Raw genomic sequence first — 72,089 nt, forward strand, 5'->3', positions numbered from 1 at the left:
TTCTTTTTGGACATTAAGGTGTTTGTGTTATTGCCTCACTAAGAAATTCTCATCTGAGACATGTATTTTAATTGCTTTGTGATTGTGTTCTACAAAACTTAAATGGAGTTTATCTCATTTTTTGATCAAACAAACTTTCTGGGACATCACCCACCACCACCAATCTCTAATGGTGGCTGGAAATATCACCAAGAAAATACAAATTCTGAGCACTCCAATTCATGGATACTTGCTTCAGAGAAACAAGATGAGCAAGAGAATCATATGGTATATTTCTCACCACCACAAAATGATTCAAGTCATTATTCTAATGGTGGCTGGGAGTATCGCCAAGAACTTGCAAATTATGTGCACTCCAATCCATGGAGATTTGCTCCAGAGCCACAAATTGATCAAGCTAATCACATGAGATGTTGTCCAGAACCACAAAATGATTTATGTCATTACCCTCATGGTGTTTGGGCATATCAACAAAAGTGTGAACAATTAAGAGAAATGAATTTCCTCCCAGAGCTACAAAGTGAACCATGCTGTTATGACATTGACACAAACTATGGCTGGGAAGGAAATTTTAATTCTCCAAATGCTATTCATCAAGAGACATCATCTCTTGATTATGCTTGCAACAGATTCATGCAAGATTTCTCCCAAGGACTACAAGATTGTCCATACTATGATGATTTCAACAATTCTTCAAGTTGTGCCTGGGAAGAGCAAAACCAGAAAGCATTTGAGAGCCCATATTCTACTTATCAAGAGCCATCACCTCTTAATTATCCAACCTCACCTCCAAATTTTTCATATCAAATTCTTCACCACTTGAGTTTGCCTCAACACAAAATTCTTTCCAAAATTCATACAATTCAATTCATCATCCACAAAATTCATTCCACCAACCACAAAACTTATTCCACAATTCACAAGATTCATTTCATACCACTCAAAACAACCTCACCACAACACATCCATATCCACAAAACTTCTCTCAACCTTCACCTCTTAAGCTAGTAGCTGAGGACCTCCTTCAAACGTCCAGAGAACTCTTGGAAAGACAAGAACAATATTGGGAGGAACGAGAGAGCCTTTTTGAGAAAATAGATGGGCACTTAGAGCAAATAAAGAAACATTTAGGATTGCCAAGCATTGAGAATGAAGACCAATTTGTGAGTGAGGAAGTGGAAAAAGAAGAACAAAAGGTCCATTTGTCAAGTGAAATTTCAATGAAGGATGAGTTGGTGGAGGTATATGAGCACAGAATTCCAAGTCCACAGAGGGTAGTTGAAGTAACAATGGAACATGAAAACTCACAACTCTCTCAAACTTCCTTGAAACAAAAAGGCTCAACAATTGAATCCATGATTGAAAGATATGAAGAGGAGATGAAGAAATCTTGGGAAGATCAACAAACCTCCTCCATGGAAGAGCTATTAAAGCAAATGTTTAGTGTAAAAGAGGAAGTGGAAGAGCAAGAATGTGAGAAGTGCAAAAAGGAAGGGCTCATAGAACCACCAATTCAAGAGGCTTTTGATGAAAAGAAGACTCCAACAATCACACAACCACCAAGACTTGGATTCAAGGAAGTGAAGGCAATTAACAAAAGCACCAAGAAGAGGATTGTGACCAAGCTACCAAGGACAATATTCATGAAGAAAAAAGGGTCAACCACAAGCAATCCTCCCCATGATCCAGCAAGCAAGCTCAATCAAGCCATTAACAAAAGAAAGTTTGCTGAGGAGAGGCCAAGACAGGGGACACTAGCTGAATCTTCTCCCCCCTTAAGGTCATTCCTATTAACAAACTGGAAGAAGAGGAAGAAAGTGAACAACATGTCAACGATAGGTATAATTTCTCTTCTCTACTTTGTTTTCATTCTTTGTTTTATTTAAATTCAAATAAATTGACATATGATTGCATTCTAAGTTTGGTGTTGCTATGCAACAAAATTTGTTTCTAATCTTTACTGGATACTTGCATTAATTCCAAGTGAAAGTGTCACACTAAGTTTGGTGTGCCACTTATCTTTTATGCAATGTATTGTGCTCACCTTCTTAAGTTTGCAATCAAAATGTCTCTGTCTCTTGTGCCTCAATTGTTATCTTTAATTTTGCTTACTTGAAACACATGTGCTACTAATGTTTCATTGTGTAAGACATTCATGATCTATCTTAGCCCCATAGCCATGGTTCTAATTGTTGCTTGAGGACAAGCAATCATTCTAAGTTTGGTGTGGGAAGGGAAAGAAAAGGAGGAAAAGGACAACAATAGAGAAGATAAATTACAAGGTTGTAAAGTTCTTTTTCCTCTCATTTGTTTCCAGCACTTTAAATTGCATGATTGTCTTATTACCTTCTTTATATACATGTGTGGTATGAATAAGCATAGCTTGAATTTTGATTTGCAATATGTTGCTGTGGCATTATGACTACCAACTTGAGTTTTGTGAATACAAAAGCAAAAAAAAAAAAAGCATCATGATCATAAACAAACAAGGAATTAAAGAAGAACTAAGCATGTGCATACAAGTATTGGAAGGCTAGTATGTTTGATTGTTGCTCAAGTACATTAGATATTATTTAATTGAAGTTTTCATCTAGGACATTTTGTGAAATCTTTTGAAAATCATGAAACCTTGAAGAAGCAAATGCAATTAAGGCAAGAAAAGAAAAAGGGAAAGAATGAGAAAGTTGAAGGCTCTGAGTACCAATGACAATTCCATTGTTAAGTACTTGTGGTGTTTATGTATCAAGTAAAATGCTTGAAAACAAAACACTTAGAAGTCAAGACTAGGCTCAAGTGCAAAAGCACTCCCTCAAAGCTCAAGGCTCTGAGCATCAATGATTAGAGAGTCAAGAAAAGAAATAAATGAGCTTAATGAAGTCCTCTAATTAAATGCTTGTGGTGCTTATGTATCAAGTGGTAAGACTTGAAAACAAAGCATTTAGAGTCGTAGTTTTGTTATCAACTCATGGGGCAAAGCACCCAAAAGGAAAAGCTAATAAGAAAATCAAAAGCTTGTTTCAAGGAAGAAATATAAGAAAAAGATTTCATAAATTGAGCTAGATAGAAGCATCAATCATTTACATTTCTTTTGTGATTATAGCATACATACAAAACTAGCTTGCCATGAACATTAACTTGCTATTCTTCTAACCTTGGATTGTTAATCTCTATTGCATGATTCTTTTCTTGCTTGAGGACAAGCAAGGTTTAAGTTTGGTGTTGTGATGCCAGGACATCCTTGCTAGTTTTACTAGCCATTTTTGTATGCTTTAGGTCGGTTTCATGCATTTTCTTAGGCAATAAGCAAGTATTTGGATGAGAATTGTATGCATGCCTTGATTCAATCAAACATTGTTAAATATGTGCATTTTCATGAGATTTATGCAAGAATTGTTTGATGTTATGAATGATGCAAAATCTTGTGATTTAGCAAGGCTTTGATGCATGTGTTTGGTTGATGATAGGTGAAGCAAAGAGCCCTGGAGCAAGAAGGAAGTCACCAAGGGCGTTTCCAACTCTAGAAAGGCGTTGCTAACGCCAATGTGCGCATCATACAAGCAAGCTAGGCAACCTTGGGAATGAAGAGCACGTTGCTAACTTGGGCTACCACTGGCGTGTTTGATGATAACGCTAGCAGCCCTGGAGAGTGATCCTAGAGGAGTTTGCACGTTGCCAACTTGCACTTCTACTTGAGTGCTTGGCAATAACGTCAAGAGGCAAGTAACTTTGGCACCAAAGGGGAAGCTCGAGCACGTTGTTGAGCTAGAAACCATGGGCGTGTTCTAAGGCAACGCCAGGAATGGTTGCTTGGCTAGGCACCAAGTCTTGGGCGCCAACCAAGTTGCCAACGCCAATCAAGGCACCAACCAAGTTGCCAACGCCAATCAAGGCGCCAATCAAGTTGCCAACGCCAAGTCTTGGTGCCAACCACGTTGCCAACGCCAGGAAGAGCTGCCAACCACGTTGCCAACGCCAGGAAGAGCTGCCAACCACGTTGCCAACGCCAGGAAGCAAGCATGGAGCAAGGGGGCAGGGGCTAGCACGTTGCCAACGTGCTGAGAAGAAGGAGTGTTTGCCAAAAACGCTGGCAACCCTGGCAGCCGGACCTTACTCTCTTCCATGGAGTATATCTTGAGTTCTAGAGCTTCAAATGATGCACTTCCAACGGCATTTGAAAGTAGACATTCAGAGCTTTCCAACCATATATCATAGTATGGGTTTGACATTAGTTTGAAGCTTCAAAAACTGGCTTCATTTGGAGCCTCAGAAAGGAGCACGTTGCCAACGTGGAATCTAAGTTGGCAACGCCCTTGCTAAAATTTGGCTCCCTGGGAGGCATAACCCACGTTGCCAACTTGGGGAAGGTGAAAGCGTGTTTGCTAGCAACGCCTGCGAAGCTCAGCAGCCTTAGAAGATAACCCACGTTGCCAACTTGAGAATGTGAAGGCGTGTTTGTCAAAAACGCCGGCAACCTTGGCAGCCTGACCCTGTCTCCTTCAAACAAGAATAACTTGAGTTATAGAGATCCAAATTGAGTGCTTCCAGTTGTGTTGGAAAGCTGACATTCAGAGCTTTCCAACCATATATAATAGACTATAGTGGAGCATGAAATGGAAGCTCGAATCAGAGTCATCTTTAGGCCCCAAAAACAAGGAAATGAGGTTGAAATTTAAGGCAGCATGAATGAGCCAAGAGAGGAGGGTCGAACACGTTGCCAGGGCCAAAATGAACTGGCGTGTTCCTTGGCAACTCCAGCAAAAACGCCCAGGCCAAGAAATTTGGGCTAGGGGCGTTGTTGAGCACGTTATTGGTGGCGTGTTTGACAAAAACGCCCAACCAGGGCAGCCTGACCTTGCCCTCTTCAATGGAGCATAACTTGAGCTAGGAAAGTCCAAATGAAGTGATTTCAGTGGCATTGGAAAGTAGACATCAAGAGCTTTCCAATGATATATCATAGTTCATATTTAGGCAAAGGATTGACACTCAAATTCTGGGCAACATTAAGCATGAAAGTAAAGTCAAGAAGAAGAAAAGCAAGTTGTTAGCAACAACTTGGGCTAGTAACGCCCAAGCACCAAGCTACCAGCCCAGGAAGTGTATTGGCACGTTGCCAACGTCCTTTGAACTGGCGTGTTTGCCAGTAACGCCAGGCCATTGGGCCAGAAGCAATGTGAATGAGCTCTTCTTCCTCTGTTTGACAAGAATTCCTTCATGAAGCTAATCCAAATCAAGCAAGCAAAGCCCATAAATCTCAACCAATCAAGGCCACAAGAATCATCTAGAATAGTTAATTTTCATTTTGTTTGTAATTTTCTTTTAATTTCATTTCAATTTGTAATTTAGAAAAGCCTATATAAAGGCCATAGTCTCATAGCATTAGGAAGGTGGATTGGAGGGGGACGGAGGAGACCAATTTGAGATTCTGTGAATTGGCACACTCCATTGAGAGTGGGTCTTCGGACCCCTCCCCTTCATACACTCTTCTTCACTTCCCCTCCTCTTCTTCCTTAGTAGTAGTGTAGTTTAATTTGTAGTTTTCATCTATGAATTCTTGAATTCTCAATTTCTGTTTTGAAGTCTCACTCTTTATTTTCATGCACTTTAGTTTCATGCAATTTAGTTTTCAATTGAAGCATTTTCCTTATTCTTCTTCTTCTTTTCTTTCCACTTAGTTTAATTTTTGTTGATGGCAATTACGGTTGAAATTGGAGCTATGATTCACTAAACCCCACTTTCATTAGGGGGAAGAGCTCTGCTTGTTTGAATGCATTGATGAACTCCTCTTTTCCTCCTCAATTCATGTGGTTAATCCAAAGAGGAAACTCTTGTTCTTCAAAGATTCAACCACCATCGAGAGAGGGGTTAATCTATGTGAATTGTGTGGTGAATTTGAGGAATGAGCCACATAATTCAGTTTAGAGTTCATCCTTTCATGATTTCCTTAATCAATACACCTTGGTTAGTATGTGAGATGTAACTTTCCTTGGTTGAGATTATGGGAGTTGTGTGGCTGGATTAGAATTGAGCTTCATCTCTTCTCATGAACAACTAGATCACGAGAGTGGCAATTGGTTATGTTGAGAGAAATTAAATCACCAAGAGATTAGGATTCAATTACCCACTTGCCATGGATCTATACCCATGATTGAGAAGGACTTGACTAACATCAATTCATGAAAACTTGCATCTCTGATCCCTAATGATCCTCTCCATCATTAATTCTTATTTCTTTTGCTTCTAGTTATTTGACCACCCATTACCCCATTTTCCTTCTACATTCTTGCAATTGATTATTCTTGTCATCTACATTCTGTCTCTTTATTTCTTGCTCTTTGCTCTTATGCCATTTAAATTCCTGCAATTATGTTCAAAAGTCACAATGTTCATAAAATCAAAACCATGTTTGCTTGACTAAATTTACCATTTAACTAAAGTTGCTTAATCTACCAGTCCTTGTGGGATCGACCTCACTCTTAGTGAGTTTTATTACTTGATACGACCCGGTATACTTGCCGGTTATACGTGAAATCTCATTTTTACGTATCAAGTTTTTTTTCTTGGAGTTAAACGCCAGCTTTTGTGCCAGTTTGGGCGTTTAACTCCCATTCTTGTGCCAGTTCCGGCGTTTTACGCCAGAATTCTTGAGCGGACTTGGAACGCTTGTTTGGGCCATCAAATCCCGAGCAAAGTATGGACTATTATACATTGCTGGAAAGCCCAGGATGTCTACTTTCCAACGCAATTGAGAGCGCCCCAATTGGGCTTCTGTAGCTCCAGAAAATCCACTTCGAGTGCAGGGAGGTCAGAATCCAACAGCATCTGCAGTCCTTTTCAGCCTCTGAATCAGATTTTTGCTCAGGTCCCTCAATTTTAGCCAAAAAATACCTGAAATCATAGAAAAACACACAAACTCATAGTAAAGTCCAGAAAAGTGAATTTTAACTAAAAACTAATAAAAATATAATAGAAACTAACTAAAACATACTAAAAACATACTAAAAATAATGCCAAAAAGCGTATAAATTATCCGCTCATTAGGTACCTTCTTGTTAAGTCCTTAAACCTCTCCCATGCCTCATAGAGAGTTTTACCATCTTGTTGCCTGAAGGTTTGTACCTCAGCTCTCAACCTGTTGATTCTTTGAGGAGGGTAGAATCTCACCAAGAATTCGTTCACCACATCTTCCCATGTTGTTAAACTCTCTTTCGGAAAAGATTCTAACCATTTAGATGCTTTATCCCTGAGTGAAATGGGAAACAAAAGCAGTCTATAAGTGTCAGGATGAACACCATTAGACTTCACAGTATCACATATCCTTAGGAAGGTGGTTAGATGTTGATTGGGGTCTTCTTGGGTGCTTCTTCCGAATGCACAGTTGTTCTGAATGAGGGTGATGAGCTGAGGCTTTAGTTCAAAGTTATTGGCATGTATGGTTGGCTTTTGAATGCTACTTCCACAATTTCCTGAGTTTGGATTGATGTAAGAGCCTAGAACTCTTCTCTCTTTTCCAGCATGATTCACTGGGCCTTCTCTGGCATGGTTGTGAGCTTCTTATTCATGGTGGTTCTCCATATTCTCCTCCATGTCTGTTTTAAAATACTCATCCTCTTCCTCAGCACCAACTACTCTCTTCTCTCTTGCTTCCCTCCTTAATCTAAAGAGGGTCCTCTCGGGTTCAGAATTAAAGGAAGTTGAGGCTCCGCTTCTTCTACCTATCATACAACCAACAAAGCAAAAAGCAAGACAGAGAATAAATGAAGAAATTACTCTCGTTAGAATGGCTGTTAGTGTGAGTGGTGCAATGTATCAAACAGTTAGTGGGTTAGTGAACTAAATTGTAGATAGCAAGGAAAACAGATGAAGAAGAAAGAAAAAGGAAACGAAATAGCTAAACTGGAAGTAAATGACTAAGATGAAATAATTAAAACAAAGAAAATTGCTCAATCTAGTTATCCTCCACTTAATCATTGTCGATACAAAATCAATCCCTGGCAACGGCACCATAAACTTGACGCACGAAAACTTGTCTTTCAACAAATTTCCCTTTGGCAAGTATACCGAATTGTCGTCAAGTAAAAACTCACAATAGAGTGAGGTCGAATCTCACAGGGATTGATTGGTCAAGCAACTTTAATTGGAGGAATGTTCTAGTTGAGCTAAGCAGAAGTTGAGTTAATAATTGCAGAAAATTAAATGGCGGGAAAGTAAATGACAGAAAATGTAAATACTGGAAATAAATGGCAGAATGTAAATTGCAGAAAGTAAATTGCAGAATCTTAAATGGGGATTTGGGGAGATGAACATAAAAGTAAATGGCAGAAGATAAAGAGAATGGGTAAGATCAGAAATGGGGGATTCATTGGGCTTAGGAGATGTTGCATTCTCCGGATCAAGTTTATTCTCATATCTTCCTCAATCAATGCATTCATTGATCTCCTTGACAATCTTAAGTGATTGGATCCCAATTCCTTGGCAACCTAGTCTCTCTAAGCTTGAACAATTGCCCAATTCCTTGATTTAATTGCTCATGGGGAGAGATGAAGTATGGCCATTGATTATACCACATGTATTTCCAAATCAAAGTGTTAGTAGGATTATATGTCACTATATCCATCCAAACCCCAATTTGGTCCAACATGAGAAAGAAATTCTAGCATGATCTCCTCATCCCTTTTCCAAGGCTCAGAGGAGATCCAATTATGGAGAGTTTCTTTTCCAAGATAACTAACCAATTGATTTAAGATCGAAAGCTTTCTAGTAAATCAAGAGAAAAGAAAGAGGAAGAAGAATGAAAACTATAATTGATTTATCAAATTACAACAGAGCTCCCTAACCCAATGAAAAGGGGTTTAGTTGTTCATAGCTATAAAAATAGAAGATGATAGAGAAGAGTGCATTTTGAAAGTAAACTAGAATTTACAGGAAAAGTAAACATACAGAATGTAGTTCCTAATAATGCCAAGCCTTTTTTCTAGTTCAAAACTACTTCCTATATATACTACTCTTCTGATCTTCTAGTTAGCTCTTCAAGTCTTGGATATGGGCCCTTGATCTTTAGTTGAAACAGTTACAGTCTTCAGTGGGCTCAGGTTTGCTTGCAGAAAGAATGTGAGTCATGCATGGTAGGATGTTAGTTAGGACGTTAGTGGTGTTAACGTTAGGTGTAAACTTGGGTTCAAAAGCATTAGTGACAATAACTTTGTCACTAACATTTCAAACCAATTGATCCACGTTAACTTCAACGTTAGTGGTACTAACGGGACCACTAACGTAGACTCTTAGCCCTTCGCAAACATTATTGGCACTCACTTTTACCAATAACGCTGCTCTTTGTCCCACTTTCCCACGTTAATGATCCACGTTAGTGTAACTAACGTGGCCCTTAACGTGGGCATGCCAAAGCTCGAGGACTGTGGAGCCCTTCAATTTGGATGCCTCCGACTTTGATGCTGTTGGGTTTGTTGATCAACAAATTGCTCCCTATGGTGTCATGCCTATTGACGATGTTTCCCTTCTTCGTCACTTGGACTTTATTACCCGGAGTAGCATTAAGATGGCGTATATGAGGGCAGCTCTATACCAGACTGCTTAGGATCTTCCCATTCATGCAACAAAGGCTTTTATGGAAGAGGCCCAAATCGGAGTTTTGACCGGATCAAGGGTTTAAAGGAGGAGCTTGAGGTGAAAGTAGCTAAATTGGAAAAAGAGTTGGAGGGTGAGAAGACTCGGGCTACTGCCTTGGCAGCTTCTCTGAAATTAGCTGAGGATATGGCGCTGAAGCATAAGGACAGCTATGTCACAACTTATGGGGAGATGGTGGATCTTAGGGAGAGTTTGGAGTCTGTCCGAGCTGACTATGCCGAGCTCCAGGGTCATCTTGTAGGCAGTGTAAATGTTGCTTATGAGAATTTGAAGGATCAGGTTCGAGTTCTTGCTCCCGAGCTTGACCTTACCCTTTTTATCTTGGACAACATTGTAAATGATGGTAAGATTGTCCCTGATGACCCTGATGATGATGATGATGTCGTCCCTCATTCAGTTTCCTCTGCCAAGGCCTCTATTATCCCACCTTCCTCAACTCTGGCAGTTGAAGTCGGTCAGCCGGAGTCTGAACCTGACGTCCAGATTCTGAACTGGGATGATGGGACGGTAGATGCAGTACCCCTTCAGACTCACCCTCCTTCTCCCTGAGATGCTGCTACTGGGAAGTTTTTGGATCCTCTATAATTTTTCTGATGTATTTGTGTATAGCCCGGTCTTGTGGGCTTTTGAACTCTTTATTTTGTAAGTTGTGATCTTGACTTTGGATACTCTAGTTACTTTTTTAGCAACCTTATTTTGAGAAACAAAAATAGTTTCTCTTGCTCTTGGGGTCGACTTCAAGCGGCCTCTTGAGTCTGTTTATTATAACCACGTTGTTTCTTTGGGGTATGCTTGTCGGTTGCTCGCTTTAGCGCTTTCCAGGAATCTTTGAGGTGTTGGAATCTTATTGTCTGACCTCTTTTGATTGCCTTTGTGCTTTGTTTATTTCTTGCCTTAGTTAAAGTGTCCTTTTTAAGGCTAGTTCTTTGTTTGAGTATTCTTTGATAGAGTACTTTGATTTTGGCGAGGTCGTGGTCTTTTGGGTCGAGTTGTCTCCCTTTTGACGCGCGCCTTCTGTTGATTGATTCTCTTAGTTGATCTTTTCTTGAGTTATTGCTAGTAATCCATTGGGTTTACTTTTTATAACTCTATAGCTTTTGGTCGCCTCGGGATGACTTCTTCATGTCGGTCTGCCCCAAGTTATTTTGAGTAATCTATTTTATTTGGACCTTGTCCGGTTTCTTTTTTATGGATTACTTTGTATAACTTTTGTAGCTTTCTGGGCCGACTTCGTCGTATCAGTCCCTTCAAAGTTATTCTAATAATCCGTTTTATTTGGACCTTGTCAGGTCTCTTTCTTACGGATTACTTTTTATAACTTTTTGTAGCTTTAATCCGACTTCTTCATGTCGGTCCCTTTGGAAGTTATTTCTAGTAATCTGCTTTATTTGGACCTTGTCAGGTCTCTTTTTTACGGATTACTCTTTATAACCTTTTATAGCTTTAGTCCGACTTCTTCATGTCGGTCCCTTTGGAAGTTATTTCTAGTAATCCGCCTTTTAGGGCTGGCCAGGCCTCTTTTTAGGGATTACTTTTTATAAATTTTTGTCGCTTTGATCTGGTCCGACTTCTTTTGTGTTGGTCCATTCCAAGTTATTTCTTAGCAATCCATTTTTGTTTAGACCTCGTTAGGCCTCTATTCATGGATTGCTTTTTATAACTTCTTGCATTATTCTGTTTTTATCGCTTTTCATCTTTGCCGATTTTGTAGGGTTTGATCCTTGCTTGGTTGATCTTTGATGAATTTGGTTTTCATTCTTTGTTGATCACGTTGGGCAGTGAATTTGGTTTTCACTTTTTTCGATCTGTAGCTTTATAATCGGGCGATAAATTTTGCGTTTTTAGATTAATGCGTCTTGATAAAGAGATTTTGTAGGAAATCTGAAAAACTTTATTCAAAATAGAAAATATGCGAAATATATACATATGGGTGCTTACCCTGAGTAATTTTGTAGATCTTGGCTTGGTGCCTCATTAAAAAACCTTTTTTAGGAAAAAGAGTGCACCTTTGTCCTAAGATCTTGTATTACCTTTTAACTATAATACCTTCTTAGGTTGAGGGCGTGCCATGATCTCGGTAGCTCTCGGCCCTCGAGTTCGGACACTTTGTAGTAGCTTTTTCCCAGTACCTCTGTGACTTGGTAGGGTCCTTTCCAATTGGCTGTCAGCTTTCCCTTTCCAGATCAACTTACTCCGATATCATTTCGGATTAGGACGAGGTCATTGTTGGCGAAGCTTTGCTGCATTACCTTTCGATTGTATCTTAAGGTCATGCGGTGTTTTAGTGCTTCTTCTCTGATCCGAGCTCTTTCTCGGACTTCTAAGAGTAGATCGAGCTCTTCCCTTTGAAGTTAGGAGTTAGCTTCTTCGATGTAGAGAATCGTTCTGGGAGATCCTTCTCCCACTTCTACCGGTATCATTGCCTCCATTCCATAGGCCAATCGGAAGGGTGATTCCTTTGTGGTGGAGTGTAGAGTTATCTGATATGCCCGTAGGACTTGTGGGAGCTCTTCGGCCCAGGCTCCCTTTGCGTCCTGCAGCCTCTGTTTTAACCCGGCTAGTATGACTTTATTGGCAGCTTCTGCTTGTCCGTTAACCTGTAGGTGTTTTACGGATGAGAATTGGTGCTTTAGCTTTAGGTCGGCTACCAGCTTTCTAAAGCCGGCATCTGTGAATTGGGTGCCATTGTCTGTGGTAATGGAGTAAGGAACCCCAAACCTCGTGATAATGTTCCTATTTAGGAATTTCCGACTTCTTTCGGCAGTGGCATTGGCTAGGGGCTCTGCCTCTATCCATTTTGTGAAATAATCTACCGCTACAATGAGGAACACAACCTGTCCTGACCCCTGGGGGAAAGGCCCGAGAAGGTCGAGTTCCCAGTTTGCAAATGCCCAAGGTGATGTCACGCTGATGAGTTCGTCTGGTGGGGCGACATGGAAGTTGGCATGTTTCTGACACGGTGGACACGTCTTAACGTACTCAATGGCTTTTTTTGCAAAGTCAGCCAAACAAATCCGGCTCGGAGTACTTTTTTGGTAAGGGCTCGTACTCCGAGATGGTTCCCACAGGTGCCACTGTGTATCTCTTCCAAGACCTCTTTTGTGTTAGAGGTCGATACACATTTTAGTAGAGGTGTCGAAATTCCTCTCTTATATAGAATGTCGTTTATGATGGTGTAATACTATGCTTCCCGCTTTAACCTCTTTGCCTCCTTCTTATCTGTAGGGAGTATCTCTGATTTGAGGTAGTTGATTGTGGGAGTCATCTATCCTTGATCTTGGCCTGATATGGCTAAGATTTTTTCTTCTTCTGAGATTGACAGGTTCTGCAGTACTTCCTGGATGAGGCTCCTATTATTGCCCCCTGGTTTGGTGCTGGCTAATTTTGAGAGTGCTCAGCTCGAGCATTCTATTCCCGAGGTATATGTTGGATCTCATATTCCTGGAATTGCCTGAGTTACTCTCTGGTTTTGTACAGGTACTCTTTCATAGCAGGATCTTTGGCTTGGTAGGTCCCTGCTATTTGCGAGGTGACAACCTGTGAGTCGCTAAAGATGACAAGTTTTTGGGCTCCGATTTCTTTAGCCAGCTTCAAACCAGCCAATAGTACCTCATACTCTAGCTGGTTATTGGAAGCAGGGAACTCGAACTTTAGTGAGAGTTCGATTTGGGTTCCCTGATTACTTTCTATTATCACGCCCGCTCCGCTTCCAGTTTTATTTGAAGCGTCGTCCACGTAAAGATTCCACTTTGTAGGGATTTCTGAGGTGTTAGTATACTCTACAATGAAGTCGGCCAGATACTGTGATTTGATCGCTGTCCGAGCTTCATATTGGAAGTTAAATTCGGACAACTCGACTGCCCACTGTAGGATTTTCCCTGCTAAATCTATTTTCTACAGAATGTCTTTTATGGGCTGGTTGGTCCGAACCTTGATGGTGTGAGCCTAAAAGTATGGACGAAGTCGTAGAGAGGTTAATATGAGAGCGTAGGCGAACTTCTCTATCTTTAGATAGTTCTGTTCGTACCCTTGTAGCGCTTTCCTGATGAAGTATATAGGTTGTTGTCCACTTTCTTCCTCTCTGACTAGTGCCGAAGCTACTGCCCGACTTCCAACTGCTAGGTATAATAAGAGTGCTTCTCCTTCCCGAGGTCGGGTAAGAATGGGTGGTTGTCCCAGGAATTTTTTGAAATCCTGGAAAGCTAGCTCACACTCTGACGTCCACTCGAACTTCTTTCCCTTCCTTAGCGTAGCGTAGAAGCGGAGATATCTTATGGCTGATTCGGCTATAAATCTGAACAAGGCTGCCTGTCGCCCATTGAGTTGTTGCACTTCTTTGATACAGGTTGGGCTTTTCATGTCGAGTATGGCCTGGCACTTGTCCGGGTTTGCTTCGATTCCTCTTTGTGTGAGCATGAATCCCAAGAATTTGCCAGCTTCTACTGCGAAGGTGCATTTTGCAGGGTTAAGTCGCATGCCATGCTTTCTTATTGTATTGAACACTTGGGCGAGGTTGGACAGTATTGATTCCTCGCTTTGTGTTTTTACTAACATATCGTCCACGTATACCTCTATTAGTTTTCCAATGTGATCTACAAAGACTTTGTTTATCAACCTTTGGAAGGTGGCTCCTGCATTTTTGAGTCCGAGTGGCATATGACGATGTAGCAGTAGTTTGCGTTGGGTGTTAAGAATGAGGTTTTTTCTTGATCAGGTGGGTACATCGGGATTTGATTGTATCCTGAATAAGCGTCCATAAATGAGAGGTACTTGTATCTGGACGAGGCGTACACTAGAGTGTTGTTCCGAGGGTTACCTGAAACTGTAGGTCGACCTCGGACGAGATTTTTGGTACTGATCGGAGCCACCGTGTTCGACTTATTGTACTTTGCAGTGGTGCTGATCCTTCATCACCGGAGGGTGGTGGTACCTGCAAAGGACTCCGATGCTTAAGTTAGCAAGGGTATTAAGCAGGTTTTTAGTAGAATCAGAGTTTGAGTTATACCTGGGTGCTCCAGTGTATTTATAATGACGTAGAGTGACCTTCTTAGATAAGATAAGTTAGTTATCTTATCTTATCTTTATCTTATCTTCAAGTGAGGTCATCTTATAAGGGAACCGCCCTTCTCTCTGTAGGCTTGGGCTGCTGATGAGCGAATAATTTATACGCTTTTTGGTATTATTTTTAGGTAGTTTTTAGTAGGATCTAGCTACTTTTTGGGATGTTTTTATTAGTTTTTATGCAAAATTCATAAGTCTTGATTTTACTATGAGTTTGTGTGATTTTCTGTGATTTCAGGTATTTTCTGGCTGAAATTGAGGGACCTGAGCAAAAATCTGATTCAGAGGCTGACAAAGGACTACTGATGCTATTGGATTCTGACATACCTGCACTCGAAGTGGATTTTCTTGAGCTACCGAATTCCAAATTGCACGTTCTCCATTGCGTTGGAAAGCAGACATCCAGAGCTTTCCAGCAATATATAATAGTCTATACTTTGCTTGAGTTTTGATGATGCAAACTGGCGTTCAAATGCCCCTTCTCTGCCCTATTCTGAAGTCAAAACGCCGGAATTGGCATAAAACTTGGAGTTAAACGCCCAAACTGGCACTAAAGCTGGCGTTTAACTCCAAGAGAAGTCTCTACACATGTAAAGCTCAACGCTCAGCCCAAGGACACACCAAGTGGGCCCGGAAGTGGATTTCTGCATCATTTACCTATTTCTGTAAACCCTAGTAGCTAGTCTCATTATAAATAGGACCTCTTACATTTTTGGGGCTGGCCTCACAGCCATGCCTGGACCTTGTTCTTATGTATTTTCAACGATGGAGTTTCTACACACCATAGATTAAAGTTGTGGAGCTCTGCTGTTCCTCGAGTATTAATGCAATTACTATGGTTTTTCTATTAAGTTCATGCTTATTCTTATTCTAAGATATTCGCTGCATTTCAACATGATGAATGTGATGATCCATGACACTCATCATCATTCTCACCTACGAACGTATGCCTGACAACCATGTCCGTTCTACCTTAGATCGAGCATGTATCTCTTAGCCTCCATTCCGAAAGATCGGAATCTTCGTGGTATAAGCTAGAATTATTGGCGGTCATTCCTTAGATCCGGAAAGTCTAAACCTTGTCTGTGGTATTCTGAGTAGGATCTAGGAAGGGATGACTGTGACGAGCTTCAAACTCGCGAGTGTTGGGCGTAGTGACAAACGCAAAAGGATCACTTGATTCCATTCCAACATGATCGAAAATCGACAGATGATTAGTCGTGCGGTGACAGCGCATTTTAGACCATTTTCACTGAGAGGACAGGAGGTAGCCATTGACTCCAGTGAAACCTGAACATACAGCTTGCCATGGAAAGGAGTATGAAGGATTGGATGAAGGCAGTAGGAAAGCAGAGATTCAAAAGGAGCAAAGCATCTCCATACACTTATCTGAAATTCTCACCAATGAATTACATAAGTATCTCTATCTTTATTTTCTGTTTATTTATCATTTTACTTATTAAAACTCCATAACCCATTTTAATCCGCCTGACTGAGATTTACAAGGTGACCATAGCTTGCTTCAAGCCGACAATCTCCGTGGGATCGACCCTTACTCACGTAAGGTATTACTTGGACGACCCAGTGCACTTGCTGGTTAGTTGTGCGGAATTGTGACGAAGAGTGATTCACGTTTGAGCGTACCAAGTCTATTGGCACCATCATTGATGATCACAATTTTGTGCACCAAGTTTTTGGTGCCATTGCCAGGGATTGTTCGAGTTTGGACAACTGACGGTTCATCTTGTTGCTCAGATTAGGTAATTTTCTTCTTATTTTATTCTCAAAAAGTTTTCAAAAATTTTTTTTCTCTTCTTTTTCCTTTTTCTAAAAATAATTTTCGAAAAATCCAAAAAAAATCATAAAATCATAAAAACCCAAAAATATTTGATGATTCTTGTTTGAATCCAGTGCCAAATTTTAAGTTTGGTGTCAATTGCATGATTTTAATTGTCTTGCAAATTTCGAAAAACATGCATAATGTTCTTGAAGAATTGCCTTGTTTGATATTCATGATTTCTTATTTTGCACTGCATGATGTTTTACATGTGCATTCTTGCAAAGCATATGGCCCAAACATGAGAACGTTCTAAGTTTGGTGTCTTGCAAGTTTTCTTTTATGGAAAACTAAGTTCTTGATGTTCATCTTGATCTTCATGTTGTTCTTGGTGTTCATCTTGACGTTCATAATGTTCTTGCATATATCTTGTGTTTTGGTCCAAGAATTATATGTTTTGACTCATTTTGCTATTTTTCAAAATTGAAAACATATCTTCTTGAATAAAGGATATAGCAAAATGAAGATCCAAGAACATAAAGCAGAGGATTTACAGAGAAAAAGCTAGGTGTTCAAAACGCACAGTGAAGAAGGAAAACTAACATTTAAATGCCAGCTAGGATACCTGGTTGGGTGTTTAAACGCCCAGTAAGGAAGGAAAACTAGCGTTTAAACGCCAGTCAGGGTACCTGGCTGGGCGTTAAATGCCCAAAACATGCAGCTCCTGGGCGCCAGGATGACACAAGGAGAGGAATTTTGTTTTCAACTCAAATCTTTTTCATATCTTCATATTTTTTTTTCAAAATCAAATCTTTTTCAAATAAAATATTTTCAATCATATCTTTTTCAAAAAAAAAATCAAATCTTTTTAATTTCTTTTTCAAATCTTTTTTAAAATAAATTTCAATCATATCTTTTCAAACATATCTTTTTCAAATCATATCTTTTTCAAAATCAATTTCAAAATCTTTTCTAACTTCTTATCTTTTCAAAATTGGATTTCAAATCTTTTTCAACTGAATAATTGACTTTTTGTTTGTTTTATTATTTCTTATCTTTTTCAAAACCACAACCAATTTTTCAAAAATTTATTTTAAATCTTATTCTTTTTATTTTCGAAAATTCTTTCCCCCCTCTCTCATCTTTTTCTATTTGAACACTAACATTCCTCCTCTATTGTCAATTCGAACTCCATCCTTCTATTCTTGTTTTCCTCTGACACCTCAAGGATTCTCTATACTGTGACATAGAGGATTCCATATTTTGTTAGTTTTCGTCTCTTTCATATGAGTAGGAACAAAGATAAAGGCATACTTGTTGAAGCTGATCCTGAACCTGAAAGGACTCTGAAGAGGAAGCTAAGAGCAGCTAAAGCACAAAACCCTAAAGAGGACCTCACTAAAATTTTCGAAAAGGAAGCAGCAAAAGAAACAATTATGGCCGAACCAAACAACAATGAAAGGAAGATGCTTGGTGATTGATGAGCGGATAATTTATACGCTTTTTGGCATTGTTTTTAGGTAGTTTTTAGTAGGATCTAGCTACTTTTAGGGATGTTTTTATTAGTTTTTAAGCAAAATTCACATTTCTGGACTTTACTATGAGTTTGTGTGTTTTTCTGTGATTTCAGGTATTTTCTGGCTGAAATTGAGGGACCTGAGCAAAAATCTGAGAGGAGGCTGAAAAAAGACTACAGATGCTGTTGGATTCTGACCTCCCTACACTCGAAATAAATTTTCTGGAGCTACAAAACTCCGAATGGCGCGCTCTCAATTGTGTTGGAAAGTAGACATCCAGGGCTTTTCTGCAATATATAATAGTCCATACTTTATTCAAGTTCAGATGATGCAAACCGGCGTTCAACGCCAGCTCCATGCTGGATTCTAGAGTAAAACGCCAGAAACACGTCACAAACCAGAGTTAAACACCAAAAACACGTTACAACTTGGCGTTTAACCCCAAGAGAAGCCTCTGCACATGTAAAGCTCAAGCTCAGCCCAAGCACACACCAAAGTGGGTCCCGAAAGTGGATTTCTGCACTAAGACTTATATCTGTAAACCCTAGTAACTAGTCTAGTATAAATAGAACTTTTTACTATTGTATTAAACATCTTTGGAATATCCTTAGATCATCTTTGGATTATCTTTTGATCCTTTGATCACGTTTTGGAGGCTAGCCTCTCGGCCATGCCTAGACCTTGTTCTTATGTATTTTCAATGGTGGAGTTTCTACACACCAAAGATTAAGGTGTGGAGCTTTGTTGTTCCACGAGTATTAATGCAAGTACTGTTGTTCTTCTATTCAATTCTTGCTTATTCTTATTCTAAGATATTCATTCACACTTCAACCTGATGAATGTGATGATCCGTGACACTCATCACTATTCTCACTTATGAACGCGTGCCTGACAAACACTTCCGTGCTACCTGCGAAAGCTAGAGTGTGTATCTCTTGGATTCCTGAACCACGACGCATGGTTGCCTCGCCTGACAATCGAGCCTCCCATTCCGTGAGATCAGAGTCTTCGTGGTATAAGCTAGAATTATTGGCGGCCATTCCTAAGATCCAGAAAGTCTAAACCTTGTCTGTGGTATTCCGAGTAGGATTTGAGATGGGATGACTGTGACGAGCTTCAAACTCGCGAGTGTTGGGCGTAGTGACAAACGCAAAAGGATCCATGGATCCTATTCCAACATGATCGAGAACCGACAGATGATTAGCCGTGCTGTGACAGAGCATTTGGACCATTTTCACTGAGAGGACGGGAGGTAGCCATTGACAACGGTGAAACCCAACATATAAGCTTGCCATGGAAAGGAGTAAGAATGATTGGATGAAAGCAGTAGGAAAGCAGAGATTCAGAAGGAATATAGTATCTTCATGCGCTTATCTGAAATTCCCACCAATGAATTATATAAGTATATCTATCTTTATTTTATGCTTTATTTATCTTTATATTCGAAAACCATTATAACCATTAGAATTCACCTGACTGAGATTTACAAGGAGACCATAGCTTGCTTCAAACCAATAATCTCCGTGGGATCGACCCTTACTCACGTAAGGTTTATTACTTGGACGACCCAGTGCACTTGCTAGTTAGTTGTGCGAAGTTGTGAGAAAGAGTGATATTACAATTGTGCGTACCAAGTTGTTGGTGCCATTGAGATCACAATTTCGTGCACCAGTGATTTTACTACACCAACTTTCAACTTTTATGGAAGAAGCATCTCAATCCCTGCCATAGGAGCAAACAATTTTGAGCTAAAGACTCAATTAGTTTCTCTACTGCAACAGAACCTTCCATTAGAAGACCCTTATAAGTTCTTAACTGAGTTCTTGCATATCTGTGATACTGTTAAGACCAATGGAGTTGATCCTGAAGTCTACAAGCTTATGCTTTTCTATTTTGCTGTAAGAGACAGAGCTAGAACATGGTTGGACTCACAACCTAAAGATAGCTTGGACTCTTGGGATAAGCTGGTCACGGCTTTCTTAGCTAAGTTCTTAGCTCCTCAAAAGCTAAGCAAGCTTAGAGTGGATGTTCAGACCTTCAGACAAAAATATGGTGAGTCCCTCTATAAAGCTTGGGAAAAATACAAGCAATTGATCAAAAATTGTCCTTCTGGCAAGCTTTCAAAATGGACCATTTTGGATATATTCTATGATGGTCTATCTGAGCTTTCTAAGATGTCACTGGACCATTCTGCAGGTGGATCCATTCACCTAAAGAAAATACCTGCAGAAGCTCAAGAACTCATTGACATGGTTGCAAATAACCAATTCATGTACACCTCTGAGAGGAATCTTGTGAGTAATAGGATGCATCAGAAGAGGGGAGTTCTTGAAATTGATGCTCTGAATGCCATATTGGCTCAGAACAAAATGTTGACTCAGCAAGTCAACATGATTTCTCAGAGACTGAATGGATGGCAAAATGCATCCAACAGTACTAAAGAAGCATCTTCTGAAGAAGAAGCTTATGATCCTGAGAACCCTGCAATGGCAGAGGTGAATTACATGGGTGAAGCCTATGGAAACACCTATAATCCCTCATGGAGAAATCATCCAAATTTCTCATGGAAGGATCAACAAAAGCTTCAAAAAGGCTTTAATAATGGTGGAAGAAACAGGTTTAGCAATAGCAAGCCTTTTCCATCATCCTCTCAACAACAGACAGAGAATTCTGAGCAGAGCCCCTCTAGCTTAGCAAACATAGTCTCTGATCTATCCAAGGCCACTTTAAGTTTTATGAGTGAAACAAGGTCGTCCATTAGAAATTTGGAGGCACAAGTGGGCCAGCTGAGTAAAAGGGTTACTGAAACTTGATAAACCCCATTTTTAGGGTTTATCTTGTATTGAATTCAGAGTATTTTGATAACCTTTTCTCGCATTTAGCCTATGAATTGGCATGGTTTTGTAATCTCTCCCGTATTCGTGCTTAAGTGTAAAAACATGCTTTTTAAGCCTTATTTTGATGAATTCTAATTCCTCTTTGATTCCATAAGATGCCTTGATGTGTTTGCTAGTAATTCCAGGATCGAAATAGGCTAGGCATGGATCAAAGGAAGCAAGGAAGGAAGCATACAAATGGAGAGAAGCATAAAAAGTCAAAGAAGTGAAATCAGCCAAGCACGCGCACGCGCACAGGGCGCTCGCGCGCACATCACAGAATTAGCCAGGGACGCGCACGCGTACCGTGCGCGCACGCATCGCAGTCCGCACATGACTTCATTAAAAGCAACACGTGCCTGGCGATTTTGAAGGGTTTCTGAACCCATTTTGGCGCCAATTACTGATAGAAAGGAATAAAAGGATCAAGGATTGAAGGGGGAAGATAATTAGAAGTTAGTCACATTTAGTGATAGCTTTAGTTAGAGTAGTTTTAGAGAGAGAAGCTCTCACTTCTCTCTAGAATTAGGATTAGGTTTAGGTTAATCTCTCTTCTTAGATCTAGGTTTAATTCATGCCTTGATTCACTTCTCCTTTATCAAGTCTTAATCTTCTCTCCTTCCTCTTTCTAGTTATGTGCTTTAATAATTGTAATTCTTCATGTTGTTTTGGATAGATTGTTGTTCATTTGTTTTCTTTCAAATAATGCAATTTGAGGTAATTCATGATAATTGTGATTTCCTTGATTTGTTGTTGTTAGTTCTTTGCAATAATTGTTGTTAGATTTCATTCTTGTTGTTGATTTACTATGCTTTCCTTTTGTGCCTTCCAAGTGTTTGACAAAATGCTTGGTGGGATTTTAGTGTAAGTTTTGTTCCTCTTGGCCTAGGTAGAGTAATTAGTGACTCTTGAGTTATCTAATTCCTTTGTTGATTGATAATTAGAAGTTGCTAATTAATTTGAATGCCTCTAAAGCTAGTCTTTCCTTTAGGAGTTGATTAGGACCTGAGGAATCAAATTGATTCATCCACTTGACTTTCCTCCATGGTTAGAGGTTAACTAAGTAGGAGCAATACACAATTCTCATCACAATTGAGGAGGATAATTAGGATAGGACTTCTAGTTCTCATATCTTGCCAAGAGCTTTGTTAGTTGTTAGTTTATTTCCTTTGCCATTTATATTTCTTGTCCAAAATCTTAAAAACCCCAAATAACTCACAACCAATAACAAGACACTTCATTACAATTCCTAGGGAGAACGACCCGAGGTTTGAATACTTCGGTTTATAAATTTTAGGGGTTTGTTTTAGTGACAAACAACTTTTTGTATGAAAGGATTAGTGATTGGTTTAGAAACTATACTTGCAACGAGAATTCATTTGTGAATTCTAAACCGTCAAAAAAATCCAATCATTAAAATGGCGCTGTTGCCGAGGAACTTGCAATGGTGTTTTGTTATTGGTTATTGTATATATGTGAATAGTGTGAATATGTTTTCTTTTGTTAGCTCTTACTAGTTTTAGGATTTAATTTTCTTGCTTCTTATTTGATTTTGTTTTCATTTTCCTCTTGCTATCATGAATTCTCACCTTGGCTATGAGTTTGGTTCTAACTATGTTGTAGGAAATGAGAGCTTCAATGAAAATGTGTATCAAAGATGGGACAATCAAAGGTGGGAAGAGCCATATGCTTATGATCAATCCTCATGGCAACAACCCCCACCAATGCACTATGAAGAAGAGCCATTCTATGATGCATACCAATCCAATGGCTATGGTGAATCACCTTGTGACTTTCAAGAACCACCACCATATGCCTATGAATCATATCCTCAACATAGCCCTCAACCACACTCACAAGCCCCTTCTTACCAACCACCTTCATATGACCCTAATCCATATCCATCCTACCAACAACCATATAAGCCATATGAACCACATATAGAGCCACTACCACTCCAACATCAACATTTTCAAGAGCCACCCCCTCCATATTATTACCAAGATGAACCATCTCCAATAAATGAAAATTTTCAACAATAGGATGAATACTAATTTTCACCACAACCTCCCATGGAAGAATACTCATGTCCCTCAATCCAAGCCTATGGTCCTACTCATGATATCTAAGAGGAACAAGAGTCAAGGGATCATCTCAAGGAAGCATTGGATCAATTTCAAGTAACCATGGAGTGTGTTGTGCAACAAGTGGAGAGAATGGAAAATATTGAACCACCACAACTCTACCAAGAAGAACCACCTTTTTCTTATGAACCCTTCCCCCAATTTGATGAACCCTTCCACCCACCCCAATCTCTAATGGATGAAACCCTTAGTGTTCTTGTTCAAGGGCAAGAAGAGATGAAAAGGGATGTGCAAAATTTCATGGCCGCCTTGGATGCGGTAACAAATCAATTAGCCTCCCAATGCTTGAACACTCAAGGCACTCCCATGGCTACATGTGAAGAATCGAATAAAGAGCATAGCATGAAAGAGAGATTGGAAACCTCGGTGGGAAATGAGGGAAGTTGCTTTGTATTGGAACAATTGGAGGAAGCTCTAATTGTTGAAGACAAGGAAGAATTGGTGGAAGACTTAGGAGATGCGGAGTCTCCGTGGGAACATAGAGTTGAAGAAAACCCCTCCAAGATGATTGAAATTGATGCTGGGGAGGGAAGTGCACACCTTCCAAGGCATATTCCACATAAAGACTTGGATGGAATAGAGCAAGAATTGAGTTCCCATGGCAACGAAGAGCAAACATCAAGTCCTAGTGGTATCCTTTGAACTTGAAGAACCTTCTTCCGGTGCATTTGAAAATGTTGTGGAGGTAAACTTCTTTCACCCTCCCAATTATGGTTTGATTAAGGGAAAAGGCTTAGATAGTAGTAATGAACAAAGGATTGAATTAGAGAAATCATGTGAAGAGTTGGAAGTCCATAGAAATAGAAGAACGGGGATTGGTTATGCTGTGTCAAGATCGTTGGAAGCATCTTTACCTAGGTTGCCATCTACTCCTTCACTTGAGTGGGTAAAATTCATTTCTATTAGCTTTATTGTCCCACTTGAGTATGGCTTGCTTGAAACAGATGGTCAACTTAGGATGCTTTATGGGATGAAGCGTAAGCGAAAGATGTTTCGTGGTTGGCGTTACAAATCAAGGCTCATTTTGGTTGATACTCCAAGAGTTGAATACAAAGGTGGGACTAGTGCTCAAATAGATGGGTCTAGGAGGTTTGTTGGGCATTTCATAGAGAATTCATCTTGTTCACCACCCGGATGGACTAATAATGATGATCAACCTCAAGATGGGTGTGAAAATAAAGTATGGGACCCCAGATCACAAGAAGAGGATCAACTTTCGGAGCCCCGAGCTTGTGAAGAACTCCATCAAAACTTGACTCAATCCATAAGAAATCTTGGGGCACAATGGAGAACCAAGTATTGGTGGGAGTTCCAAGATGAGTACAAGCACAAGCCACCATAACAATGAGTCTCTCAACATGTCCAACTTAAGGACTTAAAATAAAAGTGCTAGGTGGGAGACACCCCACCATGGTAAACTCTTTCCATACTCTTTTAATTTTGCTTAATAAGTGATTTGAGTTGCCATTGTAGGTAGATGTTTCATACAAATTTGTTTGTACAACTTAATTGTTAGCATAGTCACATGTATGTTGTGTTTAGTAGTAGATGAATAATATCAAATTGCATTTTTGTGAATTGTATGATGGTTAATTGAATAAAGAGTTGTGAGCAGTATAGGGAGCACCTGAGCACAATTTTTCTGCTTAAAAAGCAATAAAAAAAGAGAAAAAAAGAAGAGGGGTAGACGCGCACGCACGATGTACGCACACGCGTCCCTGAGCGGATGCATCATCACCCACATTCCAGAGAGTTGGGCCTCTCTTGGGCAAACACTATGCCCTGAGCCCAACACAACCCACGCTGACGCGCACTACGTGCGTGCGCGCCGATCACGAGAACAAGGAAGTGCACGCGAACACGCACCTGCCGCGTCCGCGTCGATCTGCTGCTGCAAATTCTGAGCCAATCTCCAGAGAGTTGCGCTGGACCTGGGCCAACTTTAAGCCCCCAGCCCAACTCATCTCGCGCGGACGCACACGTTGCGTGCGCGCTCATATGCCAAAAGGAGGAAAGGACGCGAGCGCATGCATCGCGCTTGCGCGCCTTATGATAAGCTACCAATGTACGCGGACGCGCACTTGCCGCGTACGCGCCCTAGCTGATGCCGTCATTCCAGACCTTTGTCCAGCGAGTTGGGCGCGCGCTGAGCCCACTCTAAGCCTCCAGCCCAACCCCACGTACGCGTGTGCGCACTGTACGTGCACGCACCCCTATGTATTTTCCCCCATCCACGCTTGAGCGCACTGGACGCGCACGCGTAGGATCTCGTTTCATCAAGGTACGCGGACGCGCAAGGTGCGCGCTCGCATCGATTCAAAAATAGGATAACCCTAATGCGCGAAAAGCATTGCGCAGTTGCGCACTCCCTCTTCTTCTCCCCCCATCATCTTCTTCCTCTCTCCTCCTCCAACCTCCGTTTAGCCTCTGCTCCGCCGGCCACCACCACCACACGGCCAACCCTCTTCGCTTTCTCTCTCTCTCACTCACCCATTCCGCCCTGTCTCTCACTCCCTCGTCGCCGCCGGCAGCACCCTAGCTGCCTCGCCGTACCCGCCACCCTCCGCGGCGGCGCTCTGCTCAGTCACTCCTCTGCCTTACTTCCATTTCCCCTTTGCTCCCAGGTTCTTGCTCCCACTCTGCTTGCTATTAATTTTTCATTTCTGTTAGTTACTGTTAATTGTTCGTAGTTAGTTGGAATTGGAACTTTGTATGTTAGGTTAGATAGAAATAATTGCTGTTAGGTAGCTAGGACTAGATAGAGGATTCTAGGCCTGATAAGTGCTCCGTTTGTGCATAATTTGCTGTTTGTTTACTTGGGTGCTGTATGATTGATTTTGGGTTGCTCTTTTATGACATTTGTGTTGCTGCATGCTATCCCATTGCTGTTGTGCTTAATTGATGCTACTCTCTTGCTGTTTGTGCTATTTTGCTATCCGGGAACGTCCAATTTTAAGCCGGGATGCTGCCAAATTTTCAAGAAATTTAATTTCATTTTGGTCTTTATTACAATTTTGGGCTAATTTCCGTTTCCTTTCGACTTCCGGGTTTTGCACCAATCATTGTGAACATGATTTTTACGCCTAGCCACAACTCCTCTTTTCTTTGAGCCTAAATATCATCATGCCACTAATCCATTTTTTTTCTAACTTACTATTTTCTTTGACCGTTTAACTTCTACTCACATTTAACCCTCTTTAACCATTCTTTCAAAGGTATGATGACTTCATTGCTTAATGAATAAGAGTTGTTGACTTTAGTGACCATCACATTGATGATTTCCTTTCAATTCATTGCACCCCATTGCAATTTCATTTTCATCATCAATAATTACACCTCATTGTATGCATTTTGTGAATCCTTTTGTTAGGCAAGCTTTCTTTCCTCATAACACTAACTATCAATCTCACCTCTTACTCACTAACTTGTTTAACCTACTCACTTCATTTTTCTTTACTCGACTCATTAACCATTCTTCTGAGTTATGATGATGAATATGCCTATTCTTTAAGAATTGTGTACATTGTTGGATGTATTGATTTCTTGGTTTATGTTTCCACTTATGCTTATTTGCACGCCAAGTTTTCAATACACATCATGATTGCTTGTCATTCCTCTTACATCTTGAAGTTGCTTTTACTTGCTATATGCTACATGTTTAATTGCTATCATATTTGTCTTTTTCAGGATGTCGAATAAAGGGAAAGCTATAGCCACTACCTCCAAGAAAAGAAAATATTCTACACCCTCTATTCCCGCCATTTACAAGAATTATGCTAAGAATCCTTTGAGCTTCGCCTTCTACCGATCCAACCAAGTTTCCCAATCTTTACTGTGAGCTTCGCCTTTCCAAGTATCGGACGACGAAACTAAATACTGAGAAGAAGCTTGTCCTTCCCAATGATGTGAGACGATCAATTACTAGTCGGATCCTAGAGTTGGGTATCGATTTTGTTGATAGAGATTTGGGGGATATCAATATTTCTTGGGTTAAGGAATTCTATTGCAACTTCTTCCGTCCTACTCTGGATTCAGTTTAGTTGAGGGGTAGAGAGGTTATTATCACTGAGACTGCTATAGAGGAGGCATTGCAGTGCCGACATCTTCTTGATGGCCTTTGACTATGAGGCGCTTAGGCGTGTGATTGGTTTACCAGATGCTACTTGGGTCATGGATGCGAACAACACTAAGCCTAAAGGGATGCTCTTTGCTCATCTGACTAGAGAGGCCAAGACTTGGCAGATGATATTTGCCCACTATGTCTTACCCACCACTCACTTCTCTGAGATCCCTATGGAGATGCTACTTCTGATTGGGTGTGTTATGGAGGGGAAGGAGGTTTATTTTCCTCGTTTGATCCGGCAGTGTATGTGGCGAGCACATATTCGTGGCCTACTTCCGTTTCCCACCTTGGTTACCAGTATGGCTGCCTTAGCTGAGGTTCCCTGGTTGGATGATGATGTGACACCACCACCCCCAGATAACGATGACATGGAGGTTACTATTTCTTGGGGGTGGTTGGGTGCACAAGAAGCCCCCAGCTAGACGCCGATCTAGGGCTAGAGCAGTGGTAGGGACAGCTGGACCTCCAGCAGCTCCGTCCTCTTTTGCAGCAGCAGCTCCATCTTCTTCAGCCCCTTCTTCAGCACCTGAGCCGACTTACCTACTGGTCCAGCGGCTGTTTTGGTTCTTGGAGCGCGAAAAGCGCCATGTCAGGCGCCGACTGGATCGGATGGATCAGGAACTCATCTCCCTTGGCACTGAGTTACCTCCGCTTCCAAACTCTCTGGCCTCCGATGAGCAGGATCATCAGGAGGAGGATGTTGATGAGCCGACTCAGCAGGATGCACCTCCAGCTGCTCCTGACACCACGGAGATCCCACAGCCCCATGAGGAGCCGGTCCCACAGCCTCAGACAGAGTCAGCACCTACCGTTGTACCTTCCCTTGATCCTCCGGTTTAGCATCGAGGACGATGCTTGGTCTTAAGTGTGGGGAGGTAGCCGGTGGCACCTTTAGGAGACCAGTGAACACTTTAGTTATGCTGCCTAGTTATCTCATTTTGTATATACTTGATATTTTAGATATTTTGATGCTTTTGGATATTTCTAGATGTTTTGGATGATAGATTTCATACTTTTAGTTGGATTTTTCTTTATACATTTTTTCATATCTTCTTTTGTATATCTTTCTTTTTTTTTTTAGTTTGTGGTTGTGATTAGAAACCATATTTTGAATTGCAAGAACTTAGTCACCCTTTTTGCATAAGAAATTGTTTTAAGTGAAAAAGGAAAAGGGTAATCTAAGGAAAATTTTTGAATTTTTCAATCACAACAATGCTTAGTCAAATATTGAGATTTTTCAAGAAATTTAATTATAGGGCATCAATCCAATTGATTGAAGAAAATTTTTGGTGAAACTTGCTTGAATTCTTACTTTGTGAAGCATGTATTGAACTAAGAACACAAGCTTGTGAGACTTGAGCCTATTGATGTGGTTACATTTTATAACCACTTATTTTCCATTCTTGTGTGCAATTGTTCTCTATCTATGATTGTGATCCTTGAATTGCTTGGTTCTATATGTCCATTTATTTCTTGTATTCATGCATTTGTATGATTGAGGCCATTATTTCATTAGCCACTTACCCAAATAGCCTACCTTTTACTCTCCATTGTTAGCCAATTTTGAGCCTATGCTTAACTAACTTGTTCTCATTTTAGCACATTACAAGCTGGTGTGCGAAATTGTGATCACTACTTTTCACAACTCAAATAATCCCTAGTAATGGCCCCAAAGACTTGGTGCTCAATACCATGGCATAAACACAACTTTGCACAACTAACCAGCAAGTGCACTGGGTCGTCCAAGTAATAAACCTTACGCGAGTAAGGGTCGATCCCACGGAGATTGTTGGTATGAAGCAAGCTATGGTCACCTTGTAAATCTTAGTCAGGCAGACTCAAATGGGTATAGATGATATATGAATAAAACATAAAGATGAAGATAGAGATACTTATGTATATCATTGGTGAGAGCTTCAGAAAAGCGTATGAAGATGCTTGTCCCTTCCGTCTCTCTGCTTTCCTACTGTCTTCATCCAATCCTTCTTACTCCTTTCCATGGCAAGCTTATGCAAGGGTTTCACCGTTGTCAGTGGATACCTCCCATCCTCTCAGTGGAAATGTTCAACGTACCCTGTCACGGCACGGCTATCCATCTGTCGGTTCTCAATCAGGCTGGAATAGAATCCAGTGATTCTTTTGCGTCTGTCACTAACGCCCCGCCCTCAGGAGTTTGAAGCACGTCACAGTCATTCAATCATTGAATCCTACTCAGAATACCACAGACAAGGTTAGACCTTCCGGATTCTCTTGAATGCCACCATCAGTTCTTGCCTATACCACGAAGACTCTGATCTCACGGAATGGCTGGCTCGTTTGTCAGGCGAGCACTCGGTTGTCAGGCAATCAACCATGCATCGTGTATCAGGAATCCAAGAGATATTCACCCAATCTAAGGTAGAACGGAGGTGGTTGTCAGTCACACGTTCATAGGTGAGAATGATGATGAGTGTCACGGATCATCACATTCATCAAGTTGAAGAACAAGTGATATCTTGGAACAAGAACAAGCGGAATTGAATAGAAGAACAATAGTAATTGCATTAATACTCGAGGTACAGCAGAGCTCCACACCTTAATCTATGGTGTGTAGAAACTCCACCGTTGAAAATACATAAGAACAAGGTCTAGGCATGGCCGTGAGGCCAGCCCCCAGTGATCAAAAGATTCAAAGATCTCCAGATGAAAATACAATAGTAAAAGGTCCTATATATAGAGAACTAGTAGCCTAGGGTGTACAGAGATGAGTAAATGACATAAAAATCCACTTCCGGGCCCACTTGGTGTGTGCTTGGGCTGAGCAATGAAGCATTTTCGTCTAGAGACTCTTCTTGGAGTTAAACGCCAACTTTTATGCCAGTTTGGGCGTTTAACTCCCACTCTGGTGCCAGTTCCGGCGTTTAACGCTGGGAATTCTGAGGGTGACTTTGAACGCCGGTTTGGGCCATCAAATCTTGGGCAAAGTATGAACTATCATATATTGATGGAAAGCCCAGGATGTCTACATCCCAACGCCGTTGAGAGCGCGCCAATTGGACTTCTGTAGCTCCAGAAAATCCACTTCGAGTGCAGGGAGGTCAGAATCCAACAGCATCTGCAGTCCTTTTCAGTCTCTGAATCAGATTTTTGCTCAGGTCCCTCAATTTCAGCCAGAAAATACCTGAAATCATAGAAAAACACACAAACTCATAGTAAAGTCCAGAAAAGTGAATTTTAACTAAAAACTAATAAAAATATACTAAAAACTAACTAAATCCTACTAGAAACATACTAAAAACAATGCCAAAAAGCGTTCAAATTATCCGCTCATCACAACACCAAACTTAAAATGTTGCTTGTCCTCAAGCAACTGAAAATCAAATAAGATAAAAAGAAGAGAATATACTATAGACTCCAAATTATCAATGAAACTTAGCTCCAAATTAGATGAGCGGGACTAGTAGCTTTTTGCCTCCGAACAGTTTTGGCATCTCACTTTATCCTTTGAAATTCAGAATGATTGGCTTCTTTAGGAACTCAGAATCCAGATAGTGTTATTGATTCTCCTAGTTAAGTATGATGATTCTTGAACACAGCTACTTATTGAGTCTTGGCCGTGGCCCAAAGCACTCTGTCTTCCAGTATTACCACCGGATACATACATGCCACAGACACATAATTGGGTGAACCTTTTCAGATTGTGACTCAGCTTTGCTAAAGTCCCCAATTAGAGGTGTCCAGGATTCTTAAGCACACTCTTTTTGCCTTGGATCACAACTTTATTTCTTTCTTTTTCTTTTTCTCCCTTTCTCTTTCTCTTTTTTTTCGTTCTCTTTTTTTTTTTTGTATTCACTGCTTTTTCTTGCTTCAAGAATCATTTTTATGATTTTTCCGATCCTCAGTAACATGTCTCCTTTTTCATCATTCTTTCAAGAGCCAACAATTTTAACATTCATGAATAACAAATTCAAAAGACATATGCACTGTTCAAGCATACATTCAGAAAATAAAAAGTATTGTCACCATATCAAACCAATTAAGCTAGTTTTAAAGATGAATTCGAAATCTTGTACTTCTTGTTCTTTTGTATTAAAAACAGTTTTCATTTAAGAAAGGTGATGGATTCATAGGACATTCATAACTTTAAGGCATAGACACTAAGACACTAATGATCATAAGACACAAACATAGACAAACATAAGCATGAAAATTTCGAAAAACAGGAAAATAAAGAACAAGGAGATTAAAGAACGGGTCCACCTTAGTGATGGCGGCTTGTTCTTCCTCTTGAAGGTCTTATGGAGTGCTTGAGCTCCTCAATGTCTCTTCCTTGTCTTTGTTGCTCCTCTCTCATGATTCTTTGATCTTCTCTAATTTCATGGAGGAGGATGGAATGTTCTTGGTGCTCCACCCTTAGTTGTCCCATGTTGGAACTCAATTCTCCTAGGGAGGTATTTAGTTGCTCCCAATAGTTTTTTGGAGGAAAGTGCATCCCTTGAGGCATCTCAGGGATTTCATGATGAGTGGGGTCTCTTGTTTGCTCCATCCTTTTCTTAGTGATGGGCTTGAGGTCATGCCTTCTAAATTGAACCGGCTTTCCTCTTGAATCTCTCTTCCATTGGGCGCCCTCTTCACAAATGTCAGTGAGGACTTGGTCCAACCTTTGATCAAAGTTGACCCTTCTAGTGTAAGGATGTTCATCTCCTTGCATCATGGGCAAGTTGAATGCCAACCTTACATTTTCCGGATTAAAATCCAAGTATTTCCCCCGAACCATAGTAAGCCAATTCCTTGGATCCGGGTTCACACTTTGATCATGGTTCTTGGTGATCCATGCATTGGCATAGAACTCTTGAACCATTAAGATTTCGACTTGTTGAATGGGGTTGGTAAGAACTTCCCAACCTCTTCTTCGGATCTCATGTCGGATCTCCGGATATTCACTCTTTTTGAGTGAAAAAGGGACCTCGGGGATCACCTTCTTCAAGGCCACAACTTCATAGAAGTGGTCTTGATGCACCCTTGAGATGAATCTCTCCATCTCCCATGACTCGGAGGTGGAAGCTTTTGCCTTCCCTTTCCTTTTTCTAGAGGTTTCTCCGGCCTTGGATGCCATAAATGGTTATGGAAAAACAAAAAGCAATGCTTTTACCACACCAAACTTAAAAGGTTTGCTCGTCCTCGAGCAAAAGAAGAAAGAAGAGAGTATAAGAAGAAGAAATGAGAAAGAAGGGAATGGCTTTGTGTTTGGCCAAAGAGGGGGAGAAGAAGAAAATGGAGGAGATGGAGTAGGTTGTGTGGTTCGGCCATTATGGGTGGGTTTGGGAGGGAAAGTGGTTTGAATTTGAATGGTAAGATAGGTGGGGGTTTTATGAAGGATGGATGTGAGTGGTGAAGAGTAAGATGGGGTTTGATAGGTGTAGGGTGTTTGGGGAAGAGGTATTGAGGTGATTGGTGAATGGGTGAAGAAGAAAGAGGGTGGTGGGGTTGGTGGGGATCCTGTGGGGTCCACAGATCCTGAGGTGTCAAGGAAAAGTCATCCCTACACCAAATGGCATACAAAAATGCGTTTTGAGCCAATTCTGGTGTTAAACGCCGGGCTGGTGCCCATTTCTGGCGTTTAACGCCAGGTTCTTGCCCTTTTCTGGCGTTTAACGCCAGTCTGGTGCCCCTTTCTGGCGTTAAACGCCCAGAATGGTGCCAGACTGGGCGTTAAACGCCCATCTGCTAGCCTTACTGGCGTTTAAACGCCAGTAGGTTCTTCCTCCAGGGTGTGCTATTTTTCTTCCTGTTTTTCATTCTGTTTTTGCTTTTTCAATTGATTTTGTGACTTCTCATGATCATCAACCTACAAAAAAACATAAAATAACAAAGGAAAATAGATAAAATATAACATTGGGTTGCCTCCCAACAAGCGCTTCTTTATTGTCAGTAGCTTGACAGAGGGCTCTCATGGAGCCTCACAAATGCTCAGAGCAATGTTGGAACCTCCCAACACCAAACTTAGAGTTTGAATGTGGGGGTTCAACACCAAACTTAGAGTTTGGTTGTGGCCTCCCAACACCAAACTTAGAGTTTGACTGTGGGGGCTCTGTTTGGCTTTGATTTGAGAGAAGCTCTTCATGCTTCCTCTCCATGGTGACAGAGGGATATCCTTGAGCCTTAAACACAAAGGATTCTTCATTCACTTGAATGATCAGTTCACCTCCATCAACATCAAACACAGCCTTTGCTGTGGCTAGGAAAGGTCTGCCAAGGATGATAGATTCATCCATGCACTTCCCAGTCTCTAGGACTATGAAATTAGTAGGGATGTAATGGTCTTCAATCTTCATCAAAACATCCTCTACAAGTCCATAAGCTTGTTTTTTTGAATTGTCTGCCATCTCTAGTGAGATTCTTGCAGCTTGCACCTCAAAGATCCCTAGCTTCTCCATTACAGAGAGGGGCATAAGGTTTACACTTGACCCTAAGTCACACAGAGCCTTCTTGAAGGTCATGGTGCCTATGGTACAGGGTATGGAGAACTTCCCAGGGTCCTGCCTCTTTTGAGGTAATTTCTGCCTAGACAAGTCATCCAATTCTTTGGTGAGCAAAGGGGGTTCATCCTCCCAAGTCTCATTTCCAAATAACTTGTCATTTAGTTTCATGATTGCTCCAAGGTATGTAGCAACTTGCTCTTCAGTGACATACTTATCCTCTTCAGAGGAAGAATACTCATCAGAGCTCATGAAAGGCAGAAGCAAGTCCAATGGAATCTCTATGGTCTCATTTTGAGCCTCAGATTCACATGGTTCCTCATTGGGGAACTCAGTGGAGGTTAGTGCACGCCCATTGAGGTCTTCCTCAGTGGCGTTCACTTCCTCTCCTTCCTCTCCAAATTCGGCCATGTTGATGGCCTTGCACTCTCCTTTTGGATTTTCTTCTGTGTTGCTTGGGAGAGTACTTGGAGGGAGTTCAGTAACTTTCTTGCTCAGCTGCCCCACTTGTGCCTCCAAATTCCTAATGGAGGACCTTGTTTCAGTCATGAAACTTTGAGTGGTTTTGATTAGATCAGAGACCATGGTTGCTAAGTCAGAGTGGTTCTGCTTAGAATTCTCTGTCTGTTGCTGAGAAGATGATGGAAAAGGCTTGCCATTGCTAAACCTGTTTCTTCCACCATTATTGTTGTTGAAACCTTGTTGAGGTCTCTCTTGATTCTTCCATGAGAAATTTGGGTGATTTCTCCATGAAGAATTATAAGTGTTTCCATAGGGTTCTCCTAGGTAATTCACCTCTTCCATTGAAGGGTTCTCAGGATCATAGGCTTCTTCTTCAGATGAAGCATCCTTAGTACTGCTTGGTGCATTTTGCAATACAGACAGACTTTGAGAAATCAAATTGACTTGTTGAGTCAATATTTTATTCTGAGCCAATATGGCATTCAGAGTATCAATCTCAAGAACTCCTTTCTTCTGACTTGTCCCATTGTTCACAGGATTTTTTTCAGAAGTGTACATGAATTGGTTATTTGCAACCATTTCAATTAGTTCTTGAGCTTCTGTAGGCGTCTTCTTCAGATGAAGAGATCCTACAGCAGAGCTATCCAAAGACATCTTGGATAGTTCAGAGAGACCATCATAGAAAATACCTATGATGCTCCATTCAGAAAGCATGTCAGATGGACACTTTCTGATCAATTGTTTGTATCTTTCCCAAGCTTCATAGAGGGATTCTCCATCCTTCTGTCTGAAGGTTTGGACTTCCACTCTAAGCTTACTCAATTTTTGAGGTGGAAAGAATTTTGCCAAGAAGGCATTGACTAGCTTTTCCCATGAGTCTAGGCTTTCTTTAGGTTGTGAGTCCAACCATGTCCTAGCTCTGTCTCTTACAACAAAAGGGAATAGCATAAGTCTGTAGACCTCAGGGTCAACCCCATTAGTCTTGACAGTGTCACAGATTTGCCAGAATTCAGCTAAGAACTGATGAGGATCTTCCAATGGAAGTCCATGGAACTTGCAATTTTGTTGCATTAGAGAAACTAATTGAGGCTTAAGCTCAAAGTTGTTTGCTCCAATGGCAGGGATAGAGATGCTTCTCCCATAGAAGTCGGGAGTAGGTGCAGTAAAGTCACCCAGCACCTTCCTTGCATTGTTGGCATTGTTGTTGTTTTCGGCTGCCATGGGTTCTTCTTCTTTGAAGATTTCTGTTAGGTCCTCTACAGAGAGTTGTGCCTTAGCTTCTCTTAGCTTTCGCTTCAAGGTCCTTTCAGGTTCAGGGTCAGCTTCAACAAGAATGCCTTTGTCTTTGCTCCTGCTCATATGAAAGAGAAGAGAACAAGAAAATATGGAATCCTCTATGTCACAGTATAGAGATTCCTTGAGGTGTTAGAGGAAAAGAAAAATAGAAGGAAGAGGTAGAAGAATTCGAACTTTAATCAGATAGAGTTCGAATTGTGCATTGAGAAGGAGTGGTACTCCATAAATAGAAGGATGTGAAAAGAGAGGAAGAAATTTTCGAAAATTAAGTTAAAAAGATTTTAAAAACATTTTGAAAAACTTTAATTAATTTTCGAAAACCAAGAGTGGGAAAGAAATCAAGTGATTTTTGAAAAAGATTTTGAATTTAGAAATCAAAAAGATATGATTGAAAACTGTTTTGAAAAAGATGTGATTAAAAAGATTTGATTGAAAAGTTATGGTTTTAAAAAGATATGATTGAAAAGATATGATTTGAAAACAATTTAAAAAGATTTGATTTTAAAAATTAATGACTTGCCTAACAAGAAAAGATATGATTTCAAACATTAAACCTTTCTCAACAGAAAAGGCAACATACTTGAAATGTTGAATCAAATCATTAATTGATAGCAAGTATCTTTGAAAAAGGAAAGAAATTGATTTTGAAAACATTTGATTGAAAAGATATGATTTGAAAAAGATTTGATTTTGAAAAACTTTGAAAACTTGAAAAAAAAATTGATTTGAAAACAAAATCCTCCCTCTTGTGCCATCCTGGCGTTAAACGCCCAGAATGGTGCACATTCTGGCGTTTAACGCCCAATGCACTACCTTTTTGGGCGTTAAACGCCCAACCAGGTACCCTGGCTGGCGTTTAAACGCCAGTCTGTCCTTCTTCACTGGGCGTTTTGAACGCCCAGCTTTATCTGTGTAATTCCTCTGCTGCATGTTCTGAATCTTCAGTTCCCTGTACTATTGACTTGAAAATAGAACCAAGATCAAATAAACAATGCATGCAAGACACCAAACTTAAAATCAGACACTAGACTCAAACCAGAAACATAAAATCTTTTTGGTTTTTATGATTTTGAATTTTTTTGGATTTTTCGAAAATTATATGGAAATAGAAAATGAAGGTTTCAGAATTCTCAATTTGGATTCCAGGAATCATTGCAATGCTAGTCTAAGACTTCGGTCCAGGAATTAGACATGGCTTCACAGCCAGCCAAGCTTTCAAAGAAAGCTTCGGTCCAAAACACTAGACATGGCCAATGGCCAGCCAAGCCTTAGCAGATCATTGCTCCAATAGCAAGATTGATAGTGATCATCAAGCTCTTGTGATGATCAGTTGAAACCTCGGTCCAATAAGATTAGACATGGCTTCTCAGCCAGCCAGATTTCAACAGATCATCATGAAACTCTAGAATTCATTTTTAAGAATTCTGAAAAATACCTAATCTAAGCAACAAGATGAACCGTCAGTTGTCCATACACGAAACAATCCCCGGCAACGGCGCCAAAAACTTGGTGTGCGAAATTGTGATCACTACTTTTCACAACTCAAATAATCCCTAGTAATGGCCCCAAAGACTTGGTGCTCAATACCATGGCATAAACACAACTTTGCACAACTAACCAGCAAGTGCACTGGGTCGTCCAAGTAATAAACCTTATGCGAGTAAGGGTCGATCCCATGGAGATTGTTGGTATGAAGCAAGCTATGGTCACCTTGTAAATCTTAGTCAGGCAGACTCAAATGGGTATAGATGATATATGAATAAAACATAAAGATGAAGATAGAGATACTTATGTATATCATTGGTGAGAGCTTCAGATAAGCGTATGAAGATGTTTGTCCCTTCCGTCTCTCTGCTTTCCTACTGTCTTCATCCAATCCTTCTTACTCCTTTCCATGGCAAGCTTATGCAAGGGTTTCACCGTTGTTAGTGGCTACCTCCCATCCTCTCAGTGGAAATGTTCAACGCACCCTGTCACGGCACGGCTATCCATCTGTCGGTTCTCGATCAGGCCGGAATAGAATCCAGTGATTCTTTTGCGTCTGTCACTAACGCCCCGCCCTCAGGAGTTTGAAGCACGTCACAGTCATTCAATCATTGAATCCTACTCAGAATACCACAGACAAGGTTAGACCTTCCAGATTCTCTTGAATGTCGCCATCAGTTCTTGCCTATACCACGAAGACTCTGATCTCACGGAATGGCTGGCTCGTTTGTCAGGCGAGCACTCGGTTGTCAGGCGATCAACCATGCATCGTGTATCAGGAATCCAAGAGATATTCACCCAATCTAAGGTAGAACGGAGGTGGTTGTCAGTCACACGTTCATAGGTGAGAATGATGATGAGTGTCACGGATCATCACATTCATCAAGTTGAAGAACAAGTGATATCTTGGAACAAGAACAAGCGAAATTGAATAGAAGAACAATAGTAATTGCATTAATACTCGAGGTACAGCAGAGCTCCACACCTTAATCTATGGTGTGTAGAAACTCCACCGTTGAAAATACATAATAACAAGGTCTAGGCATGGCCGTGAGGCCAGCCCCCAGTGATCAAAAGATTCAAAGATCTCCAGATGAAAATACAATAGTAAAAGGTCCTATATATAGAGAACTAGTAGCCTAGGGTGTACAGAGATGAGTAAATGACATAAAAATCCACTTCCGGGCCCACTTGGTGTGTGCTTGGGCTGAGCAATGAAGCATTTTCGTGTAGAGACTCTTCTTGGAGTTAAACGCCAGCTTTTATGCCAGTTTGGGCGTTTAACTCCCACTCTGGTGCCAGTTCCGGCGTTTAACGCTGGGAATTCTGAGGGTGACTTTGAACGCCGGTTTGGGCCATCAAATCTTGGGCAAAGTATGGACTATCATATATTGCTGGAAAGCCCAGGATGTCTACTTTCCAACGCTGTTGAGAGCGCGCCAATTGGGTTTCTGTAGCTCCAGAAAATCCACTTCGAGTGCAGGGAGGTCAGAATCCAACAGCATCTGCAGTCCTTTTCAGTCTCTGAATCAGATTTTTGCTCAGGTCCCTCAATTTCAGCCAGAAAATACCTGAAATCACAGAAAAACACACAAACTCATAGTAAAGTCCAGAAAAGTGAATTTTAACTAAAAACTAATAAAAATATACTAAAAACTAACTAAATCCTACTAGAAACATACTAAAAACAATGCCAAAAAGCGTACAAATTATCCGCTCATCACAATCCCAAGGCGGAAAACCAATGGAAGTCCTTGTTTGGAACTTTGATTAGCCTAGGCTAGTGAGAGTGTTTATTATTCAAAATTGGTGAGGCTTGGGAACATTGGATGAGATAAAAAGGGTAGTACACTTTCATATTTTAGAATTGGGAACATATTCATGTATTGATTGAATGTATAAGACCTTATGCAATTGATGTCCTTGCACAAAGTATAAAAAGAAAAGAAAAAGAAGAGAAAAATAAAATGAAAATGAAAAAAAAAGAGGAATATAGAAAAAAAAATAAAAAGAGAAGAAAAATAATAAAAGGGGACAAAATGCCCCAAAGTGAAGTTCAATAAAAAGGAATCAATGCATAAATGTTATGAATCAAGGAATAGAATGCATGAATATGTAAGAAAAAGTGAAGAATAGGTAGTTAGAATAGTTTGAACTTGTATAGGTCATTATATAGTTAGTTAGGAAAGTCTATACTAATCAAAGATCCAAACTCTAGTCCACTTAACCATAATTGATCCCACCTTGATGAATGTATGCATGCATGGAATAAGTGTTGATTGTTAGAAGAAAATCAATTTTCGGAAAGCATGATTAGAAGAGAATTGAGTGAATTAACCCTTGAACACTTGAGTGAATAGAGCGGATACACATCCGGTGAGGGTTCAAAAGTTCAATTACATGTGTTCACCCATATTATTTATATTCTTGCAAGTTTGAACTCTTTTTGATAATTCAATACAATTGTGGTTTGGCTTTGATTCCTATTGCCCTAGCTCTTGTGTTTACACATGTTCCCTTGGGAGTTGATTTGTTTGAACTAAGCATTTGCATTCACTTAGGTAGTTGCACCTAGATAGGACTCATATAGAGTTTAGTTGCATTCAATAAATGTCATACCCCTTAGTTCCTTCTTATTTTAGCATGAGGACATGCTAAGGTTTAAGTGTGGGGAGGTTGATAAACCCCATTTTTAGGGTTTATCTTGTATTGAATTTAGAGTATTTTGATAACCTTTTCTCGCATTTATCCTATGAATTGGCATGGTTTTGTAATCTCTCCTGTATTCGTGCTTAAGTGTAAAAACATGCTTTTTAAGCCTTATTTTGATTAATTCTAATTCCTCTTTGATTCCATAAGATGCCTTGATGTGTTTTCTAGTAATTCCAGGATCGAAATAGGCTAGGCATGGATCAAAGGAAGCAAGGAAGGAAGCATACAAGTGGAGAGAAGCATAAAAAGTCAAAGAAGTGAAATCAGCCAAGCACGCGCACGCGCACAGGGCACTTGTGCGCACATCGCAGAATTAGCCAGGGACGCGCACACGTACCGTGCGCACACGCGTCGCAGTCCGCACATGACTTCATTAAAAGCAACACGTGCCTGGCGATTTGGAAAGGTTTCTGAACCCATTTTGGCGCCAATTACTGATAGAAAGGAATAAAAGGATCAAGGATTGAAGGGGGAAGATAATTAGAAGTTAGTCACATTTAGTGATAGCTTTAGTTAGAGTAGTTTTAGAGAGAGAAGCTCTCACTTCTCTCTAGAATTAGGATTAGGTTTAGGTTAATCTCTCTTCTTAGATCTAGGTTTAATTCATGCCTTGATTCACTTCTCCTTTATCAAGTCTTAATCTTCTCTCCTTCCTCTTTCTAGTTATGTGCTTTAATAATTGTAATTCTTCATGTTGTTTTAGATAGATTGTTGTTCATTTGTTTTCTTTCAAATAATGCAATTTGAGGTAATTCATGATAATTGTGATTTCCTTGATTTGTTGTTGTTAATTCTTTGCAATAATTGTTGTTAGATTTCATTCTTGTTCTTGATTTACTATGCTTTCCTTTTGTGCCTTCCAAGTGTTTGACAAAATGCTTGGTGGGATTTTAGTGTAGGTTTTGTTCCTCTTGGCCTAGGTAGAGTAATTAGTGACTCTTGGGTTATCTAATTCCTTTGTTGATTGATAATTAGAAGTTGCTAATTAATTTGAATGCCTCTAAAGCTAGTCTTTCCTTTAGGAGTTGATTAGGACTTGAGGAATCAAATTGATTCATCCACTTGACTTTCCTCCATGGTTAGAGGTTAACTAAGTGGGATCAATACACAATTCTCATCACAATTGAGGAGGATAATTAGGATAGGACTTCTAGTTCTCATATCTTGCCAAGAGCTTTGTTAGTTGTTAGTTTATTTCCTTTGCCATTTATATTTCTTGTCCAAAATCTTAAAAACCCCAAATAACTCACAACCAATAACAAGACACTTCATTACAATTCCTAGGGAGAACGACCCGAGGTTTGAATACTTCGGTTTATAAATTTTAGGGGTTTGTTTTAGTGACAAACAACTTTTTGTATGAAAGGATTAGTGATTGGTTTAGAAACTATACTTGCAACGAGAATTCATTTGTGAATTCTAAACAGTCAAAAAAATCCAATCATCAAAACTCCTCCTAGCACTCTCCCAAGCAATACAGAAGAGAATCCCAAAGGAGAGTGCAAGGCCATTGATATAATCAACATGGTCGAAACCTTAGAGGAGGAGGAGGAGGACGTGAATCCTAATGAGGAAGACCTCTGGGAACGCCCAGTGAATAGTAAAGAGTACCCTAATGAGGAACCAAAGGAATCTGAAGCTCATACAGAGACCATAGAGATTCCCTTGGACCTCCTTTTACCATTCCTGAGCTCTGATAACTATTCATCTTCTGAAGAGGATGAAGACATTGTTGAAGGGCAAGTTGCCCAGTATTTAGGAGCAATTATGAAGCTGAATGCCAAATTATTTGGTAATGAGACTTAGGAAGGTGAACCTCCCTTGCTCACCAATGAAATGAATACATTGGTTCAACAAACTTTAACTCAAAAGAAACAGGATCCTGGTAAAATTCTTAATACCCTGCACCATAGGCACCATGACCTTTGAAAAAGCTCTGTATGACCTGGGGTCAGGGATAAACATGATGCCACTCTCTGTAATGGAAAAACTGGGAATCTATTAGGTACAGGCTGCCAATTTCTCATTAGAGATGGCAGATAAATCTATGAAAAAGGCTTATGGATTAGTAGAGGACGTGCTAGTGAAGGTTGAAGGCCTTTACCTCCCTGCTGATTTCATAATCCTAGACATTTGGAGGGATGAGGATGAATCCATAATCCTTGGAAGACCCTTCCTAGCCACAATTAAAGCTGTGATTAATGTTGACAGAGGAGAGTTGATCCTTCATGAGAATGAAGAATGCCTTGTAGTAAAGACTGAAGGTTCTCCATCTGTAACTATGGAGAGTAAGCATGAAGAGCTTCTCCCAATACAGAGTCAAACAGAGCCCCCACAGTCAAACTCTAAGTTTGGTGTTGGGAGGCCACAACCAAACTCTAAGTTTGGTGTTGAGAGATCTCAACCATATGCTGATCATTTGTGAGACTTCATGAGAGCTCAGTGTCAAGCTATTGACATTAAAGAAGTGCTTATTGGGAGGCATCCCAATTTTATTCTATTATCTAATTTTATTTTATCTATGTTATTTTATGTTTTCTTTTAGGTTGATGATCATGTGAAGTCACAAAGACACACATAAAAACAAAGCAGAAGTCGAAAACAGCACATCCTAGAGAAAGGACTTACTGTTGTTTAAACGCTAGTAAGGGCAGCAAAATGGGCGTTTAAACGCCCAATCTGGCACCTTTCTGGGCGTTTAAACGCCAGGACAGGGCACCAAACTGGCGTTTACACTCCAGAGCAGGGCAGCAAACTGTCGTTTAGACACCAGAACATGAAGGAAAGCTGGCGTTTAAACGCTAGAACAGGGCAGCAAACTAGCATTTAAACGCTAGAATTGCACTCTAAGGCATTGTGAACGCCAAATTAGAGCAGGGATGCAAAATCCTTAGCCCCTCAGGATCTGTGGACCCCACAGGATCCCCACCAACCTCAACTCTCTCTCTCTCTCTCCCCTTCACACCTTTCTACAACACTCTCCCCCTCCATCTCCTCCATTCTTTTCTTCTTCCCCGTCTTTTCTTCTTCTTTTGCTCGAGGACGAGCAAATATTTTAAGTTTGCTCTAGGATTTGCTTGGATGATTAGGTTCTGTGGAGTGCCTTAACACTTGGTAACTTGGGTTAACTAACCTGGGATTATCAACCAAAAGTCCATTATCAAAAGCAACCTAGTTACAAGACATTTAGTAACCCAAAGAGGTACTGGGCACCAATGTCTTAAGAAAAATTGTGAGCCAAGTGTCTGTAGTGGATATATGTTTAGTGAAAATAATCTAAAAAGCTACTACAACACATGACACTAAGCTACAAGTGAGAATTAAACTCACAGAAAAAGAAAAATAAAGAAAAGCAATCACCAAGGATGAGTGAATAATAAGATGTCATAGCAGTATGTTAGTTGATGCTTAAAAGAGACATTCCCTACCTAAGGATCAATAAAAAGTGAGCTGCAAAATTCTCTGCATAAAACCCCATGAATTAATGTTAATGACTTGTTGATATGGACATTACTTTCTGTTTCATTCATTTTTCTCAATTCAGTGCTTGCTTGCAACAATATAAGCATACATGAGAAACTGCAAGTGCTTTTAAACTATGACTGAAAATTAAAAATTTGTCAAGTAGTTTCTCTAATTGCTTGGAGCTCCTAACCAGTTATGATGAAAAGTGCGATGTGTTCTTTAGGGAAGCCTATGGTGGAACACCAAACTTAGAATTGCATATTCATCTCTGAATTTCTTTGGTGTGCAACACCAAACTTAGCTCCTTGCAATGTAGAAAAGCCTTCTTGACTCTTTTATTAACTAGCTATAAAAAGAAAATTACCTTTGGTTGGGTTGCCTCCCAACAAGCGCTCTTTTAACATCACTAGCTTGACGTTTAATCTCTGTTAGGGTGGATTCTAGTGCCTTATGTCCTCTCCTCGTACAGTGAAGCTTTCTCCACTTGATTCCTTGATGATCTTTACATGTTCCAAGGAAAGGACCTTTCTGATAGTGAACACCTGAGGTAACTAAGATGGAATGGTTGGAAGATTGCATGGGGTTGATAGATGGTGGGCTAATATCACCTTGTCTCCAAGGGAAAAAAACTTCTGTAGGAATCTTCTTATTTCTCTATCCCCTTGGCAATATTTCTCCAACTCTTCTCTCTTCTTCCAGTACTGCTCCATTGACTCTTGTAATTGGGAGGTCCTTGTTAACTGCTCCTCCTTATTCTTGTGGCTTCAGCTCTTCCTTGGGTTTTCTTGGTTGCTGTGTTTCCTAAAATTCTTGCTTGTTCACCAAGGATTGTTTCAAGGGCTCTGTTTCCGGTTCACTATTGCTTTCTTCCAGGGACAATTTGCTGTGATCATACGTCAGCTCCTTAGGTTTTGGCTCAAAATTGGTTGCAGGTTTAAAAACATAGAAAGTGAGATGTTTATCATGTATTCTCAATATTAACTCTCCTTGTTCCACATCTATGAGTGCTCTAGCAGTGGCTAGGAACGATCTACCCAGACTAATAGGATGGAGGTAACTTTTCTCCATGTCTAGAACAATAAAGTCAGTGGGGAGAAAGTAATTTCCCACTTTAACCAATACATTCTCAATTACTCCTTCAGCTTCCTTCTGAGTCTTATTAGCCAATTGGATGACTACATCTGTGGATTTTAGTTCATCGATTTGTAATTTCTTCATATAAGACAGAGGCATCACATTTATGCTGGCTCCTAGATCACAGAATCCTCTATCATTTCTTGTATTTCCTATGGCACAGGGGATATGAGAGCTCCCCGGATCTTTTTTCTTCAGAGGTAAATCCTTCTTGATGAGGGCACTACATTCCTTGTTCATCATCACTGTTAGTCCACCTTTCAAGGTTCCTTTCTTGATCAGCAACTCTTTCATGCACTTGATGTAGTTAGGCATCTGTTGGAGAGTTTTCATGAAAGGTATGTTGACACTAAGGGATGCAAACATGTCTAAGAATCTTGAGTATGACTTCTCTTTCTCACCTCCTCTGAATCTTTGGGGAAATGGTGCCTTTGGCACGTAAGGTTCCAAAATTTCTTTCTGTTTTTCTTCTTTCCCTTGTATCAGTCCATTTCCTTGTTCTTTTTTCTCCAAAATTTCCTGGGAATTTCCTTGGCTGTGCTCTGTTGGCTTGCTGGTATCTTCCTCCAGGATTTCGTCATTTGCAAGTGTGACTACCTTACACTCTTCCCATCTCACCTTCTTCATTTCTCCTCTTGGATTTTTCTCAATGTCACTGGGAAAGCTGTCAGTGGACTTAGGAATCTACTATGAGAGATGTCCCACTTGAGACTCAAGCTTTTTATACTAGCTCTCACTTCCTCCTTGAAGATTTTCATGTCTTCAGATTCCTTGCAAAGATTTGCAAATATAGCTTCAATTTTGGACATTCTGTCATCATCATGTGGTAATGGTTGGTTGGAATTAAGTTATTGAGAGTGGTATTTTAGGTTTGGTATGGTGGCTGGAAAGAGTTATATGGATATTGATATGATCTTGGATTGGATTGTTGGTAGGTGTTCTAGTTGGAATTATGAGTTTTGTGGTCTTGGCCTTGGACTTGTTGATTTCCCCACCGAAAGTTTGGATGGTTCCTCCAACCAGGGTTATAGGTCTTTGAATATGGATCATTAACTTGCCTAGATGAATTCCCCAAGTAATTGACTTCCTCCCAATTAACTTCATCCTCTGTGTTTGGCTCTGATTGAGGTGATGGTTAAGTGTGGATGGCTGTAGCTTAATTCTTCTCCATTTGCTTGGTTAACTCAGCTAGTTGCTTAGTGATCATCTTATTTTGGGCCAGGATTGCATCCATGTTGTTTAACTCCATGACTCCTCTGTTGTTGCTTCTTTCTGAGGCATAGAAATACTCATTGTCAGCCACTATTTCTTTGACATCAATGGCTTCTTCAATAGTCTTCTTCTTATTAAGGGAGCCTCCAGAAGAGTGGTCCACAGCCTTCTTTGATTCATAAGAAAGCCCTTCATAAAAGATGTTCAGTTGCACCCACTCATTACACATATCAGGGGGCATTTCCTTGTCAAATCTTTGAATCTCTCCCAGGCTTCATATAAGGTTTCACCATCTTGCTGTTTGAATGTCTGCACCTCGGTTCTCAGTCTATTCACTCTCATCTTTTGTCCAACAGGGTTATCTGCACCTCTTCTGGCATGGTTGTTCACCTCTCCTTCATAATGGTTTTCCATATCATCCTCCATGTCTATATCCAAGTCTTCCTCCTCTTTCTCTGCACCAATAACCTTCTTCCCTCTTGATTGCCTCCTTAATATAAGGAAGGTCCTCTTCAGTTCACTATCAAAAGAGGTTGAGGTTTCCCTTCTTCTACCTGTCATACAATAAACAAGTACAAGAAACAGCAAGTACAGAATCCACTAAAACAAGGTATAGTTGGTGCACGAAATTGTGATACACAATGGCGCCAACAACTTGGTACGCACAATTGTAATCTCAACTCTTTTTCACAACTTCGCACAACTAACCAACAAGTGCACTGGGTCGTCCAAGTAATAAACCTTACGTGAGTAAGGGTCAATCCCATGGAGATTGTCGGCTTGAAACAAGCTATGGTCACCTTGTAAATCTTAGTCAGGCAGATTCAAATGGTTATGGAGTTTTAATAACTAAAAGATAAATAAACAGAAAATAAAGATAGAGATACTTCTGTAAATCATTGGTGGAAATTTCAGACAAGTGTATGGAGATGCTTTATTTCTCTTGAATATCTACTTTTTCACTGCCTTCATCCAATCCTTCATACTCCTTTCCATGGCAAGCTGTATGTTGGGTTTCACCGGCGTCAATGGCTACCTCCCGTCCTCTCAGTGAAAATGGTCCAAATGCATTGTCATCGCACGGCTAATCATCTGTCGGTTCTTGATCATGTTGGAATAGAATCCAGTGATCCTTTTGCATCTGTCACTACGCTCAACACTCGCGAGTTTGAAGCTCGTCACAGTCATCCTTTCCCAGATCCTACTCAGAATACCACAGACAAGGTTTAGACTTTTTGGATCTCAGGAATGGCCGCCAATAATTCTAGCTTATACCACGAAGACTCCGATCTTTCAGAATGGAGGCTAAGAGATATACGCTCGATCTAAGGTAGAACGGGAGTGGTTGTTAGGCACGCGTTCATAGGTTGAGAATAGTGATGAGTGTCATGGATCATCACATTCATCATGTTGAAGTACAAGAGAATATCTAAGAATAGGAATAAGCTTGAATTGAATAAGAAGACAATAGTACTTTACATTAATACTCGAGGAACAGCAGAGCTCCACACCCTTAATCTATGGTGTCTAGAAACTCCACCGTTGAAAATACATAAGTGATATGGAGGTCCAAGCATGGCCGAATGGCCAGCCTCCCTAAATATGAAAATATATCATCCCGAATAGGGAAAAAGGACCCCCTAGTACAATAGTAAAAAGTTCTATTTATACTAAACTAGTTGCCTAGGGTTACAGAAATAAGTAAATGATGCAGAATTCCACTTTCGGGCCCACTTGGTGTGTGCTTGGACTGAGCATTGAAGCTTTCACGTGTAGAGGTCTTCCTTGGAGTTAAACACTAACTTTGGTGCCAGTTTGGGCGTTTAACTCCAACTTTTATGCCAGTTCTGGCGTTTTGATGCCAGAAAAGGGCAGAGAGCTGGCATTTTGACGCCATTTTACGTTGTCAAAACTCACGCAAAGTATGGACTATTATATATTGCTGGAAATCCATGGATGTCTACTTTCCAATATAGTTGAGAGCGCGCCATTTGGAGTTATGTAGCTCCAGAAAATCCACTTCGGGTGCAGGGAGGTCAGAATCCAACAGCATTTGAGTCCTTTGTCAGCCTCTGAATCAGATTTTTGCTCAGGTCCCTCAATTTCGGCCAGAAAATACCTGAAATCATAGAAAAACACACAAACTTATAGTAAAGTCCAGAAATGTGAATTTTGCTTAAAAACTAATAAAAATATACTAAAAACTAACTAATTCATACTAAAAACTATATAAAAACAATGCCAAAAAGCGTATAAATTATCCCCTCATCACAACACCAAACTTAAATTGTTGCTTGTCCCCAAGCAACTGAAAACAAAATAGGATAAAAAGAAGAGAATATACAATGAATCCCACAATATCAATGAAACTAAGTCCCAATTAGATGAGCGGAGCTAGTAGCTTTTTGCCTCTAAACAGTTTTGGCATCTCACTTTTTTCTTTGAAGTTTAGAATGATTGGCATCTATAGGAACTCAGAATTTTAGATAGTGTTATTTATTCTCCTAGTTAAGTATGTTGATTCTTAAACACAGCTACTTTATGAGTCTTGGTCGTGGCCTTAAGCACTTTGTTTTCTAGTATTACCACCGGATACATAAATGCCACACATATATAACTGGGTGAACCTTTTCAGATTGTGACTCAACTTTGCTAAAGTCCCCAGTTAGAGGTGTCCAGAGTTCTTAAGCACACTCTTTTGCTTTGGATCCCGACTTTAACCACTCAGTCTCAAGCTTTTCACTTGGACCTGCATGCCACAAGCACATGGTTAGGGACAGCTTGATTTAGCCACTTAGGCCTGGATTTTAATTCCTTGGGCCCTCCTATCCATTAATGCTCAAAGCCTTTGATCCTTTTTACCCTTGCTTTTTGGTTTAAAGGACTATTGGTTTTTTCTGCTAGCTTTTTCTTTCTCTTTCTTTCTCTTTTTTTCGCCATTTTTTTCTCTTTTTTTCACTGCTTTTTCTTGCTTCAAAAATCAATTTCATGATTTTTCAAATTATCAATAACATTTCTCTTTGTTCATTATTCTTTCAAGAGCCAACAACTTTAACATTCATAAACAACAAGATCAAAAATATGCACTATTCAAGCATTCATTCAGAGAAGAAAAAGTATTGCCACCACATCAAAATGATTAAACTAGTTTCAAGATAAAATTTGAAATCCAAGTACTTTTTGTTCTTTTGTAATTAAGCACATTTTTTATTTAAGAGAGGTGAAGGATTCATGGAGTTATTCATAACTTTAAGACATAGACACTAGACACTAATGATCATGTAGTGAAGACACAAACATAGATAGAACCTATATCATAAAACCGAAAAACAGAAAAATAAATAGACAAGGAGATTAAGGAATGAGTCCACCTTAGTAAGGGTGGCGTCTTCCTCCTCTTGAAGGACCAATGGTGCTCTTGAGCTCCTCTATGTCTCTTTCTTGCCTTTGTTGCTCCTCCCTCATAGCTCTTTGATCTTCTCTAATCTCATGGAGAATGATGGAGTGCTCTTGGTGTTCCACCCTTAATTAGTCTATGTTGTAACTCAAGCTTTCCAAAGAAGTGTTGAGTTGCTCCCAATAATTGTGTGGAGGAAATTGCATCCCTTGAGGCATCTCAGGGATTTCTTGATGAGGGACTTCCTTATGCTCTTGTTGAGTGCCATGAATGGGCTCTCTAGTTTGCTCCATCCTCTTCTCAGTGATGGACTTGTCCTCTTCAATGAGGATGTCTCCCTCTATGACAATCCCAGCTGAATAGCAAAGGTGACATATGAGATGAGGAAAGGCTAATCTTGCCAAAGGTGAGGACTTGTCAGCCACCTTGTAGAGTTCTAGAGGTATGATTTCATGAACTTCTACTTCCTCTCCACAGTTACCTCAGATCGGTTGCTAGTTGGAATGATGGAGTGTTGGATGAACTCCAACCATCCTCTAGCCATAGGCTTAAGATCCGGTCTTCTCAATTGAACCGGGTTACCTCTTGAGTCTCTTTTCCATTGAGCTCCTTCTACACATATGTCCATGAGGACTTGGTCCAACCTTTGATCAAAGTTGACCCTTCTAGTGTAGGGGTGTGTGTTTTCTTCCATCATTGGCAAGTTGAACGCTAGCCTCACATTTTTCGGACTGAAATCTATGTATTTCCCCCGAACTATTGTAAGCCAATTCTTTGGGTTTGGGTTCATACTTTGATTATGGTTCCTAGTGATCCATGCGTTTGCATAGAACTCTTGAACCATTAAGATTCTAACTTGTTGAATGGGGTTGGCAAGAACTTCCAAACCTCTTCTTCGGATCTCTTATCGGATCTCCGAATATTCGCCCTTTTTGAGCCTAAAAGGGACCTCAGGGATCACTTTTTTCTTGGCCACGACTTCATAGAAGTGGTCTTGATGGACCTTTGAGATGAATCTCTCTATCTCCCATGACTCAGAGGTGGAGGCAGTTGCCTTCCCTTTCCTCTTTCTAGAGGTTTCTCTGGCCTTAGGTGCCATAAATAATTATGGAAAAATAAAAAGCAATGCTTTTACCACACCCAACTTAAAATATTTGCTCATCCTCGAGCAAAAGAAGAAGGAAAGATGGAGGATATGGAAGGTGTATAGGGTTCGGCCAAGAGGGGAAGAAGGTGTTTGTGATATGTGAAAAATGATGGGGGTGAAGGGGGTATTTATAAGGAGAGTGGCCGAATGGTTTGGGTGGATTTGAGAGGGAAATGGATTTGAATTTTGAAGGTGGTTGGAGTTTTTGGGGAAGAGTTAAAGAAGTGATTGGTGAAGGGTATTTGGGAAAGAGATATGGAGGTGATTGGTTAAGGGTATTTTGGGAAGAGTGTTGTAGAAAGGTGTGAAGAGGAGAGAGAGTGAATTGAGGTTGGTGGGGATCCTGTGGGGTCCACAGATCCTGAGGGGTCAAGGAATTCTTCATCCCTGCTCCAATTGGGCGTTCACAATGCCTTAGAGTGCAATTCTGGCATTTAAACGCAGTCTGCTGCCCTATTCTGGCGTTTAAACGCCAGCTTTCCTTCCTGTTCTGGCGTCTAAACGCTAGTTTGTTGCCCTGTTCTGGCATTTAAATGCCAGTCTCGTGCCCTATTATGGCATTTAAATGCCCAGAAAGGTGCCAGATTGGGCGTTTAAACGCCCATTTTGCTTCCCTTACTGGCGTTTAAACGCCAGTAAGTCCTTCCTCTAGGGTGTGCTGTTTTCAATGCTATTTTTATTTTTTTTATTTTTGTAATTGTCTTTGTTACTTCACATGATCATCAACCTAAAAGAAAACAAAACAATATAGATAAAATTAAAATAAAATTGGGTTACCTCCCAATAAGCGCTTCTTTAATGTCAATAGCTTGACAATGAGCTCTCATGGAGCCTCACAGATGATCAGAGTATGGTTGAGATCTCTCAACACCAAACTTAGAGTTTGGCTATGGCCTCCCAACACCAAACTTAGAGTTTGAAAGTGGGGGCTCTATTTGACTCTGTATTGGGAAAAGCTCTTCATTATTACCCTCTATGGTCACAGATGGAGAAGCTTGAGTCTTTACTATAAGGCATTCTTTATTCACATGAAGGATCAACTCTCCTCTATCAACATCAACCACAGCACTTGCTGTGGCTAGGAAGGGTCTTCTAAGGATGATAGATTCATCCTCATCCCTCCTAGTGTCTAGGATTATGAAATCAGCAGGGAAGTAAAGGCCTTCAACCTTCACTAGCACGTCCTCTACTAGTCCATAAGCCTTTTTCATAGATTTATCTGCCATCTCCAATGAGAATTTGGTAGCATGTACCTCATAGATTCCCAATTTCTCCATTACAAAGAGTGGCATCATGTTTATCCCTGACCCCAGGTCACACAGAGCTTTTTCAAAGGTCATGGTGCCTATTATACAGGGTATTAAGAATTTACCAGGATCCTGTTTCTTTTGAGGTAAATTTTGCTGAACCAATATTTTCAGTTCATTGGTGAGCAAGGGAGGCTCTTCCTCCCAAGTCTCATTTCCAAACAGCTTGGCATTCAGCTTCATGATTGCTCCTAAATATTGGGGAACTTGCCCTTCAACAATGTCTTCATCCTCTTCAGAAGATGAATAGACATCATAGCTCATGAATGGTAAAAAAAGGTCCAAGGGAATCTCTATGGTTTCTGTATGAGCCTCAGATTCCTTTGGTTCCTCATTAAGGTATTCCTTACTGGCCACTGGACATTCCCAGAGGTTTTCCTCAATTGGATTCACGGCCTCCTCCTCCTTTAAGGTTCCGGCCACGTTGATTATATCAATGGCCTTGCACTCTCCTTTGGGGTTCTCTTCTGTATTACTTGGGAGAGTGCTAGGAGGAGTTTTAGTAACACTTTTACTCAGCTGACCCACTTTTGCCTCCAAATTTCTAATAGAGGATCTTGTTTCAGTCATGAAACTAAGAAAGGCCTTAGATAGATCAGAGACTATACTTGCTAAGCTAGAAGGATTCTGCTCAGAATGCTCTGTCTATTGCTGAGATGATGATGGGAAAGGTTTGCTATTGCTAAACCTGTTTCTTCCACCGTTGTTATTATTGAAGCCTTGCTTCTGTTGATCCTTCCATGAAAAATTTGGATGATTTTTCCATGAAGGATTATATGTGTTGCCAAAACCTTCACTCATGTAATTCACCTCTGCCATTGCAGGATTCTCAGAATCATAAGCTTCTTCTTCAGAAGATGCTTCTTTTGTACTGTTGGATGCATTTTGCAATCCATTCAGACTCTGAAAGATCATATTGACTTGTTGGGTTAATATTTTGTTCTGATCCAGTATGGCATTCAAAGCATCAATTTCAAGAACTCCTCTCTTTTGAGGCGTCCCATTACTCACAGGATTCCTCTCAGAGCTATACATGAATTGGTTATTTGCAACCATTTCAATAAGTTCCTGAGCTTCTGCAGGCGTTTTCTTTAGGTGAATGGATCCACCTGCAGAACGGTCCAGTGACATCTTGGAAAATTCATACAGACCATCATAAAATATATCTAATGTGGTTCATTCTGAAAGCATATCAGAAGGACACTTTTTGGTCAGCTGCTTGTATCTTTCCCAAGCTTCATAGAGGGACTCACCATCTTTTTGTATAAAGGTCTGAACATCCACTCTTAGCTTGCTCAGCTTTTGAGGAGGAAAGAACTTGGCTAGAAAGTCGTGACCAGCTTATCCCAAGAGTCTAGGCTATCTCTAGGTTGTGAGTCCAACCATGTTCTAGCTCTATCTCTTACAGCAAAATGGAAAAGCATAAGCTTGTAGACTTCAGGATCAACTCCATTGGTCTTAACAGTATCACAGATATGCAAGAACTCAGTTAAGAACTGATAAGAGTCTTCTAATGGAAGTCCATGAAACTTGCAGTTCTGTTGCAGTAGAGAAACTAATTGAGTCTTTAGCTCAAAATTTTTGCTGCTATGGCAGGGATTGAGATGCTTCTTCCATAGAATTTGGAAGTTGGTGTAGTAAAATCACCAAGCATCTTCCTTGCATTGTTGTTTGGTTTGGCCATAATTGTTTCTTTTGCTGCTTCCTTTTCTAAAATTTCAATGAGGTCCTCTTCAGAGTTTTGTGCTTTAGCTGCTCTTAGCTTCCTCTTTAGAGTCCTTTCAGGTTCAAGATTAGCTTCAACAAGCATGCCTTTATCTTTGTTCCTGCTCATATGAAAGAGAAGAAAACAAAGAAAATATGAAATCCTCTATGTCACAGTATAGAGATTCCTTGAGGTGTCAGAGGAAAACAAGAATGGAAGGATGAGGTAGGTAAGGAAGAATTCGAACACACCAAGAGAGATGCAGTTCGAATTGACAATAGAGGAGGAATGTTAGTAGTTAAATAGAAAAAGATAAGAAAGGGGGAAGAATTTTCGAAAATAAGAAGAATAAAATTTAAAATAAATTTTTAAAAAATTGGTTGTGGTTTTGAAAAGATAAGAAATAAAGTTGAAAAAGATAAGAAGTTATAAAAAGGTTTTGAAATTAGAATTAAAAAAAATGTGATTTGAAAAAGATATGATTTAAAAAGATATAGTTAACAAGATTTTACTTTTAAAAAGTTAATGACTTGATTAACAAGAAACTAAAAGATATGATTCTAAATTTCAAATATTGAATCTCTCTTAACAAGAAAGTAACAAACTTGAAATTTTTGAACCAAGATTTTTGAAAATATGAGGAAAAAATTTTATTTTTGAAAAAGATATGTTTGAAAAGATATGATTTTGAAAAAGATATGATTGAAAATATTTGATTTTGAAAAAAATATGAAGATTCGAAAAAGTTTGATTTGAAAACAAAATTCCTCTCCTTGTGTCATCCTGGCATTAAACGCCCAGGAGCTGCATGTTTTGGGCGTTTAATGCCCAATTGCTGCATGGTTTGGGCATTTAAACGCCCAGCCAGGTATCCTGGCTGGCGTTTAAACGCCAGTTTTCCTTCTTCACTGGGTGTTTTGAATGCCCAGCTTTTTCTCTATAATTCCTCTGCTTTATGTTCTTGGATTTTTGTTTTGCTAAATTCTTTATTCAAGAAGATATGTTTTCAATTTTGAAAAACAACAAAATGAGTCAAAACATATAATTCTTGGATCAAAACATAAGATATATGCAAGAACATTATGAACGTCAAGATGAACACCAAGAACAATCTTGAAGATTAAGATGAACATCAAGAACTCAGTTTTCTTAATGAAAGAAAACATGGAGGACACCAAACTTAGAACTTTCTCATGTTTGGGCCGTATGAATGCAAGAATGCATATGTAGAACATAATCCAGTGCAAATCAATAAATCATGAAGATCAAACAAGGCAATTCATCAAGAACGACTTGAAGATCATCAAGAACACAATGCATGTGTTTCGAAAATTGCAAGACAATTAAAATCATGCAATTGACACCAAACTTAAAATTTGGCCCTAGATTCAAACAAGAACCATGAAATATTTTTGAGTTTTTATGTTTTTATGAATTTTTTTGGATTTTTTGAAAATTATTTTTTTAAAAAACGAAAAAAAGAAAAAACTTTTTTTGAAAGATTTTTGAAAACTTTTTGAAAAGAAAATAAAAATTACCTAATCTGAGCAACAAGATGAATCGTTAGTTGTTCAAACTCGAACAATTCCCAGCAACGGTGCCAAAAACTTGGTGCACGAAATTGTGATACACAATGGCGCCAACAACTTGGTACGCACAATTGTAATCTCAACTCTTTTTCAGAACTTCGCACAACTAACCAGCAAGTGCACTGGGTCGTCCAAGTAATAAACCTTATGTGAGTAAAGGTCGATCCCACGGAGATTGTCGGCTTGAAGCAAGCTATGGTCACCTTGTGAATCTCAGTCAGGCGGATTCAAATGGTTATGGAGTTTTAATAATTAAAAGATAAATAAACAGAAAATAAAGATAGAGATACTTATGTAAATCATTAGTGGGAATTTCAGACAAGTGTATGGAGATGCTTTATTCCTCTTGAATCTCTACTTTCCTACTGCCTTCATTCAATCCTTCATACTCCTTTCCATGGCAAGCTGTATGTTGGGTTTCACCGGCGTCAATGGCTACCTCCCGTCCTCTCAGTGAAAATGGTCCAAATGCGCTGTCACCGCACGGCTAATCATTTGTCGGTTCTCGATCATGTTGGAATAGAATCCAGTGATCCTTTTGCGTCTGTCACTACGCACGACACTCGCGAGTTTGAAGCTCGTCACACTTATCCCTTCCCAGATCCTACTCGGAATACCATAGACAAGGTTTAGACTTTTTGGATCTCAGGAATGGCTGCCAATAATTCTAGCTTATACCACGAAGACTCCGATCTTTCAGAATGGAGGCTAAGAGATATAAGCTCGATCTAAGGTAGAACGGGAGTGGTTGTCAGGCACGTGTTCATAGGTTGAGAATAGTGATGAGTGTCACGGATCATCACATTCATCATGTTGAAGTGCAAGCGAATATCTTAGAATAGGAATAAGCATGAATTGATAGTACTTTGCATTAATACTCGAGGAACAGCAGAGCTCCACACCCTTAATCTATAGTGTGTAGAAACTCCACCGTTGAAAATACATAAGTAATCTGGAGATCCAGGCATGGCCGAATGGCCAGCCTCCCCAAATATGAAAATATATCATCCCAAATAGGGAAAAAGAACCCCCTAGTACAATAGTAAAAAGTTCTATTTATACTAAAATAGTTGCCTAGGATTACAGAAATAAGTCAATGATGCAGAAATCTACTTCCGGGCCCACTTGGTGTGTGCCTGGGCTGAGCATTGAAGTTTTCACGTGTAGAGGTCTTCCTTGGAGTTAAACACCAGCTTTGGTGCCAGTTTGGGCGTTTAACTCCAACTTTTATGCCAGTCTTGGCATTTTGACGCTAGAAAAGGGCAGAGAGCTGGCGTTTTGACGCCAATTTATGTCATCAAAACTCGCGCAAAGTATGGATTATTATATATTGATGGAAAGCCCTGGATGTCTACTTTCCAACGCAGTTAAGAGCGCACCATTTAAAGTTCCGTAGCTCTAGAAAATCTACTTCGAGTGCAGGGAGGTCAGAATCCAACAGCATCTGCAGTCCTTTGTCAGCCTCTGAATCAGATTTTTTCTCAGGTCCCTCAATTTCAGCTAGAAAATACTTGAAATCATAGAAAAACACACAAACTCATAGTAAAGTCCAGAAATGTGAATTTTGCTTTAAAACTAATAAAAATATACTAAAAACTAACTAATTCATACTAAAAACTATATAAAAATAATGCCAAAAAGCATATAAATTATCCGCTTATCAATAGTTAGCTTGGTTAAAGCAATTTATCAAATGGTTAGTGGGTTAGCTTACTGAAAAGTAAGCAAATAAAGAAAAATACAAAGAGACAACTAAAATTTCAAAATAAATGAAACTGCAGAAATTGAAATTCAATTAACGAAAGGAAAAAAATTGCTAAATCTAGTTATCCTTCGATTTAGTAATTGTCAATACAAAACCAATCCCCGGCAACGGTGCCATAAACTTGATGTCCTGAAAATTGTCTCAACAATTTTCTACCGGCAAGTGCACCGAATTTGTCGTCAAGTAAAAACTCACTATTAAGTGAGGTCGAATTCCGCAGGGATTGGTTGGTTGAGCAACTTTAATTGGAGAATTTTTCTACTTGGCCTAAATCGGAATTCAAATTGGGATTGCAAAAAGTAAATTGGCGGAAAACTTAAATGGCAAGAAATTAAATGAACAGAAATTAAATTGCATAATATAAAGAACAGAAACTTAAATTGCAAGTAATTAAATGGAAATGGGGATTAAGCATGAAATTAAAGAATAGAATGTAAAAAAAATAGGTAGATCAGAGAATGGGAAGCTCATTGGGGTCAGGAGATGTGATAATTCTCCGGATCAAGTTCATTTTCATCTCTTCCTCAAGTAATGCATTCGTTGATCTCTTTGGCAATCTTAAGTGATTAGATCTCAATTCCTTTGCAATCTAATCTCTCTAAGCATGAACAATTGCCCAATTCCTTGATTTAAGTACTCATGGGAAGAGATAAAGTATAGACACTGATTATACCACACAAATTCATAGATCAAAGTGTTGGTAGGATTACATGTCACTATATCCATCCAAACCCCAATCTAATCCAATGTGAGAAAGCATTTCTTGCATGATCTCCTCATTCCTCTTCCAAGGTTCAGAAGAGATCCAATTATGAATAGCTTCTTTCCCAAGATAACTATCCAATTGGATGAAGACCAAAAGCTTTCTAGCAAAATCAAGAGAAAAGAAAGAAGACGAAGAATGGAAACTAATATTGATCCATTGAATTACACAGAGCTCCTTAACCCAATGAAAGGCGTTTAGTTGTTCATAGCTCTAAAAATTGAAAAAAATAGAATTGAAAGATACATTGCAGAATTGAATTTACAGAGAAAAGGAAAATTGATAGAATTTCAATATTGATCTCCGTAAAAGCTCTCCGAAAAAAACTCCCCACTGACTTGAATTCCAAGCTATTTATACACTTTCTTCCATTGATCTTCAGTCTCTGAATTGGGCTTTTGGCCTTAATTAAATTGAGTTGAAGTTGCTCCAATGGGTTCCCTTGTTGTTGAGAAGAGATCAGCTTGAGATTGCAAAGTTCTGATGCTCACGTTGGAGTCCACGTTTGATGGCCAACGTTGAATCAAATGCCTTCTTAAAAATTCAGTTCTGCTTGCTGTCATTGACGTTTGACTCAACGTTAGAGTGTTAACGTTCTTCTACCCATGCGTACGCGTGCTTTGTGCGTCTGCGCAATTTGGGTCAGAATGCTCATCCACACGTGAGCGTGATGTGCACGTGCGCGTGGATGCAAATATCCCAATTCCAGTTTTTAAAGCTTTTAGAAGAACGTTGGCCTCAACGTTGGGCTGGCAACGTTCCTTCCAACGTTGGCCTATCCACCCGTCCGTGTGATGTACGCGTGCATGTCGTTGCGCTTTTTCAATTTCAGGATTTCGAGATCAAGTTCGCGCACGTTGGCCACCAACATTTAAGGTAGCATTGTTGGTCCAACGTTACCCATCTACGCGTACGCGTTAGCTACGCATGCGCGTGGATTGTTAGAATTTCCAAACGCGTGCGCGTCGCTACAGATTTTTCAAATTTTTAGAAAGCACATTTTAACACAACATTGGGGGTAATGTTGGCTTGCCAACGTTCCCTCCAACGTGAGCACCAGCAACTTATGCAGCAACTTGCTCTTCCTCCCTCTTAATGTTTGAGGCAACGTTGGTGGTCCAACTTGGTCACCAACGTTGCTTCTTCTTCATCCTCTTCAAAGCCATTCTTCAACCTCCTTCCTTGCATTTCTTCACCTGTCATCAACCAACACATGCATCAAAGCCTTGCTAAAGTACAGTACCCAAGTAATTATAGCATCATTCTCATATAATTGCATCAAATTAACCATGGTTGGATAAATCTAAGCATATATAAATTTCTAACCCAATTGCTTACTTATAATGCAAGAAAGTGCTTAAAACCTACTAAAAACAAAGAAAAAAGGCTAGTGAAACTAGCCTAAGATGCCTTGGCCTCACAAACACAATTACGATATCAATTCATATGAATTACACAAATAAATGCAATTAAGTTGAGCAGCAATTTCATAATTCAATTAATCAAACAAGGAAGTCATCATCATGCCATAAATCACAACTTAATAAACTCACTCCAAACATATCACAGTAGTAAATTGAATAGGCCTAGAATCCACTACATACTATGTTCATCCTACTTAACCACCTAAAAATTCACTAAAACATGCAATTCTAACTAATTCTAATCTCATCAAAAGTAACTAATTAACTCAACTAAACTAAATAGAAGTAGAAATTGAAATGAAAAACCTAGGATGGGAAAAGCATAAATAAAGAGAAGAAAGGGGAAGAATATGGTGGCACAGCAGCGGGGTGGCCAACCAACGAGGTTGGTGGCTGGCCACTGGAGGCGATGCTTGTAACACCCTAATTACCCTAAGCCTTACCTCTAGCCATAAAGCAAAGGTTAATCAAGGGTTACGACAATTCTATGGCTTATACATATTTATATATAGAAGGGAATAATATATTCTAGAAGCCCGATGAAGGATTAAGCTCAAAGACAGAATTACAAAAGCGCGAAACGTTCACACGAAGCTAACGCATAAGATACAAGATACAGATGCAACAGAATAGAACATATATAGATATAAGAATATATTATTCATAGGGAACTAGCCGCGGCTTGCGGAGTTTAAGCCAACTAGTTACAAATGGAAAAATACAAATTTTTAGAGTTAAAACAGCTTATACAACTATTCTCTCAAAATATGCCTCTAAAGCCATGAAGATAAATATACAAAGAGATGTCAAAGTAAATACAACAAAGTAAAATAGAAATGAATAAGGAAGGAACCATACTCCGCTCTATCACTATATCCACAATTTCACTAAGGTGAAATATGACCTGCATCTGGAAAATAACAACAGAGTATGGAATGAGAACTGGAGGTTCTCAGTATGGTAACAGTGCCCAATAATGTAAGATGTAAGGCCTCGGGACACCGAAGGCAATCCTAGAACTTCACATCAAACCGATATTCAAGCTTAGAACAAAATATAATTAACATAAACCTTAAACAATAAACAGGGTTTTCTAAACTTAAAGGATTCTAACTAATACTAATCACACCGCTGTATCCCACAGCCTTCACCAACCTAACCTCCGTGTGATCCCATCGCCACCGCCTACCTAACCTCCTCAGCACCAGACAATCACAAGATAAATGTAAGTAAGTAAAAAACATATAATATTCATTTACAGCAAGTAATTCAAGAAGCAAGTAGGCATGTTATACAATTAGGCAAGCTCAAGTAAACAAAGCTAGCAAGCATATAGATGATGCATATGATGAATGTCTGTCCTATTGGCTGTGATATCACATGTCGATTATTGTGCCAAACTCGACAGAAAATCTGGTCGACAACTCCTGGATTAGTCTCTCTATTGCGCATAAGGAGGAATAATTCCGAGGGATGAGTGCCCTACCACCTTCTCCTTTCAGAGGGAAATATTCCGAGGGAGCGTGCCCTACCACCTTCCTCTGGTTGCCGCATGATTCCGTGGGTTAGTGCCCTACCACCTTCTCCTTTCAGAGGGAAACATTCCGAGGGAGAGTGCCCTACCACCTTCCTCTTGAGCAACACATATGAGTGAGAAGCCCAGCTTCACGCCTCATATCCGAACGTAGACAGGAAACTGCCACAGCCCCTACGACAGATAATAATGCATATCATAATCACTTATTCAATCTCAGAGGCCAGTGCTCACAGCACCCTTTCACTCGTACTCATTCCATGAACCAAAATCATCCCTTTCTGAGTTCTCAACTCATCACAACCATCTCCAATATCATAAATATTCCATTCCAAACTCATTGGTTCCTCAATTTCTCAATTCTTTGCCAACAATCACCAAGTTCACTACTCTTCCTTCTCTCTCAACCAAACTCATCCTCAATACACCAGAAACCTAAACCTCTGTTTGCTAACTTTTCAAAGAATTACCAAATCACACTTTCCTAGCACATTTCCCATGTTCCAATACCCGAAGATAAGCCCAAGAGTCTTAAAATGGTGTCACATAAGCTTACAAGCTTGTTGGAAAGGTGAAATAGTTGAAAACAAGATTTAAATTTGAGAAATAGGGCGTGTGCGTACGCACAGAGGTGTGCGTGTGCATGCCCAAGAGAGTTTTAAAACGTGTGCGTACGCATAGGGGTGTGCGTACGCACAGGTACCAAATTTTGCAATGTTGTTTGCTCGCACAAGGCGTGCGAGCGCCCCCAACAGACTGACCTTCCCAACGTGTGCGTGTGCATAGGGCTATGCGTATGCACAGGTTGTAAATCCTCATTAGATATGTGCGCGCACCAGCTGTGCTAGCGCTCAAAACAGGAAGCCTTTCCCTGCGTGTGTGTATGCACAGGTCTGTGCATATGCACAGGTCTGTGCATATGCACAGAATTAAAATTTTGCAGGGTTGTCCGTGCGCACATATCAGAAATCACAATTCTGCAACTTTGCAGAATTTCATATTTTGACACCAAACTTTGAATGATCATAGTTTCCTCTGCAAAAATCCAAATTTTACAAAATTTATATCAATTCAAAGCTCTTAAAGCTATCTTTAATTTAAAATAAGTTTCATGCAATTTCAAGCTTTGAGGTTCAAGTTATGATCCATCAAAGTTTACCAAAAATTTATTTTTACCCAAAAACCTCATAACCTAAAATTCACCAAATCTCACAATTCAAAACCAAACTAATCATAACCTAAACAATACCAAAACAACATCAAAGTCCATACCATTTCCCTTCCAATTCAACCATCAATAATATCCCAATTACCTCATTCAACACCATCAAAACCCTTAGTCATCAACATCCAAACCATCATAATCATTCATAATCATCATCAATCAACAACAACATCAACCACTACAATTTCTCATATTAATCTCATAAAACTCAAATCTTTAAACAATAGTCATCAAAATTAACACTCATATTTCCAATATCAACATACACACTCACCCACATCAATCAACATCATAATACATCATTAACACCAATACTTCTCAATAGTCACCATCACCCACAAGAATCAATTATTCATCACTAATCATCAACCATATCAACAACCCTTATCAACAATAATAATCCACAATATTTATCATCCACTTTCTCAACACCAACAACCATCAACATATAATATTACTCCTCAACCATATCCACTCCATACACTATTATACCAATAACTAAATCACAATTCACATTCAATTACCAACAACATCAATCATCAATACTCATTAACACCAACGATCCCCAATAATCATCATCAACCATAATAATCTAATATAACCAACAATTACATCAATTCACACACCAATATCATTCAATCCTATCTTACGGTCAACTAGCCTAAGTGTCCATAAACATTACATATTACATAAAGAAAACTGAAACCATACCTTGGCCGATTTCCAAACGCACCAAACACCAAAATGAAGCCACCAAGCTCGATCCAAAGCCTCAACCAATTCCAACAAACACCAAAACTCAATCTAACATCACATATATATACCAAAATCAAAACCTAAGATACACAAAACAACCAAACACAACGGGTTTAGTAAAACCTTACCTCGCCCAACGAGATTAGGGGTAAAATCCAACAATTTTTTGCTACTAGAGATCACCTAAACAACCTAAACAACCAAAACCACAAAAGCTACTAAAAAACCATACATAAAAATGCGCAGAACTAGGGCTGCAAAACTAGAGCATGAGATTCAGTTTCTTACCAAATTTATTTAGATAGAAAGGAAGAGCACGCTGAGAGCTTTGCGTGGCTACAAATGACTCGTCAATCAGAGTTTCGTAGCTCACGATATGGCTCTCGGAAGGTGGAGGTGAATAGTAACAATCGGGTTTCACCCCCCACCACCACCTATCCGAGTTCTCTCTCTCTCTCTTCCCTTCAAAATGAGTTTAAAACTCATTAATCACACATATATATGTTGGACCTTGGGCCTGGTTTTCTCCCGGTCTAACCCGTTAGCATTTTTGGTCCATTTGGTCCACTTTGGGTCAAAACCTTTAAGATTAGTGCCCGCTTTTCAATTCTAAATTATTTTTACCCCTTGCAAAACAATAAATCAATCTTCAAAATCTTATTTTCCCAAATTACGTGATATTGGACAGACTAGAGTCGGTACTGCCAGTTTAAGCGCCAGTACGCATTTTCACAAAAATCTTTCAAAAAAGGTACATTTTCGAACTCAGAAAAATTCACTGAAAACAATTTTCAACTTTAAATTTTCTAATTAAAACTTTTAAATTTTGAATCTATTCTGGGCACTAAAATTATTATTTTGTCAAAACGGTTTTAAGTGAAAAACTCCAGTTCTTACAATGCTAGTGGCAGTGAACTCACTGGAGGAAGAACAGGGGTGGTAGTGGCGGATAATGGAAGGAGAGAGGGGCTTACTGTGAAGTGGGGTAAGAGAGAAAAAAGAGAAAGAAGAAGAAGAGAAAAGGATAGTGATAGCGGCATTCATGGTTTGCTGGTGATGGTAGTGTCATCAGCAGGGGACGAAGGCATTGTAAAGTGGAGTAGGAGGAGAAAAGGAAGAAAAAGAAGAAATGGGGGAAAAGGGAAGGAAGAAGTGGGATGATTTTTTTTAAGCATAAGGGTGCGAACACACAATTGGGTGCGCACGCACACACTAAAGCGATTTATTATTTGGGTGCGTACCCACAGACCAAAGGATTTGTAGAAGGCGTGCGTATGCACAGGGCAATGCATACGCACGAAATGTTTTTTTTCAAAAACAACTTCAACATAAGCAAAACTTCTCAGCCTAACTATTCACATTCTAAAACAAACTAAACTCCAAAATTAACAAGATTATTAACTTCTAAAAATCATTTTAGCTATTCAAATATGCAATTTAAAACAAAAATCTATCAACTCAAGCTAACAACTAAGAGAAATATTTACAACAATGATAAACAGAAGTGAAGTTTGAAAGGTTTTACCTTGGTGGGGTGTCTCCCACCTAGCACTTTTATTTAAAGTCTTTAAGTTGGACATTTTGGTGAGCTCTTATTAAGGAGGCTTATGTTTGAACTCATCCTTGAGCCTCCACCAATGCTTGAACTTCCAATTATCTTCAAGATTTCGAAGTAAATGCACCAAGCTTTGATGAAAGTTGAAACAAGTTCCAAGCTCCCAAAATTGATCCTCATCTTGTAATCCAGGCTTCCGAACCTTTTTTTTATACCCATCTTCAAATTGATTATCATGATTTCATCCGGGGGGTAAGCACTCAGAATTCTCACTTAAGCACCTAAACATCCTATGATATCCACTCAATTGAGCATTACACCAACAATTGAAACCAAGCTACAAAGATTCAATCTCAATGAACCTAGAATTATGTTTCCAACCACTACATACCTTCTTCTTATTCTTCAATCCACAAATAGTCCTAAGTTGACTATCCGTTTCAAGCAAACCATATTCAAGCGGGATAATAAAACTAAAGGTTAAGAGTTTTACCCACTTAAATGAAGTAATGGATGGTGACTGATGGTGGACAGAAAGTGGTGAATTAAAAATTATTAAATTAATTACGTTGCCAGTATAGTTCTTAACTCACCGAAAATCTGCCTATCAATTTAGAAATATGTCACAGAGAATTTAAATTAAAATTACTTGGAGTTTGAGTCCCAGGTCGTCTCCCAACGAGTTGCAGGAAAGTGTGCTATTTTATTAATTAGATGTTTCCAAAAAGTTGAGTTAAGTAGATGGAAAATTAAATTGAGAAAATTTGAATAATATAAATAAAAGACTTGACTGGGAGTTGATTAGTTGGAATCTCTATTATTGATGGAGTGATTTTAGGATTAATTTATAATTAATGGTTGTTCTGTTTAGTTATTCTTTACTAGGTAAAGGAAAGTCAAACAAGTTGGAATGATAGATCTGTTCACGAGTTGCAATCCAACAGTTAACCCAATTACAAATTCCCTTTCAATCCTTCCAACTCAAGAGTTCCTTTCAATCAACTCCCCATCAAGTGAGGGGAACTACTCGCTCATTGTAAATAATAAATCCATAACATATGAAAGGGAATTAAAAGAAGACATGATTATTGGAAGGTAAAATGGATTAAAATAAAAGAAATAATTCTTGTATTAAATAATCATAAAAGTATTCAAATGACAAAATTGAACAAAGCAAAGAACATGGAAGAAATAAACCAAGTTAAGAGAACGAACTAGAATGACGAAGTCTTGATGAGGAAATAACTCTTCTCAATGTTCCAATGTTAAGACCAATTGAAAATTAAATTCCAAAACCTAAAGAGAAAAACCTAGAGGAGGAGTGAAAATAGATCTAAAACTAAAAACTGTGTAGAATAAATGTTGTGTTTGTTTCTGCATATTCTCTGGCTCTAGTCTGCTGTTCCAGGCCAAAAACTGGGTCGAAATAGGGTCCAACATTGCCCCCAACGAATTCTGCAGATTATGCAGATCGCACATGTCACGCGATCGCGTCACCCATGCGGACGTGTCACTCGCGCTTTTCCATGCCACGCGTTCGCGTCGTCCACGCTACCGCGTCGATTGAGCTTTTCCAATCCGTGCGGCCGCGCGATCCATGCGACCGCGTCACTGCGATTTGCTCTCCTTCGCACGGTCGCGTGAGTCATGCGACCGCGTCACTTCTCGCTGGTTATCTCCTCAAATTCTTGTGTTCCTTCCATTTTTCGCTAGCTTCCTTTCCAATCTCTAACTCATTCATGCCCTGTAAAGTCTGAAACACTCAACACACAGATCACGATATCGAATGGGATAAAGGAGAATTAAAAGTACATAATTAAAGCCTTTAGAAAGCAATTTTCAAACATGTAATGAATTCAGGAAGGAAATTTAAATGCACGCTATTTTGATGAACAAGTGGGTAAGGATCATGATAAAACCACACAATTAAACACAATATAAACCATAAAATAGTGGTTTATCAACCTCCCCACACTTAAACATTAGCATGTCCTCATGCTTAATTGAAGGAGATAAAATGAATAAGTATGAACATGTAGAAACCCATGCAATGTGATGAGCGGATAATTTATACGCTTTTTGGCATTGTTTTTAGGTAGTTTTTAGTAAGTTTGAGCTACTTTTAGGGATGTTTTCATTAGTTTTTATGTTAAATTCACATTTCTGGACTTTACTATGAGTTTGTGTATTTTTCTGTGATTTCAGGTAAATTCTGACTGAAATTGAGGGATTTGAGCAAAACTCTGAAAAAGGCTGACAAAAGGACTGCTGATGCTGTTGGAATCTGACCTCCCTGCACTCAAAATGGATTTTCTGGAGCTACAGAACTCCAATTGGCGCGCTCTCAACGGCGTTGGAAAGTAGACATCCAGGGCTTTCCAGCAATATATAATAGTCCACACTTTATTCGGAAATTGACGACGTAACTTGGCGTTGAACGCCAAGTTCATGCTGCTGTCTGAAGTTAAACGCCAGAAAAACGTCATGATCTGGAGTTGAACGCCCAAAACACGTCATAATTCGGAGTTCAACTCCAAGAGAAGCCTCAGCTCGTGGATTGAACAAGCTCAGCCCAAACATACACCAAGTGGGCCCCGGAAGTGGATTTATGCATCAATTACTTACTCATGTAAACCCTAGGAGCTAGTTTATTATAAATAGAACTTTTTACTATCATATTATCATCCTGGATTGTATTTTGAATCCTGTGATCACGTTTTGGGGGCTGGCCATTCGGCCATGCCTGAACCTTTCACTTATGTATTTTTAACGGTGGAGTTTCTGCACACCATAGATTAAGGGTGTGGAGCTCTGCTGTACCTCAAGTTTCAATACAATTACTATTACTTCCTATTCAATTCTATTTATTCCTATTCCAAGATATACGTTGCACTTCAACTTGATGAATGTGATGATCCGTGACACTCATCATCATTCTCACCTATGAACGCGCATGATTGACAACCACTTCCGTTCTACCTTAGGCCGGGCGCATAACTCTTAGATTCCCCAACAGAATCTTCGTGGTATAAGCTAGATAGATGGCGGCATTCATGAGAATCCGGAAAGTCTAAACCATGTCTATGGTATTCCGAGTAGGATTCTAGGATTGAATGACTGTGACGAGCTTCAAACTCCTGAAGGCTGGGCGTGATGACAAGCGCAAAAGAATCAATGGATTCTATTCCAACCTGATTGAGAACCGACAGATGATTAGCCATGCGAGTGATAGCCGCAGAGGACCATTTTCACTGAGAGGATGGGATGTAGCCATTGACAACGGTGATGCCCTACAAACAGCTTGCCATGGAAAGGAGTAAGAAGGATCGAATGAAAGCAATGAGGAAAGTAGAGATTCAAGAGGAGCACAGCATCTCCATACACCTATCTGAAATTCCCACCATTGAATTACATAAGTACTTCTATCCGTTTTATTTATTTTATTTATCCAATTTAATTCCATTTGACCCTATGATTCTACTCACTAACTGAGATCTACAAGATGACCATAGCTTGCTTCATACCAACAATCTCCGTGGGATCGACCCTTACTCACGTAAGGTATTACTTGGACGACCCAGTGCACTTGCTGGTTAGTTGAGCGAGACAGTGAAGTTAATTTTAGACCATGGTATTGTGCACCAAGTTTTTGGAGCCATTACCGAGGAATATTATTCGAGTTGTGTGAAAGTATAAATCACAATCTTGCCCACCAAGTTTTTGGCGCCGTTGCCGGGGATTGTTCGAGTATGGACAACTGACGGTTCATCTTGTTGCTCAAATTAGGTAATTTTTATTTTATTAAAAAAAAATAAATTTTCGAAAATCTTTTCAAAATCTTCTCCTTATTTTCGAAAATTACTCAAAAAAATTTTTTTATGCATTCTGGAGCTTCATGAAACATGTTGAAGCCTGGCTGGCTGTAAAGCCATGTCTAAATTCTTTTGGACTGAGGCTTCCTCTTCACATGCTTGAACTATGTATTCTAAAGCTTGGCTGGCCATTGGCCATGTCTAGTGTTTTGGACCGGAGCTTTTACAAAAGCTTGGCTGGCTAGTAAGCCATGTCTAATTCCTGGACTGAAGCTTTAGACTAACATTGCATGATTCCTGGAATTCATATTAAAAATTTTGAATTTCTTATTTTCCTTTTCTTATATGTTTTTTCGAAAAAATCAAATAAAATGCAAAAAAAATTAGAAAATCATAAAAATCAAAAATATTTTGTGTTTCTTGTTTGAGTCTTGTGTCAAGTCATAAGTTTGGTGTCAATTGCATGTTCATCTTTTTCTTGCATAAAATTTTCGAAAAATTCATGCATTCATAGCATTCATCATGATCTTCAAGTTGTTCTTGATGAACTTTCTTGTTTGATCTTCATATTTTCTTGTTTTGTGTTGTATGGTGTTTTTCATATGCATTCTTGCATTCATAGAGTCTAAACATGAAAAATTTCTAAGTTTGGTGTCTTGCATGTTTTCTTTTCTTGAAAATTTTTCAAAAATATGTTCTTGATGTTCATCATGATCTTCAAAGTGTTCTTGGTGTTCATCTTGACATTCATAGTGTTCTTGCATACATCATGTGTTTTGATCCAAAATTTTCATGCATTGAGTATTTTTAGTGTTTTTCTCTCTCATCAAAAAAAAATTCAAAAATAAAAAAATATCTTTTCCATTTTTTCATCATTTTTGAAAATTTCAAAAATCTTTTTCAAAATATTTTCAAAATATTTTTCTTATCTTTACATCATATTTTCGAAAATTGCATCAAAAATTAATGTTTTGATTCAAAAATTTCAAGTTTGTTACTTTCTTGTTAAGAAAGATTCAAATTTTAAGTTCTAGAATCATATCTTGTGATTTCTTGTGAGTCAAGTCATTAATTGTGATTTTAAAATTCAAATCTTTTTCAAAAACTAACTTCAATAATATCTTTTCAAAAATATCTTTTCAATCTTATCTTTTCAAAAATCATATCTTTTTATCATATCTTTTATATCATATCTTTTTCAAAATTTTATCTTTTTCAAAAATTTTTAAAATATCTTTTCTAACTTCTTATCTTCTTATCTTTTCAAAATTGATTTTAATATCTTTTTTCAACTAACTAATTAACTTTTTATTTGTTTTTTATCTTTTTCAAAACCACCTAGCTACTTTTCCCTCTCTAATTTTCGAAAATACCTCCCTCTTTTTCAAAAATTCTTTTTAATTAATTAATTGTTTCAAATTTTAGTTTTAATTTTCGAAAATTACTAACCCATTTTTCAAAATTATTTTCGAATTTCTCTCCCCCTCATCTCTTTCTATTTATTTTATTTATTTACTAACACTTCTCTTCACCTCTCTTCATCTCCAATCACTGCCTCTATCCTCACCATTGTGATTGGATTCTCCACTTTTATTCCTTTCTTCTTCTACTAACAATAAGGAACCTCTTTACTGTGACATAGAGGATTCCTCTTTCTTTTCTTGTTCTCTTCTTCCCTATATGAGCAGGAGCAAGGACAAGAACATTCTTATTGAAGCAGATCATGAACATGAAAGGACTCTGAAGAGGAAGTCAAGAGAAACTAAAAATCAACAATTCAGAGAAACCTCAAAAAAAAAAAGAAGAAAAAAAAAAGAGAAAAAGGAAGACAAAAAAGCTTCCACCTCTGAGTCATGGGAGATGGAAAGACTAATATAAGCCGTCATAGCTCAGTGGTAGAACATGTGGCTGCAAATCAAGAGATCCCTGAGATACCTCAGGGGATAAGTTGTCCTCCACACAAATATTGGAAGCAACTAAGGGGAGGAACACCAAAATTACTAGGAATCATTCAAAAGAAGCAAGGAAGAGACATAGAGGAGCTCAAAGAGCACCATTGGTTCTTCAAAAAGGCGCCACCCTCACTCAGGTGGACTCATTCCTTGTTCTAAAATTTTTTTTCCTACTTTTCGTTTTTTTTTATATGTTTATCTATTACATGATCATTAGTATATAGTAACTATGCCTTAAAGATTATGAATAATTCCATGAATCCTTCACTTCTCTTAAAAGAAAAATGTTTTAATTCAAAAGAACAAGAAGTACATGAATTTCGAATTTATCCTTGAATTTAATTTAATTATATTGATGTGGTGACAATACTTTTTGTTTTCTGAATGAATGCTTGAACATATGTCTTTTGATCTTGTTGTTTATGAATGTTAAAATTGTTGGCACTTGAAAGAATGATGAACAAAGAGAAATGTTATTGAGGATCTAAAAAATCATGAAATTGATTCTTGAAGCAAGAAAAAGCAGTGAAAAAGAAGAAGCATTCGAAAAAAAAAAGAGTATATAGAAAAAGAAGGAGCAGCAGAAAAAGCCAATAGCCCTTAAAACCAAAAGGCAAGGGTAAAAAGGATCCAAGGCTTTGAGCATCAATGGATAGGAGGGCCCAAGGAAATAAAATCCAGGCCTAAGCGGCTAAATCAAGCTGTCCCTAACCATGTGCTTGTGTCATGAAGGTCCAAGTGAAAAGCTTGAGACTAAGTGGTTAAAGTCGTGATCCAAGGCAAAAGAGTGTGCTTAAGAGCTCTGGACACCACTAACTGGGGACTCTAGCAAAGCTGAGTCACAATCTGAAAAGGTTCACCCAGTTATGTGTCTGTGGCATTTGTGTATCCGGTGGTAATACTGGAAAACAAAGTGCTTAGGGCCACGGCCAAGACTCATTAGTAGCTGTGTTCAAGAATCAACATGCTTAACTAGGAAAGTCAATAACACTATCCGAAATTCTAAGTTCCTAGAGAAGCCAATCATTCTAAACTTCAAAGGAAAAAGTGAGATGCCAAAACTGTTCAGAAGCAAAAAGCTACAAGTCCTGCTCATTTAATTATAATTAATATTCATTGATATTTCTGAATTTATAGTATATTCTCTTCTTTTTATCCTATTTTCAGTTGCTTGGGGACAAGCAACAATTTAAGTTTGGTGTTGTGATGAGCGGATAATTTATACGCTTTTTGGCATTGTTTTTAGGTAGTTTTTAGTAAGTTTGAGCTACTTTTAGGGATGTTTTCATTAGTTTTTATGTTAAATTCACATTTCTGGACTTTACTATGAGTTTGTGTGTTTTTCTGTGATTTCAGGTAAATTCTGACTGAAATTGAGGGATTTGAGCAAAACTCTGAAAAAGGCTGACAAAAGGACTGCTGATGCTGTTGGAATCTGACCTCCCTGCACTCGAAATGGATTTTCTAGAGCTACAGAACTCCAATTGGCTCGCTCTCAACGGCGTTGGAAAGTAGACATCCAGGGCTTTCCAGCAATATATAATAGTCCATACTTTATTCGGAAATTGACGACGTAACTTGGCGTTGAACGCCAAGTTCATGCTGCTGTCTGAAGTTAAACGCCAGAAAAACGTCATGATCTGGAGTTGAACGCCCAAAACACGTCATAATTCGGAGTTCAACTCCAAGAGAAGCCTCAGCTCGTGGATTGAACAAGCTCAGCCCAAACATACACCAAGTGGGCCCCAGAAGTGGATTTATGCATCAATTACTTACTCATGTAAACCCTAGGAGCTAGTTTATTATAAATAGAACTTTTTACTATCATATTATCATCCTGGATTGTATTTTGAATCCTGTGATCACATTTTGGGGGCTGGCCATTCGGCCATGCCTGAACCTTTCACTTATGTATTTTTAACGGTGGAGTTTCTGCACACCATAGATTAAGGGTGTGGAGCTCTGCTGTACCTCAAGTTTCAATACAATTACTATTACTTCCTATTCAATTCTATTTATTCCTATTCCAAGATATACGTTGCACTTCAACTTGATGAATGTGATGATCCGTGACACTCATCATTATTCTCACCTATGAACGCGCATGATTGACAACCACTTCCGTTCTACCTTAGGCCGGGCGCATATCTCTTAGATTCCCCCAACAGAATCTTCGTGGTATAAGCTAGATAGATGGCGGCATTCATGAGAATCCGGAAAGTCTAAACCTTGTCTATGGTATTCCGAGTAGGATTCTAGGATTGAATGACTGTGACGAGCTTCAAACTCCTGAAGGCTGGGCGTGATGACAAGCGCAAAAGAATCAATGGATTCTATTCCAACCTGATTGAGAACCGACAGATGATTAGCCATGCGAGTGACAGCCGCAGAGGACCATTTTCACTGAGAGGATGGGATGTAGCCATTGACAACGGTGATGCCCTACAAACAGCTTGCCATGGAAAGGAGTAAGAAGGATCGGATGAAAGCAATGAGGAAAGTAGAGATTCAAGAGGAGCACAGCATCTCCATACACCTATCTGAAATTCCCACCATTGAATTACATAAGTACTTCTATCCGTTTTATTTAATTTATTTATCCAATTTAATTCCATTTGACCCTATGATTCCACTCACTAACTGAGATCTACAAGATGACCATAGCTTGCTTCATACCAACAATCTCCGTGGGATCGACCCTTACTCACGTAAGGTATTACTTGGACGACCCAGTGCACTTGCTGGTTAGTTGAGCGAGACTGTGAAGTTAATTTTAGACCATGGTATTGTGCAC

At 39.4% G+C, this 72,089-nt stretch overlaps 1 protein-coding gene and 3 non-coding genes across 4 annotated transcripts; 3 read left to right on the forward strand and 1 right to left on the reverse strand.

Moving 5' to 3' along the window:
* The first annotated feature begins 34,772 nt into the window (after positions 1–34,772).
* On the forward strand, positions 34,773–34,876 carry LOC130953385 (small nucleolar RNA R71). The gene has a single exon (XR_009075560.1). It is a non-coding gene; the product is annotated as a small nucleolar RNA R71 (small nucleolar RNA).
* An 8,943-nt stretch (positions 34,877–43,819) lies between these two features.
* On the reverse strand, positions 43,820–44,779 carry LOC130980082 (uncharacterized). Its single transcript, XM_057903710.1, has one exon. It carries the CDS (start codon positions 44,777–44,779, stop codon positions 43,820–43,822), a length of 960 nt encoding a protein of 319 aa, XP_057759693.1.
* Positions 44,780–45,591: 812 nt separating this feature from the next.
* LOC130956679 (small nucleolar RNA R71) lies at positions 45,592–45,694 on the forward strand. Its single transcript, XR_009077187.1, has one exon. It is a non-coding gene; the product is annotated as a small nucleolar RNA R71 (small nucleolar RNA).
* A 6,706-nt stretch (positions 45,695–52,400) lies between these two features.
* LOC130947466 (small nucleolar RNA R71) lies at positions 52,401–52,508 on the forward strand. The gene has a single exon (XR_009072687.1). It is a non-coding gene; the product is annotated as a small nucleolar RNA R71 (small nucleolar RNA).
* Positions 52,509–72,089: the final 19,581 nt, after the last annotated feature.

This window comes from Arachis stenosperma, chromosome 1 (genome assembly GCF_014773155.1).
Source record: "Arachis stenosperma cultivar V10309 chromosome 1, arast.V10309.gnm1.PFL2, whole genome shotgun sequence".
Taxonomy (NCBI): domain Eukaryota; kingdom Viridiplantae; phylum Streptophyta; class Magnoliopsida; order Fabales; family Fabaceae; genus Arachis; species Arachis stenosperma.

Excerpts from the sequence above, each read along its gene's own strand:
- LOC130980082 (XM_057903710.1), bottom strand. The coding sequence starts at position 44,779 with ATGAAGAAGGTGAGATGGGAAGAGTGTAAGGTAGTCACACTTGCAAAT.